Source organism: Helianthus annuus, chromosome 16 (assembly GCF_002127325.2).
Source record: "Helianthus annuus cultivar XRQ/B chromosome 16, HanXRQr2.0-SUNRISE, whole genome shotgun sequence".
Taxonomy (NCBI): Eukaryota; Viridiplantae; Streptophyta; class Magnoliopsida; order Asterales; family Asteraceae; genus Helianthus; species Helianthus annuus.
Genome location: NC_035448.2, coordinates 32,235,269 through 32,307,357, shown reverse-complemented (window position 1 = coordinate 32,307,357; position 72,089 = coordinate 32,235,269). Strand labels below are relative to the sequence as shown.

Sequence of the window (72,089 nt, the reverse complement as noted above, 5' to 3'; positions counted from 1 at the left end):
TTTCTAGGATGCATGCGTCACGTAGGATCTGGACAAGGCCTTAGTGACATAATAACTATGATAGACGATATAAAACTTGTTTGTTCTATGTGTTAAGACAATGTAATGTTTAATTTTATCAATAAAACAAAACTATTTTGTATCCATGGTTGTGAAACAATAGCTTCTGTTGCAACACTCCCCGACGTTTCCGCCACAGTTTGTTGTCCTACGTGGTCGGGGTGTGACATTTTACATCCCCTCTAATGCCTCTAACATTGAATGAGAGAAACTTCATTGGGCTAATTCTGAACACCTTCCTCTCGAATTGCAGTTTTGATATCAACACCAAAACTTTCGAGATTAATTCCTACTGCTTCACCAGTTTCCACCGTGTTCCCAGCCTCCGAATGTATGTCCGCCAGCTCTTCCATGTCTTGCATCGTACCTCTAAAATTGTCTATCGGATTTGTGGGGACAAATGACACATGATTAACCCCAACTGGCACGACATCCGACCTTTCGGCCCCCGCTACAGTAATTTCAAGTTCAACATTCAGGCTATTTATGCCAGTGAAAGAGAACACACTATCATTCCTAGTCGGATCTTTCCCAATCGATATCCGAATTGTAGCTTGATTCTTTTTGTCTCCATTACGGTTTACCAGTGGTCTGCCGTGATTGGTATTACCCACAAATAAGGCGTGGAAATAGATGGACTGAAAAGGTCGCGGTGGAGAGCAGTTGAGGTCCAGCATAGCTTCCTCAAATGAATTTCTATCAAATTTGGCCCGTTTCCTAGCCCTGTGGCCCATCATGCTATTTTCATCTATATGGTCAAGGCCCGGTTGAAATCCTGGCACAATATTATGGTCAGTCCCATTGTTGCAAAAATCTGTCTCCGTCGTGTATTCTCTCACCTTAGGAATTGGTATAGAAGCATCACGCGTTGTCCCCATGCTATGCACATTAATGTTTGCCCTTTCATCTTCCAACTGGTCTCTGACTATTCGTTTCCCAGCCAGAGCCCCTACTGAGTTATTGTCGGACTCACTGCCGGAATAGTTGCCCGCAATCTCCCTTTCCTCAAGTTCCGTTCCATCGGATTGTTCTCGTGAGACTTTTGTGCCTTGAAAAAGTCCGGACACTAGTTTTCATCACATTCGGTCACCCAAGCCTAGAAATATTCATTCCTCCACTAGAGTCGGACCCTTTCTTCAATCCTTGTCCCATACTGCACTACGACTCCCATAGTTTCATACTCCATATTAGCATCATTTGGTGTCGCGACTAACCCATGAACTACTGTGCCAAAATTACAAGCTATAACATCAAAAACTTCACGATCCCACAATTTGATAGGTAACCTAGTAATTCTTAACCAATCCACTTGTTCATACGACATTGTTTGTCCCGTCCAAAGCTCTAATTTTGAGAACCATCCATTCCACACATCAACATTATTCGCCAAGAAATATTTTGCAGCTATTGCCACAGGGAATGTAAGGAACACTTTCATTCCGGTAACATGTTTTACCCTCACGTCATACTCATTCAAAGAGTTCGAAAAATCATCCATCCGACATAATCTAGTAATGCCTTTGACAATTCCGATTAAGGAGCATCCTTCCCAAGCCATCGATACAGGGTATCGCTTGACAGGGAGAACAACAACTCCCTGGTTTGGATATCTATTGATATTATTTAGAGTCGCATCAGCATACGTTCTAATATTATCTTTCAGTCTCCATACCTGTTTGTTCTGGATTGTGTCTGGCCCCTTCTGTCTGGTTTCCCGTCCGTTATGAACCGGCCTTCCATTCTCCTGTTGATGTTATGTTGCCCCGGTCGTCTAAAAATTACGATTATTACACTTCTCCTTTGCAAACTTTGCTACATTTGCATACATCTTCCCCTCATCGAATAGAACATTTTTCAGTGCCTTCACCATCACCTCCTTATCAGCTACGTTATCAAATCTGAGGAAAGCAAAAAACTTTCCGAACTTATCTCTCCGGTGAGGGAGATACGCATCCACCATGATACCACACTGTCGAAACTCCTTCCATAGCATGCCCAATGAGCAGTGGCTCGGAAGATTAGCAATGTAGAAAGTTGTTAAGTTTTTCCAGTTTTTGATTGCCTTTTCATTTTCCGGCTAGTGGACTCCCCCTCTTTCTCCCATTCTCTCCTAGATTTAGAACTTGCAATCTAATCTGAAGAAAGTCCCTTCTCTCTCTCTCTCTTCTCTCTCTCCAACACAACTGAAGAGGTGACAACGACGATGAAGGGTGGCTGTGGTGGTGATGGGTGAAGGGTGGTGGTGGTAGTGGGTTACAGGCGGTTGTGGGCGACTTGGTTGCGGTGGCGTTGGACCATTATTTTTTACAATTTTATGTATTATACCATAAAAATAAAATCGTTTAAAAAACCAAGGTTATTTATTACTTATCCTGACTTTTCTTCGAAAAGAGAATTTTATTAACACAAAAACTAGCAATTGTGCCCTACAAAAAACTGGGCGACTACACAACAAAACAACTATATCAACTAAAATAATATTTACACCATTTCGACCAATTAATTGACTGATATTTGGATTGGTGTTTAAACCCAAAAAAACCTAAACACTTCACATCTCCAACAATATCAACTATCTTGAAGTCCTTGCCCGAAAAATCCTTCTTATTTCTACCCTTCCATATCATTCAACAATAAATCATTATAATCCCATAAAGCACCTCAGTTTCACGCTTTACCAATTCGAATGTAAATAAACCTTCAACAAATCTATAACTAAAAATGTAATAATCAGAGAGTAGGAAGCCTATCCAACACCGCCCTTCACATGAAGATATTACATTTTAACGGGATCCATTTGCACTAATTCATAACATAAAAGTGAGTTATCTTGATTGATTCGATAGAATTGGAAACACGTGCTCTAAGGATATAACTCATATCTTAACGTTAACTTTTTTTGAACTTTACATTTTTTACACACATAAATAGCACATTATCTTCACTTATATGGATTTAAGACGACGCCACTTTTACACTGGTAAATACCATACCACTAAACTACTAAGGTTTTTTTTGAACCTCAAAGTAACATATTCTTAAATACTCATATACGTACACTTTCCAGGATTTGAACATTTCACCCCTTAGATAAATGAAAGACACCTTACATGTTAGGCTGGTGGGTTTGATTTAAAGCCCCTAGGGGCTTTATTATGCCAAGTCCGCGCCATCTAGGCGCCACCTCATATTGGGGGGGGGGGGGGGGGGGGGCTTTTAAAGCTCTTTCCTTTAACGTACTTTCAATGGTTTAAAACCTATATCATGATTACCTAATTATTTGTTTTATTTTTAGTTTGTATATTTTTTAATTTATATACCATTTTTATTTAAAACAAAATTTAAAAAAACACAATTTCAATAAAATAAAATAAAAGACTACAAACTACTTAAATATAAAAAAACTACAAAGTTACTTAAAAAAACAACCAACTTAAATATTAAAAAAAACTACTAAAAATTTTCGCCTTACGAGCCTCAAAATGACCCGCTCCTCCTCCGGTAGGTTGGAAAAGTCTTTCTTGAGAAACTTCATATCTTTCTCGATTTGTTTCTCTATTTTAAGTTCATGCTCCTTTTCCTTTATTAAGAGAAGCCGAGTGAGTCTATCGTCGAACTTGTCCAACCTTGATAGGTCATCCGATGGCGTTGAAGAGGAGGTGTCTTGCGGTCGTGTTGTTGCCTTGCTTCTATCCCTACCCTTTGCTCGTGCCATCTTTTGAGGTTCCTTGAAATGCAATTTATCTAAGTCGTCGTTTAAGTTAATAATAGTACGAGCATCGAACACGGATGGTTCGCTAGTCATTGTTGATTTGGACCGTTTTGACCTATGGGCCATTGGGTCAAACGGTGGTACAAGATGCCCATGAAAGTATCATCGTAAACGAATGTCCATGATATATTCTATATTCGTTGTGGGTGGCTGTCATGATGTCCATGTCGCTTGAACTGATTCTTTGTCACACCCCAACCAATGGCGGAAACATCGGGATGAGACGAAGTGTGAAGATTGCTCGAGACATCATAACGCTAATAATTGTGACAAGTATTTAAATAAGCATTTCATTTCATTTCTAAAGAATCAAGTACAAGGTTTTGAAACAAAGTACTACAAGATGAATAATAAAATGATACAATACGAATACAATTCTTTCTAAGTGGGTATCTAAGCATCCTACTATATTCCATGCATCGTCAACATCCACCTGTAACATGTTAAAATAAAGTTCAATGCAAAAGCAAAGGCGAGTATACAAGTTTGATACGTACATAGCAAAAGATAGGTTTTGAACAATTCCTCATAGCAAGCATGTGATTCAAGATAAGCCTTTAAATATGGTATGTGTCTAACATATCAAACCAAGAAAACGCAATATGCTCATGACATAACCGAGATAAAGGGGCGGGTCGTTAATCCTATAGCGCTACATATGTCACGGTTTGGCTCGTATGAAGTTAATGATAAATTCGACACATAAGATAAATCCAAGTTTAAAGCATCAAGCCATCACGTATACAAGCATGTTATAGGAATGTTCATGTGTTTAAGCAAAATGTTCATGTGTTTATTTGTTGATAGATAAACATGTTACACCCCAAAAGTGGTAAAAGTAAAAAGGGGGAATACGAGTATACTCACAAAGTTTGCATATGCTTTCCAATTATCCAATTATTGACGAGTTGATGAGGTTGGAAGATTGAATGTGTAGGGTTAAAGTTCAAGTATGCTTAGAGTCGAGATTCGGTATTCAAAACAACATAAAAAGTAAGATATGTGAATAGCATATGAAAATAATCATCTTCAACACTTAACACTTGTATGACACTTGGTAACCACAAGGGTTATGATAATGTTTTCATGAGTTGAACACCCATAAGAATCACAACAAGGTTTAGGTCTTAGGTGATGTTCTACTACTTTAACATATAAACATGAGTTCAACATCAAAGGTTCGAATGAGTGTATATATATATCTAGGTTAAGTACTACATATTATTTAGTCCAATAATTCAAGTAGGAGGTAGAAGATTAGAATCTTCATTTAGGCACCTCGTGTTATCATAGATGTCATGTATGGGGTAGGAAGGACATGCTTTCATTTAGGAACCCCTTGAATGTTCACCACTTCACTTGGTGTAACAACAACCAAGGAGGGTCACGAACTAGGATTTGCACAATAACATAAACAACCTAACTATAGAGAAATCATCAAATCGCGTGAGGATTGTATGTAGGACAACCCAAGTTGTTCCCTAATCACTCATGTATCAAAGGCTATGTTTGACATGATTTGTGGGTTGAAACCCTAGACAAAACACCAAGTTTATGAGGTTTAATCCTCTGATTTTAAATGTCTCAACCTTGTTTTTAAGCTTAACCAACCATGGGATAAGTTGTAAGCATTAGGACATAGGTATGAGATGTGTTGAACACAAGTTACATAGGTATAAACAAGTTTTTTGATGAACATAAAAACAAACAGAAAGTTTATGGATGATTTCGGGGCATTTCCAGGTCTGATTTCTCCAAGGAGAAGTCTAGGAATCGAACCCCATGATTATCCAAGTAAGTAGGAAAAAGAATCAAGTGATTTCGTTAAGAAATGAGTGAGTTATGCTCATTTTCGTGAAGGGGTGTCAATCTGCTCGAACCTTTGCTTTCAGCTACGGTTTGGAGGATGTTTTGAGAGTTTTTAGTGTTGCAAAAGTGGTAGAGAGGCTGGTTATAAGTGGTATTTATAGGGGGAAGGATTAGGGTTTCAATGGGTTGGGCTTTGGAAGTGTTTAGAAGGGGTTACACCTTGAAACTAGCCCACAAAACCCAACTATGTGGGGCTGAATTTTGCTGAATTGGGGCTGCCATATCTCTTTATTTTTTTATTTTTTTAAAACATTATAATGAGTAATTTTGTTAGTTAAGTTGTGTAATAATATGCAACAATGTTTCCCCTAACTTGTAACAAGGTGAAATATGAAATAAAACATGATTTAACTAGGTAAAAAGTGTAATGTACAAGTATGTAACATGTTTGTAAGTGACAAGTATATGTCACATATTAGATGATTAACCGTTGTATAAATAAGCATATTATTAGGGGGTTTTAGGTATCAACAATTTAAGGACAAGCATGGACATGCATCGTGAATAAGTATCGTATAAGTATGAATTACAAATAAGGATTCGATGTACAATGAATTCGAACGTATGAACATGTATGAATATGTAGATGGTGAATTTAAAGAAATACGAATTTTATTTATGATCCAAGTCTCGGATTTTACAACGAGAAGACGACTATAATAATACAAGATTTCCAAAAATAACGTTACAAGGCGAGCTTTCTAATTATGAAAATTACGTAGAAGCAGGGCGTTACAGTCTCCCCTCCTTTAGGAAATTTCGTCCCGAAATTTATTCAAGAGGAAGACTTGAAAGAGTTTTGGCAAAAGGTGACTATTAAGAATTGAGACTTGAAAAATTTGAAACGTAAAAAGTATGAAATTTTGAAGGATGACAAGATAGGTTTGCAAAGGAGTTCGTTTGTCTAAAATGATTTGAGGTACCAAACATAATTGGAAAAGTATAGTTGCGTATATGGAATTGAACGATTGACTCTTAATAAACGAATGCAAGTATAAGAATGGCATATGTATTGGATAGACAAAGTAGCGTGCTAAGAATGAAGTCTCGTCATGGATAATCGGATATAGCACGTTTGTGAGTTGTTTAAAGTTTGAATTAGGTCTAAAAGGTCTGCAAAACACTGATTTTCTCATGGCACGTCTTACGAAAGTTTGGTAACATGATGAAAACACTTATGTATAGGAAGTACCAGCGGCGTATCCACCATGTTTTGACCACATTACGTCGTTTCGTGTTCGGTGTCATGTTACGTTCCGTGTCTTACCATACACAGTAGTACACTCTATGGTTTTTCATGAGCCAATCACTATAATCCCGTGTGCACCCGTGATTATCTTGATCGTCGCATGATCCGCATAGCTTGTACTAGTTGTGTATGAATCAGGGTATACATAAAAACTTTAGAATGTGTACGTACAAGAATATGGTATATAAGCAAGTCCATGTTTAAGTATGTGTGGGACCCACGCAAGCGAATCCCTCAGGTTACGCTCGCGTATAGGTACGAATGTATGAATCATGAGTATAAGCAAAAATATGAGCATAAGTATAAGTTTAAGTATGAATATACACGTAAGTATGGGTATCAAACGTACGCGTAGTATGAGTATACGTGTAAGCATGAAACGTATAAATATAATTAAAATCATAAAACGCATGAGTACAAGTATGAATACGATTACAAGTATAAGCATAAAATGTGTTGTTATGATATGAGTGAGAGGGTGAGTACAAATACTATTGATTACGTATATAGTATTAATTGAAACATAACAAACTTACGTATGTAAGAGTGCTCAAAAGGTTGAGTATGTAGATACGAACGATATAAGTGAAATTGTTGCGATGAAGCGACAAAACGTGTATGATGACATGCATGTATAGTTGTTTAAACGAAACGTTGAGTTTATTGAATCAAATTTAGATTGGGCTTGGTTTAAAAAGGTAGAATATAGTTGCATGTGTAAAAAGGATATAAGGTACTCATTGGTTAAGCATAATGCATTTTGTAAAGAATGGAAATGCTACTTTTGTTTTAAAAGAGTTTACGTAATCCAAGGATGGTCGGTCTCCAAGAAGTCTTCTTGCCCACGAGTTTTGTAAATTGGTGTAGGAAAAAGGTTTTCAATCAAAAGTAAGTTCATTTCATCAAACAAGAAATTATGAATTTAAGAGGTTCTTGTGAAAACGAGGATCCTTCGAAAAGAATTTTTTTAGCAAAGAACTTAGTGATTGTTAATAGTTCTAACAAATGATGTGTCGATGTTTGAAAAAGAGTATTTGGTAAAACGATCATATAACATCTAAAAGATCTTATAAGTAATTGAGAAAGGTTGGTTCGATTTCGATTAAGAATGGAAGTCTCTAGTATGATGATATAACGTGAGTGCGTTTTAGTGATTAAGTCGAATATGAAGTTCATGGGTAAGAGATTCATTGGACCGGTTAAATTGATAGGTAGCATTTCGTAAGCCTTGGAAATTCGTGCAGTAAAACGTTTAAGACATGATTAAGAGTCTCGTGTATATGAGTTAAGTGAAAATAGGTTGTAGGATAAGGAGTACGTTTGATGAAACAATGTATTTTGAAATTATATAAGTAGGTATGTTGATAAATGATAAATGATCTAGGTATAAAATATGATCGAGTTTGCATAATAAGATATCTTGAAGAGACGTTTTGGTAACGATCACCTAGGCAAGGGAAACCACCCCTAACTCGTTGGTGAGGTCGTTTTTAAGAAAAAGAGGAGTGGAGTTAATCGTCGAGGTAAGGAAATCACTCCTATCTCGATGATATGTCCCCACTCGTTGTTACAAGGAATGCAAATTTAAATTATAGGAAATTATGCATATGTGTAAATGTGTGAAAAGGATTAAATAGGTTGTATGTGTGTGGAGAAAATACCGAGAGTAAATTCGTATTGGAAAGATTGCATCGTATAAATAAATAATATAACATATGCTTGATCAAAGTTGGGATGGTTCCAAAACGGAACGTTGACTAACCAAAGCGGTCGAAAAGTCTTTCGAATTTGAGGAGCATGCTTTGGCCTAATAGGTGAAATACTCTCGTCGACAAGTCGGTTAACGGTATTTACCCTTCCGGTTACTACATGTCCCAAATCAATCGAAATTTCGAGACTTGGCGGGATAAAAAAAAATCAAGGAGTGGAACTAGTCGACAAGGTGCGGGTTTCACCCCTAACTTGATGATTTCGTATCCTAAGTGTGGTTGGTACTCGTCGGGTCAAAATTTAATTTCAACACTTGACGAGGGTCCACTAGAATTTGAAATTTGAACTTCTCCATCAAGGTGAGGATTTCACTCCTAACTTGATGGTGAATTTCGTGTAAAAAGAAAAGGAAAGTGGAGGGATTGAGAGTTGTTCACCAAATTATGGGTTTCACGCCTATTTTGGTGAACTCGTCTCGTTTGTGTAATATGTGTGTTGTCGGATTTAGAATAATCGAGTAAAACGCGTGAGGAAAAGTGTATATTAAAGATTAAACAAACAAGTATAACATGTCAAGAATATCACAATAAAAGTGAAATGATGAAACGAATATTAACGCATAAAAAGTATGTCAAGATCACACATAAAGGATAAAATGATGAAACAAGTATTAACACATAATAAAAAAAAACAAGTATAGCATGTTAAGTGTTAACACATAAGTGACACATATGCTTACAAGATCAAAAGAGAATAAATAAAAGCAAATAAGATAGCATGCTAGTAATTTCAAGTAAAACATACGAATAAAGCTCTAGAACTATAGACTAGGTTAAAGTATTCCTACTTTTCCTAATTCCCTATAGTTATGGCTCTGATACCAATCTGTCACACCCCAACCAATGGCGGAAACATCGGGATGAGACGAAGTGTGAAGATTGCTCGAGACATCATAACGCTAATAATTGTGACAAGTATTTAAATAAGCATTTCATTTCATTTCTAAAGAATCAAGTACAAGGTTTTGAAACAAAGTACAACAACATGGATAATAAAATGATACAATACGAATACAATTCTTTCTAAGTGGGTATCTAAGCATCCTACTAGATTCCATGCATCGTCAACATCCACCTGTAACATGTTAAAATAAAGTTCAATGCAAAAGCAAAGGCGAGTATACAAGTTTGATACGTACATAGCAAAAGATAAGTTTTGAACAATTCCTCATAGCAAGCATGTGATTCAAGATAAGCCTTTAAATATGGTATGTGTCTAACATATCAAACCAAGAAAACGCAATATGCTCATGACATAACCGAGATAAAGGGGCGGGTCGTTAATCCTATAGCGCTACATATGTCATGGTTTGGCTCGTACGAAGTTAATGATAAATTCGACACATAAGATAAATCCAAGTTTAAAGCATCAAGCCATCACGTATACAAGCATGTTATAGGAATGTTCATGTGTTTAAGCAAAATGTTCATGTGTTTATTTGTTGATAGATAAACATGTTACACCCCAAAAGTGGTAAAAGTAAAAAGGGGGAATACGAGTATACTCACAAAGTTTGCATATGCTTTCCAATTATCCAATTATTGACGAGTTGATGAGGTTGGAAGATTGAATGTGTAGGGTTAAAGTTCAAGTATGCTTAGAGTCGAGATTCGGTATTCAAAACAACATAAAAAGTAAGATATGTGAATAGCATATGAAAATAATCATCTTCAACACTTAACACTTGTATGACACTTGGTAACCACAAGGGTTATGATAATGTTTTCATGAGTTGAACACCCATAAGAATCACAACAAGGTTTAGGTCTTAGGTGATGTTCTACTACTTTAACATATAAACATGAGTTCAACATCAAAGGTTCGAATGAGTGTATATATATATCTAGGTTAAGTACTACATATTATTTAGTCCAATAATTCAAGTAGGAGGTAGAAGATTAGAATCTTCATTTAGGCACCTCGTGTTATCATAGATGTCATGTATGGGGTAGGAAGGACATGCTTCCATTTAGGAACCCCTTGAATGTTCACCACTTCACTTGGTGTAACAACAACCAAGGAGGGTCACGAACTAGGATTTGCACAATAACATAAACAACCTAACTATAGAGAAATCATCAAATCACGTGAGGATTGTATGTAGGACAACCCAAGTTGTTCCCTAATCACTCATGTATCAAAGGCTATGTTTGACATGATTTGTGGGTTGAAACCCTAGACAAAACACCAAGTTTATGAGGTTTAATCCTCTGATTTTAAATGTCTCAACCTTGTTTTTAAGCTTAACCAACCATGGGATAAGTTGTAAGCATTAGGACATAGGTATGAGATGTGTTGAACACAAGTTACATAGGTATAAACAAGTTTTTTGATGAACATAAAAACAAACAGAAAGTTCATGGATGATTTCGGGGCATTTCCAGGTCTGATTTCTCCAAGGAGAAGTCTAGGAATCGAACCCCATGATTATCCAAGTAAGTAGGAAAAAGAATCAAGTGATTTCGTTAAGAAATGAGTGAGTTATGCTCATTTTCGTGAAGGGGTGTCAATCTGCTCGAACCTTTGCTTTCAGCTACGGTTTGGAGGATGTTTTGAGAGTTTTTAGTGTTGCAAAAGTGGTAGAGAGGCTGGTTATAAGTGGTATTTATAGGGGGAAGGATTAGGGTTTCAATGGGTTGGGCTTTGGAAGTGTTTAGAAGGGGTTACACCTTGAAACTAGCCCACAAAGCCCAACTATGTGGGGCTGAATTTTGCTGAATTGGGGCTGCCATATCTCTTTATTTTTTTATTTTTTTAAAACATTATAATGAGTAATTTTGTTAGTTAAGTTGTGTAATAATATGCAACAATGTTTCCCCTAACTTGTAACAAGGTGAAATATGAAATAAAACATGATTTAACTAGGTAAAAAGTGTAATGTACAAGTATGTAACATGTTTGTAAGTGACAAGTATATGTCACATATTAGATGATTAACCGTTGTATAAATAAGCATATTATTAGGGGTTTTTAGGTATCAACAATTTAAGGACAAGCATGGACATGCATCGTGAATAAGTAACGTATAAGTATGAATTACAAATAAGGATTCGATGTACAATGAATTCGAACGTATGAACATGTATGAATATGTAGATGGTGAATTTAAAGAAATACGAATTTTATTTATGATCCAAGTCTCGGATTTTACAACGAGAAGACGACTATAATAATACAAGATTTCCAAAAATAACATTACAAGGCGAGCTTTCTAATTATGGAAAGTACGTAGAAGCAGAGCGTTACATTCTTCTTGTGTGATTGTTGACGAGGCTATTGTGTATGTTGTTAAAGTTGTTAATCTTGGTACGCATTGCGGTCCACTTGCCCGAAATTGAATCGGGCGTACGATATTCACCACGACCCATTGCGGCGAAAAACTTCTCACGTATACGCCTCTAAAAGTGTGACACCTCAAAATTTTATGGCAAATAATATGGCAACATGAGTCCGATAACTCTCAAATATTTCCGGTAAGTTGGACGAGAGGGACCGAATTCATAAAAATGTGGGAGTTTGGAAGTTGAGGGGTCAAAGATGGAAAAATGCCAAACTTTTGGCCTCCGACGGTCCCTACAGACCACAAGGCATATGCCTTACGGTCCGTAAGACATTCAAAAACAATGGGCTCCAGAAACCTTTACGGACCGCAAGGCCTTACCTCTTGCGGTCCACAAGAGCAGTGCTAGGAGGACAGTTTGAGCTGGCAACTGCAGCCTGCAACTCTTGCCACTTATCTTCGATTCTTGCCACCTTTCTCTTTGATTCTTGCCACCTTTCTCTTTTTTATTACACCTGTTGAGACACCAATCAACACCTCATAGCTCCAGGAGACACTTGTCTTGATTTGGGGGCTTGAATCTTAGTATAAATAGGTGATCAAGCTCACCACTTGAACTTGCACCTTTCATTTCTTTCTCTCTTATCCCTTGGAGCAGCTTCAGGGTATAAACCATGCTATATAAACTATGACTTGAACTTGTACTTTGTAATATTTAATTTTAAAATCCCATCTTCCGTTGTTCTATATGATTACTGATATCAATCGTCACGCATAAACCTCAAGTTCGGACCCACCGGGAAATCATGGTGTGACAAAAAGACGATTATATCTTGGTCGGTTGCTATAATTTGAAAAAAAATAGTAGCAACAAAATAGAAAAATATATTTATAAAAAGTTAATGGAGAAACAAATTACAAACAATCGGATCCTCCGACACATCGAGCCATGCTTGTGACAATGCAAGTTCTTCGGTAGGCATCAACCACTCGATCGTTTTAGGAACACGTTCGACATTCTCATCCTTCTTACGGTGTCTTCTCGATCGTCCACCTTTTGAGGAAGTGGGTTGGGTTTCAGGTATGTTTTAGGTTTGGGGTATGTTTTAGATTTGCGGAAAAAATGATGGTGCAGAATAGTATCAAAAAAAACCGGGAAGCGGTGGTGGCGTTGTCGGATGAGGGAATGTTGGGGTTGTAGGTGGCATCGGATAATACCCAACACCCGTTCGCGGGTCTCTTCGGTATCGTTCTTCTTGCTAGTTGTTTGCTAAATTATCCCAAAACGGATTGTTGGGGTCCCACGCGTTTTGATTGTTGTGAAACATTGTGTGAGTATGATAGAATGTATAAAATTTATGGAGAATAGATGGTAGAAATTGTATGATTTGAGTAAAAAGGTAGGATATATATAGTGTGAAAATTTAAATATAAAAACTTTTTTTTAAATAAAATTACCGTTGCCAAACAGTATTGTGTATGGGGACCACCAAAATAGAGCCGTGGGCGCTCGTTACTAGGCTAGCGATTAATCAATAGCGTCCCCCTTTGTGGACGGGAAATAGGGGAGGGACACTATAGGACGCCATCAAGGTTGGCGTGGCCAGGGTCGGTTTACCACACTCCCTGATCTTACCACCACAGCACGCCTCGGGTATATCTCAACGTTCAACTACAAGGGACTTGTCGGCCTACATTTTTTAAGTGAGGGACTTCCATTGATAAGTAGACCGCAATACAAGGGCTCTATCGAAACATTAAGTTACCCTGGAGTTGCGTTACACGTTAGCATGCCCCCGTTTAATAAAAAATATTCGGTGGGCATCTTTAACATTTACTTTACTCCATTACTCGCCGTCACCATCAGACGGCGACGGCGGCAGAAGTCTCAGGCCGAATTTACCATATTACCCCTATATTTCTCCCTTTTTTTCACAAAACCGTTGAATTGAACCTCACTTGGTCTCTTACTTGTTGTTTACGCGATCATCACATAACTCTTCATCTCCAAGTTATTCCAACTATCCCCTTTCTTCTGCAAATTCGATTTCACAATTTCATCAATCATCATCACCGGCATATGGCTGCCTTCATTGATTCATGATCGATGAAGTTCCACAGTATTAATAAGTATCTTCAGGTTTGAATTTATTTGATTTTTAGCAAATTTTTTTGGTGTTTGTGCATCGAATTAGGGCGTAATCGTGATTAATTTTGGTTGATTGTGATTATGCAGGGGTTACATGATGAGATGCGACAGTAATCGACACTTTTATCCGTTAACAAGCTTCCAGATAGGGTACGAACCTTTTGCTTTATCAGACGCACTTGATTTATCATTGTTATGAGTTTTAAATTTTAAATTGTATTAGAAAAGTAGAATTGTATTTATTTAATTGCTCAGCTTTAAAGCTTTAAAGCTGTGATGTCTGATTTGTCTCTATTGTGAATAAATTAGGTTTTTCTGTAAGTTGCAGTTTTCCACTTGAATTTATGTCATTGTGTTGGATCATTGCATTTTTAGTGATTTGCAGTTAAATAAATTAGGTTTTGCTGTAAATTCGCGATAATTGTTAATTCGTTATGAATCTTCATCTGTGTAAATGGCAGTTTTCCACTTGAAATAATGTTATTCTGTTGGATCTTTGCATTTTTTTAGGGATTTGCAGTCAAATAAACTTGGTTTTGCTGTAAATTCGCCATAATTGTTAGTTTATAATGAATCTTCATCTGTGTAAATTGCAGTTTTCCACTTGAATTAATATCATTGCATTTTTCAGGGATTTGCAGTCTTATCTTTCGGATCTTAGCCTTTTCTTGGCCCCCGATAGCAAAGAGTTCTACGTATTAGTGGATAACAGGCCATGGTTGGAAGCTCTGCCCTCACGGCCCGCACACTTATGGCAGTTAATGGTTACCAAGGTCTCTTAGAAAGCTAAATCATTTAAACAATTATCTTGTCTTGTTTGTAATTCAAGTTGCATTTTAATCAGCAACATGCATACACATTGCCCGGTTTCTAGCCACAGTATTGAGACTGACCTACTTATATTATTGAGTTGAACCACAGATAAAGTTTTTTAATATGTAAATTTGGATTTTTTGTGCTTATATTATTGCTAATTTACCAAATCTAACACGGAGGGCTGGCATATCGTGTCAGACACGACATGTTAAGACACGGACACAATAAGACACGAATACGAAATAGATAAACATGAACACGACACGAAATCTTATCGTGTGAGTTTTTCAAACACAAACACAAACTTGATTACAAACAGGTTACATGAACACGACATGTTAAGACACGAAAAAACTTACCAGCGTATCATACGACCTGTTTAAGACACTAAACCTGTTAAGGGTCAAACATGAACCTGTTAAGGTCATGTCTTGTTTTCGTATCGGTGTCTGAAATTGCCAGCCCCAGCCTTCCCCTCAATAAACACAAGTAGGTCACTGTCAATACTGTGGCCAGAATCCGGATAATGTGTATATAATTCAAGTTGCATATATTGAAATCTCATTGATGATTAATTTTTTGTATTCTTGAATATGTCTTCAGTCAAGGATGTCCCCTTTTGCAAACACACGGGGGCAAGGGCGAAAAGGGAAGAAAGATACCACAGTGTTTATTGAACAGGAAGCCGGATCTAAATCATCAAACCACTCGAAAAACTTGAAAAAATGGTTCTCAGTGATTAATGCCGCAACACTATCAAAAAAGAGGGCTTTGTTACCTGTTAAAAAGCTCAGGAGTTCCTTGCTTGCCAATAGTAAGTTGCATAGAACTTTGTTTGGGTTTATCGTGTTTCAAGTGGCGTGGAAAGATGTTCGTGGTATCAATTACGTAAATGAGCTTCAGGTATAGCTTGCATTCTTTGTTTATTACTTTATATACTTCGTAACGGCTTAATATTAATGTTAATATTTGTTTTTTTTTTTTTTTGTTATTTAATGAGCAGACCGACACATCTCTTGCTATAGAGGCTAAATACATGAAAAGATGGGAATTTGATAGCATAAATCAAGCGGTTAAATGCATAAATACATGGTTTCCGGGGACACCGCATGAACAAGATCTATTGGAAGAGCATCTCAACTCCATGCTAGGTATGCACATAAGAGAGAGAGATTGGGAGGGGGGGGGGGTGGGTAATATGATATAGAGTAAAATGCCATTTCGTACCTGAGGTTTGGCCAGTTTTGCGACTTTCGTCCAAATGTTTGTTTTTCTGCATCTAGATCCAAAAGGTTTGAAATCTTGCCAATTTCATCCGGCTTGATAACTCCATCCATTTTTCTCCATTAAGCTAGGAGTATTTCCGTCTTTTTTGTTAACTTAAACGGCAATTCGGTCTTTTTCACTCTACATACAAGCATTTAGCATAATGTACAAGTATTCAAAAGACCGAATTGCCCTAAGTTAACAGAAAAGACGAAAATACCCCTGACTTAATGGAGAAAGATGTATGGAGTTAACGAGCTGGATGAAAATGGCAAGATTTTAAACCTTTTGGATCCAGATGCGAAAAAACAAACCTTTGGATGAAAGTCGCAAAACTGGCCATACCTTAGGGACGAAAATGGCATTTTACTCTATGATATATTAGATGTTTTACGTGACTTTTGCTTGATACAACAGACCTACGGAGTATTTGGAAGGAGTTAATATGATAAATTTAGATGTTTTGAAAGGGTAAATATGATATTATTTTGATACTTGGAAGGAGAAATATGAAGTTTTGAACATTTATAAGGGCATACATATAAAACCAATCCCCATTTGTTACATATAAACAGTTAAAACAATTCCAAAATAGCTTCTAATATTTATTGTTACTTCTTCAGGAGACGAATTCCATGATGCATCCAGTGAATTTCCAGACAGCCACAGTACAAACGATAATGAAAAAATCTCGAATGCTAGTGCGAGTGGGCCCGACGGATCTCCCCGCACACCGCGGTGCAATCTTAGTGAAAAAATAGAAATAGAAACTTCATTCAATCAAACAAGTATACCACATACGCCCCCTCCCGATGGACCCTATAAAAGACGGAAACTAATGTCTCCTATAGGAATTAACATGAATTCAAGTTTTTATACCGAAATTACCAATGGCGAAAGCGTTTGCACACCAATGGCCTCATCTTACTCAAATGATTGCGAAGAAACAACTGAACCTATGGAGTACAAGGATGCGTTACTTATGTTTCGGTTCAACGATCATGACCTCCCGTTTGAATTACAAAAAATCATATTATCTGATATACGATTACTCACTCTATTAGAAGCGGGACTTCCATCCTGGGTAATTTTCTGTCAATCGTATCCCGTATTTTGTCATATTTACCGCCCATGGATGTGCCCTTTAGCTCGGGCTCTATACGTAGCAATTTCCATTGTTACGGTCGTTATCGGTTTCTACGATTTGTACAAAAACGTTCCCGTGCTAAAAGCTACCGCCTCCCGGTTATGTGGGCCCCTTTTCGATTGGATAGAAACATGGGAGATGGTGTCGAGAATTAAATATTTGGGTACTATGTTGTTTCTGCATAACTCTGAGAAGGCAGTTATGTGGTTCTTGATGATGACACGTACCGTTCGGTCTTTTGTTTCGATTGTCACACAACCGTTAAAGGGCCCGTTTTCGGATTTTATTGAGGTTATATTTCCGGTTTGGACGTTGTTAATCCAAACGGGCCAATATTTATTCTCGTTTGTTTGGGTTTTGATGGAAAGTTCTTGGGACGTATTGGAGGATCTAATTGAAGTCGTATTAATGCCTGTGTGGTTCATCTCTTCGGTTATTTGGATTATTGGTAAGTTAGTTATATCAAATATTCGACAAAATATCTTGATTTCAGCAACCAGCTTTGAATATAGAGTAAAATGCCATTTTCGTCCCTGAGGTTTGGCCAGTTTTGCGACTTTTGTATAAAGGTTTGTTTTTCCGCATCTGGATCCAATAGGTTTGAAATCTTGCCATTTTCATCCGGCCCGTTAACTCCATCCATTTCTCTCTGTTAAGTCAAGGGGTATTTCAGTCTTTTTTGTTGACTTAAAAGGCAATTCGGTCTTTTGAATGCTTGTACATTATGCTAAATGCTTGTACACAGTGAAAAAGACCGAATTTCCCTTTAAGTCAGTAAAAAAAGACGAATATACCCCGACTTAATGTAGAAAAATGGATGGAGTTAACGAGCCGGATGAAAATGGCACAATTTCAAACCTTTTGGATCCGGATACGGAAAAACAAACCTTTGGACGAAAGTCGCAAAACTGGCCAAACCTCAGGGACGAAAATGACATATTACTCTTGAATATATTATTAATTCTAGGCTTCTTGCAACCAAGATAATTATGTTTATTTTTCTAATATTGTAGTATCGACTGTTATGTACCCAATATTTTGGTGCATTTGGGGAATGCTCTATGCTCCAGTTAGTCTCATTCTTGGTCTATCCAATTTCGTGGGATATGTTTATAACGAAACATATGATTTAGCTCGAGACATATGGCTTGTTGCAAGTGGGTTCTTCAAGTTGGCTTCAAACGCTGAGTCAGCAGTCAACACGTATGAGGTTTCTATTTGGCGGTCTCTCTGGAATGATCTATTTTCTCAGGTATTTGGAACCTTGAACTTTGTCGTTTCTTAACAATGTTTGCATAACTGGACGGAACAAACGAAGTATGTAGGGCTGCAAACGAACCGAACAAACACGAACAAGACCGAATGAGATTTTCTGTTTGTGTTTGTTAATTTTAGCTAACGCAAATGAACGTTCATGAACACAAATGAAAACAAATGAACACAAACAAGTGTTCGTGGACATAATATGTAATACACTGATACTTATTAAGTATTTTATTTGTCGGGGTTTTGAAGTATTTAAATAAAATATAAAAATTTAAAACACTATTGAGCTATCGGACATAAATGAACACGTTACCGAACGCTCATGAACATTAATGAACGAACGCGGCCTCTGTGGTTCATTTATTAAATGAACGAATTCAAACGAATTTCCCACCCAACGATTCACGAACTGTACGCTGAACGTTCAATTCGTTTGCAATACTAAGAGTATGGATTTAGGAGTAGTTACAAACCCACTAACTGAACTTTTAGGAAGAAAATAATAAAAAGTGAAACTCCATTTAACCACGTGTCTGACCCATAACCGGCCGGTTCAAATGGAGGTGGTTCAAGTGAAACTCAACTGGACTAGTTATGTAACCGGTCCCGCTCCGGTGGGGTCGGTTCTTAGAACGATGATCTTTAATGTTTTTTAGCTGTTTTTAGGCTGTATATGTGGTTTATGCTTACATGTCATAATTATTATTATGTCAATAGGTTTTTCGTGCTGTTCGGAGTATTTTAAACGGATTTGTGGCATTTTTTACAGCTTGCAACAGACATCGATTAAGGTTAGACTGGATATAATCTGATTCTGTGCCATAAAGTATTTTATTCAGTACTCATAAATCAGAGTCTAGACTAAACTTTTTTCATATTTCTTTAATCTGCAGCATATATAATCATTCACAGGAACTCATTAGAACGATTAATCATCCAGCCCAGAGGCCAGTGCCCTCGAATTCTAGCCACCGATCACATGGATCTGGAAATCAAACGCGGGTAAGTTGCTAAAATCTAATAGAAGCTCGTTATCATTGCATACAGTGAAAAAAAGTGACAAGTGTTTTGAATTTTTTTAATGTTTTACAGGGAGAGGCTGAAGAAAGAAAGGTGACGCCACCTAGGAGAAACTTAAAACAGAGTTGATATTCACTAATTAGTTATAACTGCTGGCCCATAATTGTATAGAACTACCATTATCTATGTTATGTTAATAGCGTTAGGTAATTTTGTATAGATGTATATTTGAACGTATTTAGTAGGTTGAGGTGTTCCTAAACCGTTGAAACAGACTGAGCCGGTCCAACTGAAACAACTCAGTTGGTAGACTGCTCAGTTGGTTGGTTTAGCCGGTTTGAGATTTATATGGCTTGGTTCACATCTTGGTTTTGGCGGTTTGTAACTTGAAAGTGGGAAAGTGGCCGCGCAAAACCGGGCTGCCAGTTTTGTTAATATGCAACTATACCATATTTATCATTTTAAATTTTTGTATGCAAAAAAATGGTTTTGAAAAATGAAATTCTTTTAATCGTCAAATCTGAACCGTCGGTCCGTCGGCCTGTTTGGGTAACCTATCTGGTTTAACTTTTAGTTTGGCGCAGCTAGTGGTTTAGTCTAGATTTTTGTAATACACCGGATGGAATCATTCATACTGATGGTTTCATCTGTTGTTCTTCCCACCGAGGGAATGCTGTTTCGTATCATTTTATTTTTGATATGTAAATATTGAACAATTTATTTTAAATATGATTATAGTAATAGTCACTTTTTTAGTTACAATAACAACTCTTTTACATAATATATGACCCTTCATTCTTTGATGGTTGTACATCTCACCAGCTTTTTCTCCTTTTCATTGGTAGTATCTATCTGCTCATTAGTTGATCTAGTCTTGGAAGGTGTTATGATGTATTCCTGCATCAGCATCTTGTGTTCAAACGTCACGGTTACATATATAAAGTTAAAACTATAAATCATATTTATGTACCACGTTTTCAGTGGTAAAAAACAAATACCTAACTTATTATTGAAAGACACGGTTTGTACATTTTGCAAAACATATAAGAAAGTGTAAATTAATAAATGTAAAAGATAACATCACTATTGAGGCCTTAGATGTGCCTGGTTGATTTTGATGATGGATTTGAGTTAGCCTTTGCTATTCCAGGCTTGGAACGCGCTCGAAGGTAGGCCTTTAGCGACCCGATGTCAAAGACAATCATCCGTGGTCAATTAAGTGAACGATAATGCAGTTCGATTTTTTTAAGTAAACGATAAAAAAACATGTAGTGTATTTGTGTGTATAAGAATAACATTGGAAATGCACTAGAAAGATAAGGAGGGAAGTGTTTTTTTTACATTAAACTCAGATACCCCTAAACCTACTTATAAATGTACATTATTTGCCAACAATGAGACTTAAACCCTTAGCACTGAAAAAGAGCATCATTACACATTGGTACTATTTGGCTACACCACCTAGAAAAGTGAACCCTTACTTCATCTTGATTAGGTTAGGTCCAATGGTTAAGTATGTTTTTTAGCAGATAATTACCTTACGCTAAATTACACCATTTATCACCTATTCAAGGCTCGAACCTTGGTTTCTCCACAAGAGGATATTCCTCTTGACCACTATACCAAAGCCTAAGTGGCAATGCTCAAGTATTTGTGAGCCTAATGTGAGCTCGAATCGAATAGCTATTGTTAATAAGTCCTTCAATCCAGTATGATTCATGTGAGCCTTGATGTGAGCTCGAATCTAATAGGTATGCTTGTTAACAAGTCCTTCAATCAAGTATGATTCAGTTTGGACTAAGTTATACTATTAAACAGCTTCTTGTTTCTCTTAAGTTGTTGTTTTATTGAATGTGTATCCGCCTATAGTCTCTCACGCATGTTAATACTTTTGTGTCGTACCTCGGTTGGTTAAAGTGGTACTTTCCTTCTTGGTCCAGGCGAGATCTTGTACATGCCTTGCTGTTTCGGATCATAAGTTCTAGACAGTAACGGATCTAAAAGAAAAAATTCAGGGGTATCCCAAAAATTTATCCTGGACCTAGGGGTATCATAATATTTGCTCAAGGGTAACCGATACATAAAACGGAGAAAGAAAAAATAAATTATTACGCTAATTTTGCAATTTACCAACAAAGTTGAGGGGTTTGAGACACTGGTTGTTGATGTGGTCCAGATTGCCATCCAGTTAAATCATAAGTTCTTAAATCCCTTGCATACAACAAGCTATGATATAATAATTAGTTGGAAATATTTGTCTTTTTGTGATACAATTTCTTCTCTTTAAAAATATTAGAGTCAAATCATGTGAAGTGTCGTGTGCGTGTCTAGTGACAATGAGCGAATTAGGCGGTGTAGATAGTCTTTAAACAAGTTGCTAGATGTACCTAGATTGTTGTGGAACATGTTAAAATGTAGAGCTCGAAGTCGGATGTTTTTGGGACTCGCACCATGCTAGAGTTGGATGTTTGGTGAAAGCATCCAATTGTCATAGTTTGATGTAAGGTGTTTGTGGGATGTACCCTAATGCCATGGAGCATGCCTAGATGTCGCAAGATATGTGCCTAAACATCACACAATGTGTATGAACTTCGTAGCCCTGCCCATAAATTAAGGAGCATGTTTTGTTGTGTGTAGGATTCAACTTTTCTTTGAAACTACATGTGAAATGATTGATAATGATAATAATTACTCATAAATATATCATTGTTAAACATACATACAATTATCATTGAGTTACGAGGGGGATGTTGAACATCAACCACAATTTGTCATTTTTGTAATTATGCTCTTTTAAGGTGTAGGCCAAAGCATTTAGTATAATAAAAGAGAAAGTAGCCCGTCCCCCTTATATGTTCAACTTCACATGTCTACAAGTTTAATGACAACGTATCGAAGTGATTATTGGGTCTATTGTTGGTGATCATTATTGGTACTTGCAAGAATAAAGAGATGAAGCCCATTCTCGATAATCCTAGTCAAAGGAAGTTTTTTTTTTTTTTTTTTTTTGTCTAAGCGGACTAACGTATTGTTCCAAGTGTTAAGGCCTTAGATATGCACTTGCAACTTGAGGCTTGGATTTGCTAAAAATATTAGAGAGAGACTATTAAACTAGGATACGATGACCAACTTTCTATGAGTAAATCATGAAATCTATACCTAATAAACAAGTAATTGTTACGTCATGTATTAACTTTTGTGAGCTCCAAAATTCTCTCGTGCTTCTCTTATTTTTCTTAATTTAATAACTTTAATTAAAATAACAATAGCAATACAACATAATATGTATATACATTATAAGGGTGTAAGGGGCACTCCTCTAAGGGGGGAGTGACCTCTCTTACCCACACCCAATCAGCACGCGCCACGTCAACTCCCCCTTAACTTCCCCCACACCCTCAATTTGATGGCGACACTCCTCTCTTAATTACATCTCATCATCTTCTCTCTCTCTCTCTCTCTCTCTCAGCATCTTCTCTCTCTCTCCTCTCTTTTTGTGCGGTGAACACCCACCGAGCCACCCTTCCCGCAAACACTCCTCGAGGGGTCGGCGGCGGTGTTCCCGCTCGGGGACTCGCCTCACCGAACCCCTCCCCGCAAAGCGCCCCGTTCACCCTAACTATCTATTTTCATATTATGTATTTTTACTATATTACTTAAAGTATATACTTATACATAATATTCCTATACTAATAAATACAAATCATTTTTTAACACGTGTCAATCTCTGGTACTTCTTTATCTTATTTTTCAATTTCTTTTTCCTAATAAAAAATAATAATATTAAACAATAATTTATATAAATATAATTTAGATAAGGATAATAATTTTTTTAATCAAACTTTGAATTAGTAATAATATATAATTTGTATTTTCTCCTTCTCCGTAGGAGACAGAAAAAGGCTTTTTTTTTTTCTTTGTTGAATGAGGCAAATATATAAAATTTTATATTCATTTAAATTAAATTTAGTTAATTTTTTAATTTATCATTATTTAATATTTAATAGGATTATAAAATAAGAAAATAATATTAAATCACAAACTTCACGGATCTCTCTTATTTATCTATTATTTCTTATATTTTTTCCTGCTTATTAATAATCATCTTATATTTCATTGATACTACCATGTGTAATACACACGTTTCTAACATAATAATAAATAAAAAATAATAAATTAAAATTTTAATAAGTAAATAGCCCATCAAATTCATCATTTAAATACATATGTTGACTGACGGACTGTGTATGTTAATCATTTATATTATATTTATTTAACTCGTGCAATACATGAGGTATTTTAAAGATATATAACTATATTACTTATTATATAAAATTAAATTTATGCAACTCATGTAAAACACATGATTCTAAGCTAGTTATAATCAATAAAGTATATACTTATAATTGTATGTTATTTCAAAATATCGTTTTACAGTAATATTCATTTTAATAATTTCTATTTCCGTATAATGCGAGTTTTAAACCTAGTTGTATAATATATGAGTAGGTATATCAGAAATGTAACATACAGACACAAGTCTCAAATCCAAATTAAACATGAAAGATCACCCCATACCAATCTTGGATTTTACTAATCATCACATATCTTCCTCACAGTCGAAATGCAAACCATGTGAACATCTTCCTTCCATAAATCTTTTCCTTAATTTAACCATGACATTCACTACATGATCCAACCGAAACCACAAGATTCATTATTAATAATAATAAACCCATCATAACCTCCCTTTAAATAACCCGACCCGAAAACACAAAACCCAACATCTTTAACCCCTCTAAAACCACCACCCCCTTTCACTCCATTCCCCCAGCAACAAAATGGCCTCACATTCACCCCTCTTCCTCTCCATCACCCTTCTCACCATCTTCACACTTGCAGGTTTTTTAACATTTGCAGAATGTGGTTCGATCGGTGTGAACTACGGCCGGGTCGCAAGCAACCTCCCATCACCAACAAAAGTAATCCACCTCCTAAAATCCCAAAACATCAACCGGGTCAAAGTCTACGACACCGACCCGACAATCCTAACCGCCCTATCCGGATCCGACATCAAAGTCACAGTAGACCTCCCTAACGAACTCCTCAAAACCGCCGCTAAAAAACCATCATTCGCCACTAATTGGGTCCAAAACAACATTCTACCATACCACCCCAAAACTCAAATCGAATCAATAGCCGTAGGTAACGAAGTATTCGTCGACCCGAAAAACACAACCGGGTATTTAGTACCCGCTATGAAAAATATCCATCAAGCCTTGGTTAAATTTAACCTACATTCCGTTATTAAAATATCATCTCCCGTTGCGTTAAGTGCGTTACAGAATTCTTACCCGTCCTCAGCCGGTTCGTTTAGACCGGAGCTGATTGAACCGGTTTTTAAACCGATGTTTAATTTTTTGCGTCAAACCGGGTCTTACCTGATGGTGAATGCGTACCCGTTTTTTGCTTATGAGTCAAATGCTGACGTCATATCTCTTGATTATGCGCTTTTTCGTGAGAACCCTGGGGTGGTTGATGGTGGTAACGGGTTACGTTATTTTAGTCTGTTTGATGCTCAGATTGATGCGGTTTTTGCTGCGATGTCGGCGATGAAGTTTGATGATATTCCGGTGGTCGTGACGGAGACTGGATGGCCGTCCAAAGGTAATAAGTTATTGCGGTTGCAATGAGGGGTGAAAACATCTCAAAATTTATTTTTAGAGTTAATTACTGTTTTCGTCTCTGTGGTTTGTCAAAAATCACTATTTCAGTCCATTAGTTTAAAAATTGCGATTTCAGTCCCTGTCGTTTTACTTTCGTAACCATTTCAGTCCATCTCGTAACCATTTCAATCCCTATACTTAACAGAATAATATATCGAAATGGTTACGAAAGTGAAATCACAAGGACTGAAATGGTTATGAAAGTGAAACCACATGGACTGAAATCGCAATTTTTAAACTAATGGACTGAAATAGTAATTTTTGAAAAACCACAGGAATAAAAACAGTAATTAACTATTATTTTTAAGACGTAAAATGTATGCTTCTCCAGTTCTCTACTTTTTAGTATTCCCAATGAACCTGGAATACAACATAGTAACATAGACGTTTGTAAAACGCGCAATCACATCTATACTATATTTTAAAGTAAGAAAAGTTATAGCAAAAATGGAATAAAATGTTTAATTTTATGGTATAAATTTAGAAAAAAAACTATTAACATATAAAAAAGTCATTAAATTATAAAGATAGCAGGGGAAATTGTTTTAAAAATTAACCATATGTTTTAAAAGATTCCACCATGTGATTTAAAATTGTTTTTAAAGTAAAACTCTTAATTTTGATGAATTTACTTTTTTATACTTTAAATAAGCATTAGAATATAGGGCTCGGTTCAAATGAGAGCCACCACGAATTAGAGAACCATGATAACTTTTTCTTTCTGTGTGAGTTGGGTCAAATTTTTTTTGCACAAAAGTAGATGAAAATATTATAAACACATATGTAAAAAAAGTAAAAAAAGTTGTCGAGTCAATAGTTTTGACTGATACATGTTTTTTTACGTGCTTGTGTTAATTTTGTACGACGATAAATATTGTCTTTTACGCCTCATGTAAATGTGGGTATCTGACATTTTTTTTTTAATTTTTCTTTTTGTGAAACAAGTGATTTTTTATGACTTTTAAGAAAAAAAAATTCGAAAAAACCTTTTAGACGACCTAGTTCTTAGAATTTAAGGTGGTTCTCATTTTTGCGCATCACTTAGAATATAATATAGATGATGATCTCTAACTCACTTTAATTACATTATGTCTAATAAAAGGTGAAGGTAACGAGATCGGAGCTAGCGTTGAAAACGCGGCAGCATACAACGGAAATCTGGTCAAACGGATACTCACGGGCGCCGGAACACCGCTCCGGCCAAACGCAAAACTAACCGTTTTTCTGTTTGCGTTGTTTAACGAAAACGAGAAAAACGGGCCAGAGTCGGAGCGGAACTACGGATTATTTTACCCGAACGGGGAGAAGGTGTATACGGTGCCGTTTACGGTGAACGATTTGAAGGAATACAGAGATAAACAGTCGCCGGTGGTCGGATCGGGTCGGGTTAAGGCTTTGGATCCGGTGAAAGGGGGCGGGTTCGGGTCGGGTACGTGGTGTGTGGCGAGTGACGTGGGGAGGGAGAGGCTGCAAATGGCGTTGGATTATGCGTGTGGGGAAGGCGGGGCTGATTGCCGTCCGATTCAACCGGGTGCCACGTGTTTTGATCCTGATACGATTGAGGCTCATGCGTCTTTTGCGTTTAATAGTTTTTATCAGAAGACTGGACGTGCTGCTGGCTCATGTTATTTTGGTGGGGCTGCTCGTATTGTAACGCAACCACCTAGTACGTACTCAATCACTCTACTTCCTTTACTACCTTTACCTATAAATATTGAATACAATAGTATTTTATTGTAATGGGCTCTGAATATTCTATGAGTACTTGCTATAAGATAGACTATCAAGGCATGAGTATTTTATAAGATAGACTGTCAAGGCATGAGTACTGGTCGCCTAGGCCGATTACTCTTCGAGTAATCTTTGCCTAGGCGAGTGCTTCCCGAGTACTCTAAAATCTGACTAGTGAGCGTCTAGCGACTTTACAACCATGATTTTTACAATAAAATTATAAAAAGTGGTCGGTTTATACATTTCATAATACTTATACTAATACGTGAATAGGGGAAGGTTTAAATGAAAACCACTAGTTATTGTGAAAACTAACTAAAACCTACTAAAAAGGAGGGGGGAAGACTTTTAATGAAGGAGGGGTAAAATTGAAACAAAAAATATATAACTTTTCAAACATTTCCCATTTCTCCATACGTTATTATTTTAAAACAAAAATGGCATCATAAGATCACAAATTTTCTTATCTTTCATTCAAGTATATTCGAGCATATTTTTTATGACATAAAAAAAGATTTATGGTGTCGTCTTGTTTTCAATACTATTATTATTAGGTTTTTTTTTTTTTTTTTTTTTTGGGGGGGGGGGGGTAAGCTTTTGGTTGGAGGGTGAATTTAGGTTTTTTGGGGGTGGGGGGTTTAGGTTTTTGGGGGGTGTCGGTGGGTTAAGTGGTTTAGACTTTCCGTATTAGTGCACATGTACAGTACAACCAAATTTTTTTTTTTTTGAAATTTTTTTTCATATATAAAAAGTAGCAATTTTTCTAAAAAAAAATTGTAAAAAAAAAAAAAAAATTTGTATGTTTTTTTAGGCTTTTTTAGTTAGTTTTCGAGTTTTCACAATAAAAGTGGTTTTCATTTGAACCATCCCCTACGTGAATATATACCATAAACATTAAAATAATTTTACTTGTATAGTCTGTATGGGTGTGAATTTCTGACACGACGTGAAAACACGACACGAACCTAACACTATTAATCTGTCTTCATATGTAAGTCATTTGTGAATTTCTAAATGTAATAAGTCTTTTCAAATAGTGGTAATTTCAAGGACATAGAAGACCGGGATGTTTTTGGAATTACTAGATTTTTAAGGCGTTGGCTAACGTGCGCCCCTGTTTGTGCTTGATGGGGTGGGCCAACTCTGACATGGTGGTGGGGTGGACCAAAATATTATTCAAGATGCTTTTAGTTTTAGATTATGGACCTTTTGTAGAGGTTAAAGTTGAAGTAAAAAACTTTATTCCAGTAAAATGTAAGTGTAATTAACAAGAATGCATAATATAAATTATTAATAATAACATTATATTGCATCATTATCATTTTTTTTCAAAAGTAACAAGTAATTTATACTCTTATTATTTTTAAAAACAAAAAAAAAATATATTTGTATAATTATTTAACAAGTTACATTAGTTGTATGAAAGGCAATCACATTTTGCATCATTCTTCATAAGTAAAAGTGTAGAAATATATTAGCTATTTTAGTGAACTCTAAGTCTGTGTAATGGGGCAGTATATCACCTGGGATTGAGTCATAGCGCCCCATAGCGCCGCCCAACACCATTACAGGGGGCGCTATGGGGGTTGAAGTCCTTCCTCCCGTTATCATCTTCACGGCGTGAACATCTGGACAATCTTTCCCCCCACTCACACACATACATATACATACTATATGTATAATTGAAGGGGTTATATAACCCCCTTACCACTACACCCTCTTGTGATATAAAGCCCCTCTCTTACGCATTTTGTCACTTGTCGCATAACGCCTCCAAAGGGGCTTTATGACCACATATGGCCTAAAGAATAGTAGCAAGCTTCAAATGTTGTGGTCTAATTTTACTCCTAAATGTTAACAAATTGAAGTAAAAAGTGGTCAAGATATTGTGTAGAAAAGATCTTTGAAATTGAAGATTATAACCATAAAGAAGTCATTAACATTTGCTTTTCCTGTTGCTTTTTTTCTTTATTGAATGTTGAAGGCCTAATAAAGTGTTTTCAATTATTTTTGCAGAATATGGGAAATGTGAGTTCCCCACTGGATACTAAAAAGGTTCAAGAGATGCTAGTATTAATAGTAGATTTGTATCTTTACTTATTTTATAATTTTTTAGTTAAGAGTGGTAGTAATAGTAGATTTGTATCTTTAATTATTTTATAATTTTTTAGTTAAGAGTGGTAGTAGATAATCTAATAAATTCATTTTGCAAATTGTTATTTCATTATCAATAGTAGTAAATTCTAGCGTTTCAGACCAAAATTTTCATTTCAACCAAGTACAATTTAAGTTTAGTCAGTTGTAATTATGATTAAAAAAATGCCGGATAAATGTAAAACAAAAACATAAAAATTTATAAGTCTACATAGTATGGAATAAGGCCTTAAGTAGCTTTATTCAGCCACATCAACGTCACTGAACACTACATCAGCAAGGGGTTTTATTCCCTTTTTGTCAATAACATCTATATGATATGGAATAACATCTCTCTAAGTATAGTGATGTTATTGGTAAGGTCTAGAAAGGATAGATAGTGAAGCTAAAAGACGGGCTTTTTTTTGGGAGGTAGTGAAGATAGGAATAAACTAAATTGGGTGTCTTGGAAAAAAGTGACTACTCCGTTTGATGTTGGTGGTGATTGTTTCTATTCACTCGTCCAATCGCTCGTGGCCAATTCTTCCATATTCCAAGAGTCTTAATGGCACTCAACTTAACCTTGGCTCTTTGATAAAAGGAGAAGTTGGAAAAGGTGATAAAGTTCGCTTTTGGCTTGACCCATGGATTGCCGCTGATCCTTTAAGGGTGTTATTCCCAAGCAGTGTTGTAGAGATCGCTAGGCGTTAGTCGGGCGGTGGAGTACTGACTAGGGATTAATCGGGATTAATCAGGATTAATCGAGATTAATCGGATCGGAATTTTTATATATAATTTTTAAATTTATATATATACACGTACATTAATATCAATATAATACTTAAAAATAGTTCAAAATTCAAACAACTAAGTTTAAAACATAGCAAATCAAGTATTTAAACATTCAATACACACATTAATATCAATATAATACTTAAAAATAGTTCAAAATTCAAACAACAACGTTTAAAACATAGCAATTTAAGTATTTAAACATTCAAACATTAACATATCAGTCAAGACCTCATGGAATATGTTTTAATGAGTTATAAACATGTTTTTTTGGGGGCCAGATTGGAACTAAACAACTTGGGCCATGCATTTAATGGTTAAAAACATTTGCTTGGGCCAAATTTAAACTAAAAAAGAGTGGGCCGACTAGAAACGATTTGGCCGACTTGGGCCAATTTGGGCCGCCTTGCACCGACTAGGACCGACTACCGACTAATGGTCCGACTAGCTCAAAATTGATCAGCTAACGCCCGACTAGCGCCTAGGCGCCGATTAATACAGATTTTTACAACACCGTTCCCAAGCCTCTTTCAATTAGAAAAGGCCGTCACAGCGAAATGTTGGCAAATTCGGGCGATGGTATAGTTTGGAAATGGGATTGGAAGCCTTTAACTTGGAGCGCGAACGAAGGGGCTGATCTATTTAATCTGGTTCAGTTGCTCGACACCTTTTCTCTTTCTATTCAGCCCGACAAATGGACCTGGCTAGCCTCCTCTTCAGGCCTCTTCTCGGTTTCTTCCATGAAAAATGCTCTCTTCGAAGCGTCTCATGCGGTCGATGACGTGGGTTTCGTATTGGAATGGAATAAAAGAATTCCTAAGAAGGTCAACATCTTTGCTTTGAAGGCTAGCCTAAACATAATTCCTACTTTAACTGAGCTTGCGAGAAGAAACGTGCCGGTTGATTCTGTTTACTGTAAGTTTTGCTCTGAAGTAGATGAGACGAGAGCCCACCTTCTTATTTCATGCAGCTGGGCTTTGCAGATTTGTAACACATATCCACATGGTGTAAAATTGTTCCGATATACGCTTTCAGTTTGAGGGATCTTTTATCGGTGGACGATTGTTACAGATTAGGACGGCGAAAAAAGGAGATTTTATACGAGATTATTCTCACAACTTGTTGGTGCACCTGGAAGGCGATAAATGAGATAACATTTTCGACCTCAAACAAATCCATCATATTGCTTCTTGCTTCTGGAAGATATAAAAGCCTTGAGCTTTTGGTGGATTAACAATAGGTCGCATGTTAAAGACTTAATCTGGAGAAATTGGATTATATGCCCATTGTAATTGTCGTTTCCTTTTTGGTTGTTGCTTTTCTCTAGCTTCTTGCTAGTGTGTTTAATGAAATTCGTCGTTCCCACCAAAAAAAAAAGAGTAAGCCTTACCCGTATCTCTAAGTATAGAAAGATTGCTTCCGGAGAGACTAATGTCTCCACAACAAAGACACCATATATATATATATAGGGTCAGGATTTAGATAAAACGGGGGAAAGTGTGAGAACAGTGAGAACGATTATGGAACGTCAGATCAAAACAATCTATGGACTAGATTGGCGAGGTGGCGTTATCGTAAATAACACCAATTCTATTAAGTGGACACACTTCTTTAAGGGTAAAAGGGTCTTTTACCGCTCAAATTCAAAACGCCAACAAAAATGATAACACGCCATTCAAAACAAATAAAACGTCATTAAATACAAAACGCCAAAAATTAGTGATAAAGCACGTTGGAAATTACAGGAAGAGGAAACAATACAGTAACTGAAATTCAATTATTAACATTTATTAGAAGAAATTCCCTCCTAAATTACGCGCCAAAAGCATCATTATATAAACGACGTTAAACATTGCTTCCATAATGACTTCAATATATCATTCTGCAAAAACAACTTTTACCAAAAACGCCAATTTTAACCAAAACACCAAAAATGGCAACCATCGTTTGGTGGAGATACACTCTGGCAATTAGACGATTTGTCCTACGTTTTGACAACAAAAGGAGGGTTTATGTTAGGACAATCAAAGCAATTTTGAAGATGGAAGAAGAGGTACAGAGGGGTATCCTATCGCTTGGCATCGCTCTGGATATGAATGTCATGAAACACATAATCTTATGAAAACATTAACAAGGAAATTTGGACCAATCAAAGCAGATGGAAAATCGGACCCAGTCATGACATCATGGCGTTTTGATGAGGAAACAAACATGTTGACCGTTATATATGACAGCGGAGAGCAGGAAAACTACCTGCTTGAAAACATCATGACAAAGCAAGGGATTAGGTTCATGTAAGAATTGCACAACGCCACTTGTTTGAACACATACATGGACTTAAAAATGGCGTTGATGCAGGACATGTTCAAATGGAGGCTTCAGAATCTTCAACAACAAGAAGCCGATGAAAGTGAAAGTGATGACATAGATGAAAGTCTAGATGAAGACTCCGAGGAAGAAGAAGACGGAAGTGATGGATACTTCTCGGATAAAGTACCTTCTGACGAGGAGTTTTAAAATTTTTTTTGGTTGGTTTTCTTATGTGTAATCTTTTTTTTCTTAAGATAATTAAATGCTATATTTCTCCATTTAGTTTCAAAACACCAAAAAAAAAAAATACTACAAAAAGTTATTGCTTACAAAACGCCAGAAACAATAAAAAAATATTTTTCCTATTTAATATTTTCTCTGTTATTGTATTTTGTCATCTTGGTCTACATAACGCCATTAAAAAAAAGCCAAACTTGGAAGATGGGACGTCTATCACCCTAAAACTGATAAAGTTGAACAAAACAGTAAATACACACAGTAACTGAAAAGACGGTTACTTTATTACTATCATTTATTATAATAAAAATCATGCCTAAACTACGCGCCAAAAAAACTCCTATAAGAGAGAGGTCTCTACACAATGAATTGATCACACCCAAAAACAAACGCCATGTTTCCTAAAAACCACTCACTTTAAACGCCAAAAAAATAGCTAAAAAAAACACAGATGGCAAAGCTTTCACTGAATGGATTCTTCTCTGAGATGTGTATCTGTATAAGCTTTTGCTGAATAAGATGGACAAATATTCAAGAAAAAGAGACCGATGACAGTGATATGTCATCATGTGAGCTTTGTTCTTGATGACTATATGCATGTCATGAAGGGATCAATACCAGTGTAAAATGCTATTTTGGACTTCATTATTACAAATAGCATTCAAAGCAGGAGTGATCTTCAATGACATGTCACCAAAGAATATCACACCAAAAAACAGGATGCCACTAACAAAGCTTCGTGTAAGACCCTAATGCGTATTTGACTAAAAGTCGCAGCGGAAGTTCAAGCCATAAACTTTCTTTCCTTATAATTACCTTGACTTACTTAAAACTTCATTTTAATACAACCTTTTCACATGAAGTCATCAATTGACTCATTTACAATTAAATGCATGACATGGTTTTTCTAAATTTCAACACCAACGTTTCCGTACAATCTGTCTTGTGACTCGATCCTCGATCTCTAATCCTTGAAGATCCTCGTGACTCGTACAACCTGCACTCACCACATTCATTCATACATTAGCACACATTATATAAACAAGATTCATTCACAAACACTTCACTGTTCGTCATTTTTCAAACTTTAAGCATTACATCTGCGTATCCATTCCCTGGTGAGGCTTCAGTAATGTACCTGCATTACCTTTCATTCTCAAGGTACACCATTAAAACGTTAACACTCAACGTGTCTAAATCATGCTTATATACATACTTACATACAAACATACATTCACATCTACATACATACATATCTTTCCTCCAACTTTACATACATGCATACACTCATACATGTCTTTACACATACATACATACACAATTACATACATACATACATACCTTTCCTACATCTCTACATTCATGCATACACTCATACATATCTTTATACATACGTACGTTCACATCTACATACGTACATACCTTTCTTACATCTTTACATACATGCATACACTCATACATACCTTTATACATACATACATACACATCTATATACGTAAAGGAAATTCTTAACTTAGAATCCCACAATTAGGTACCATATTACTACATATTCTTTAGGATCCCACCTTTGGGTACCATATTACTACATATTCTTTAGGATCCCACCTTTGGGTACCATATTACTACTTATTCTTTAGGATCCCACCTTTGGGTACCATATTACTACATATTCTTTAGGATCCCACCTTTGGGTACCATATTACTACTTATTCTTTAGGATCCCACCTTTGGGTACCATATTACTACATATTCTTTAGGATCCCACCTTTGGGTACCATATTACTACATATTCTTTAGGATCCCACCTTTGGGTACCATATTACTACATATTCTTTAGGATCCCACCTTTGGGTACCATATTACTACATATTCTTTAGGATCCCACCTTTGGGTACCATATTACTACTTATTCTTTAGGATCCCACCTTTGGGTACCATATTACTACATATTCTTTAGGATCCCACCTTTGGGTACCATATTACTACTTATTCTTTAGGATCCCACCTTTGGGTACCATATTACTACATATTCTTTAGGATCCCACCTTCGGGTACCATATTACTACATATTCTTTAGGATCCCACCTTTGGGTACCCCTACCCGTCGGCGACGCCCTCTAGTTTTTTGCAGTTTTCTGCAGGTTCGTTTCGTCGTCCGTACGCACTAAAACGCACGTAACTTTTGAACCGTTTACCCGTTTGACCTCCCGTTTCTTCCTACATGCTTGTAAATTCACATTCTATCATATGAACATAAAATCTTACCTCCGGATTACGGAAATCCTTAACTTACATACATTCGACTTAACTATTTTCTAACTATTTGACCCGTTAAGGGTATTCGCGCATTAATTGGTCTATGACTGACCAAACCATCATCCCCACTTCCATACCTGCCCAAAACATTACTCTAATCGAATAACTTGCTTCTAAACCACTTTTAAGTTCGTTTACCCCAAAATACCCATCATGGGCATTTTGGTCAACCTTAAACCCATCATTTACGACGAAAGACCTTAACACATATTTGACCTCAAACATCATATTTAATTCATTACAACACTTTATTACTTACTTGTACTACGAAGTGATTACGGAAATCACTTACCTTTAGTGTTCGTATTCGCATCCGTTTCCTCGCCTCTTTTTGACCCGTTAACCTTCCATGCTTCCATCCATCTTGACATGATCCCTATACTTTCATGTCATCGCATTCACATTCTTGTTAGCATACATGATTGTACATATTAACAATCATATCAAATTCATGTTTCACATTTGACTTTCATTAGTCAATTCTAACAAGCATAAGGCATATTTCCACAAGTTAATCTTTCAAACTCATACAATTCATCGTGTCATCACATATAACACGTATGGATATAACACGCATCATATGACTTTCTATAATATCACAATTGTGACAAAAGTCCAACATTGCTACTTATGCACAGTTGACTTTCAAAAAGTCAACAATTTATCATATGAACTTTCGACTTAACCTCATACATCCATGTCATTATAGTAGACTATACTAATGACACTATATACATTTCATACTCACGATGCAATAAGCATACAACCACATGATCATCTAGTTATATGCACATACCAAACATATTTAATTCCGTTCATTCTAGTAACATAATTCTACAACTAACACCATGACCTATGCTTAACAACCCAACATCATTCTAACTTCATCCTATTCTAATGATCTCATATGCTTCACATTTAGTGTACTTTTACTTATCAATTTTGATTAAGCAATTATTCAAACATGTAGTAAACATCATACCACTCCAACATAGAGTACAATATTCTAATGCATACTTTTACTAAATAACATGGCCAACCAAATCCTACATGAATTCCATATAAAAATAGATTTCTCATGTTTATTTATCATCAAATACATCATATCCCCATATTATACGATTTCATCCATTACTTGCATACCATTTCATCTATTAATCCCACCTAGGCATTTCATCAAACACTTGGTGTGCATGCCACAATTTATGCATAATGTACAAGTGTTTCATGCTTTACTTCCTACTTCATGCTTTCATTCATCAATTAACACAAAAACATCAACAAATTCATATCACATTCAATCTACCTAACAAGAACGCATTACATACACCATAACACAACAAGATGTGAACAAGGATTGGACTTGGGTGATCATTCAAGTCATCATCCTTACCAAAACAAATGGGTTTCACCTCTAAACATCAAATTAACCTAAATCATTCATAACCCATGTTCAATATGATGATTCTAACACACACCCATTCACAATTTCATACAAATTCGCAATTTACATCATAACCCACTTCGTGAAAGATCACCAATCTAACTTTTAAGACATACCTTACAATCCCCTTGTGAAGGTGATCATTAATCCGTGTTCATTCATGAATTTAGACCTTGATTTGCCCTTCGATTTGATGATTCTTCACGTTTAGGGTTTCTTGAGCTCTCATGAGAGCTCCTGCTCCTTTCTAGAACACACGAATGTGTGTGTTTGTGTGTGTTGATTTTCATAAATAAAACCCATCTTTCCATCCTAACCGTTTTGGTCCCTCAAGTTTTCTCACTAATTAGAATTGACACAACTTTCATTCCTTATTTGTTTCTACCATACTTTTAACTAGGACGAATAACCTAGTTATTTATTTCTTGATGTACCCGATCATAACATTTAACGAATATAAACATTCGGGTTTTGGGGTGTTACACTTCGTCTAAAAAGACGGGCGTTATGTAGGAAAGTTGGCATCTAGCTAAGATATTCAAAGGTTCAAAACACCAAAACAAAATTCAAGGAGAAGAGGCTGATGACAGTGAAGATTTGGATGAGAAAGTAGATTACCATTTTTATTTTTATTTTTTCATTTTCTATTGTTTTATTATCTAATTATCTGTTGTTTGTTATCTAATTCTCTACTAATAAAATACATTATTATATAAAACGCCAAAAACTACAAATACCAAAACACTAATAGTATGAAAACTGTGAGAACGGATGCTCGCAAATCACCTTGTTAATGTATTAAACGCCAAAAAATTGACTAAACGCCATAAAAAACATTTGGTCTTATTATAATCTTATGAAAATATTAATGAATCGTAATGAATTATTAACAACGCCACGAACGCCAAAAAATTGACCAGGGAAACACTATAACACCAAAAAAATTATCTATGTGACACAAAAACAATTAATTCAATGTGACAGATCTAAGAAACAATTAAACGCCAAGTAGTTAATGAATATAATTAACACCAAAATAATCTTAGACGCCAAAAATGAAGCAGCATGTTACGCAAAATTGGAAAATAAAAGAAGATTGAAAAGACAAAAAAAACCCTCACGCCCTGATCATATCCCGCGTCACGTGTTGGGCCAGGATGCGTTCTCACCGTTCTCACACTTTAGGGTGTTTTCTCCTGATCCCGTTTCTATATATATATATATATATAGAGAGAGAGAGAGAGAGAGTAAAATATTTTTTGAGTCATGTGTTTTAGTGGTTTTAATCACTTGAGTCCAAAATAAAAAAGTTTAACGCATTGAATCCCTAACCATTATTTTATGACGTTTTGAGTCCCTAAGTTTTAGTGGTTTTAACCACTTGAGTCCAAAATCAATATACAAGTGTTAAAAAGTTGGACTCAAAATATTATAAAATGAGTGGTTAGGGACTCATGGCGTTAAACTTTCTGATTTTGAACTTAAGTGGTTAAAACTAGTAAAACACAGAGACTCAAAAAGTAATTTACTCATATATAAATAAACATCTACCAAATAGTAAAAATAGTGAAAACATTACACAGAAGAATAGAGACAAATATGACATCAAGGAACAACATTATGAACACACAAACAAATTCCCCCTAAAGTGTAAAAAAATAAATAAAAAAATAAAATACCATTTAAACAACTAAAAAAAAATACAAACCAAATTTAAAAAAAATTTATAACCCAAATAATTAAAAAATTACTCTTCATCGTCGTTCTTGTAATTTATCATGTGATCTAAACATGGATGTTTAACCAAATCCGATCGAAGATCCAAGTGTGTTTTTCTTCTTCGTATTTTCAGGCGGATATCTTCTTTCTCGGCATAGGTTAGAACTGGTTTTGACGGCTGAACAATATCTTTATAGTCGAGACAAATGGCTCAGCCCCTGTCCTCCAAAATCATATTATGTAATATAATGCAAATATACATTATTTTCTCATTTTTTTATTTTCCAATGTAGGCGATGGTTGGGCAATGATCGTCAATCGTTTCTTTAATACCCCAAATGCCCGTTCGATATCTTTTCTCGCTGGCTCGTGTTTTTTCTTGTTGTACAATCATTTTTCATCATAGGGGCAAGAGAGACCTTTCATCAAGACGATCCGCTCCGAATATATACCATCAACAAGATAATACATATACATGTAAATTGTAATGCACATTATTTGCATAAAATGATGAATCTGGTGCAACCCCGTTTCTCATTTTTTTCTTCAATATAGGCAATGGTTGGACAATGATAGTCTATCGTTTCTTTAACATCCCAAATTGTCGTTCGATATCTTTTCTCGCCAACTCGTGTTTTTCTTGTAGTACAATCGTTTTTCATCATCAGGGTAAGAGAGGCTTTTCATCAAGACGACCCACTCTGGATATATACCATCAATAAGATAATACTCGTACTTGTATTGTACACCATTGGCATAAAATGATGAATCCAGTAGAACCCCGTTTCTCAGTTTTTTCTCTTCCAATATAGGCGATGGTTGGGCAATCATGGTTGGGCAATGATAGTCTATCGTTTCTTTAACACCCCAAATGCCAGTTCGATATCTTTTCTCGCCGACTTGTGTTTTTTCTTGTAGTACAATTGTTTTTCATCATTAGGGCAAGGGAGACTTTTTCATCAAGACGGCCCACTCCGAATATATATCATTAACAAGATAATACCCGTACTTGTAATGCACATCGTTTGCATAAAATGATGAATCCGATGCAACCCCGTCTATGCCATCATTGAATAGATTTGATGATTGTAAAACAACAAGATCATGGTTTACACCGACTATGCCAAATTACGCATGTCAAATCCATAAATCTTGAGACGCGACTGCTTGTAGGATTAGGGTTGGACCATCGTAATCACCTCGAGTGTGTTGGTCTTTCCAAGCAGTTGGACATGTCGCCCAATCCCATTACTAATAACAACAACAATAATAATAATACAAAAAAAATATACCTTCACAAAAATTGTCAAGACCATCCCTGCACCTGCGTGCGGACATTCTTAAATACTTGTCCCATGCTTTGCTCGTCGTGCCAGATGCTAGTTTTCGAATGGAGGCCATAGATTTTTGCAATGACGAGAATCCGTCTGTACCCCGTGCATTCGCTCTTTGTTTAAAAAATGTATATCCGCGCTCTAAATCGCCACTAATTCGCAAAAAGAAGATGGCAGCTAATCCGAAAGCGGTGTCGAAATTACTCATCATTGTACAACGGATTACCAACAAAATGATCACTCACCATAAGGGTTGTGAGCACCAATCTGATCTCGTTCAAGATGTGGTTGTCTAGTACGTGTGTGACAAACGACACAAATCCGGTGACTTCCGTACTATTAGATAATTTTTTCTTGTCTGCAATTATGTGTTTTAAATGTCAGCATCTTATGTTTGCATGTTATATATTTCAAATAGTACGGAAGTTAAAACACATCCGACAAATTATACAAGTTCAGAAATGTTGTTAAACATCAAAAACAACTTAAAAAGCATTGGGGATATCCTTAAAACACAAAAACATATAATACCTTATAAATTACATAACGTAACTTTTTAGAGAACCGACAACGAAACGAGCATCGAACAATTATTCAAACACTACCAAAACACCAAATATGGACTAGTAACATTATTTTAATGTTGTAACACTAATAATGACCATATGTTACTTAGGTATACATAAAAACACTTAAAATCCCTAAACTCCTAATTAACATATATTCTCACACGTTGGAGAGTACTCCTTATCTTTACAAGGGACTTAGCTATGTAAACCGTTACACTGAAACCTCAAATTGCTACTAAAGTTTGGATGTGCCAAGATTCTTTCGGTGCGCATCTAATGATTCTAAATGAATCTCATTGGTGAATCTTATACAGTTTTGATGTTTAAATGTAAAAATATATTAATAAGATGACATTTGTAAGTTCATATACTATAGCTTTTGGCATGTTCAAGACGGTGTAAAATGTTAAGCTAATCTGAGTTGATTTACATTTGGAAAAGGGGCTGCTAATTCGCATTGTACACAACAAATAGATAAAGACCAATCTTGATTTTTTGCTGACCTATAATGTCATTTCTGTTGGCTGAGTATTTTTGTATGTTTTTAATGTTATGCCGTGTTTACGAGTGTCTAATGTACTGATTGATGGTATATCTGATTAGTTATGAATATGTGGTCATGTGTACTCTTTTGCAGTTGCCTTCTTATCTCCGGGTTGCTACTATTATTGCTAATCAGGTGTTTTTTTTTGTTTTGTTAAATTATGTTTCAGCTCTGTGGTTGTTGTATGTGTTTTTTAGGTTTACGTGTTTGGATAGTTGTGTATGTTTTCGTTCTTGTAGTTTGTGCTTTTGCTTTCAAAGATGGGAATGGGGAATGATAGGGACGTCAAACACCTTTTCTACAATTGCCAAGTAGGAAAAAGACCGCAACTGCAGGCCGTAGTTCAGCAAACCACATCGTCAAGGAAAATATCTTTTGCGCAACTTATGTAACTAATATGCTTGGTGTTAAAAACCTAAGCTGCGACCATAATACATATACAATCTAGGCATAATCTCTTGGTTGCAACTCATGTATCTAACTTGATAGAAATATAAATCTAGCCTCCGCCGTATCGCGACGGGTTACTTTTCTAGTTATCCCCAAATAACAGCTTGACTCCTCTCCAAATAGTGCACATTGGGCTCTTCCGTGAATTATGGGAATCTAAGACATTTCTCACTTAAGTAAAAATCCTCTAGGGTTCACACTGTATCCTTTGGCGTCAACCAAATCTTCGGGAAATTGTGTTTCCCGGATGATGGAATATGAAGTCACCGTCCCCTAGTTGATTGTAATGACAAACGCCTCATGTGTCAGTATTCTAAAATGCGTCCTTATTGTGGTTGACATCACAATCTTTAATTGGTTATGTTCATTCCATTATTATTATATGAGATTAACTAGTTGAGATGAACTAGTTGGTATAGCAAGGTAGCTTTTTGATTCTTTAAACAAACAAACGAAAAGACTGTGACGAGTTTTAAACACTAAAAAGATGTACTTAGTTACCATATAATTACTATGTCAAACTAAAAAGTAAAAACATGTGTTGTTGCACTACAAAACAAATATTGTCTACATCTTCCCTTTTTAATCTATATTTGTTGTTTTTGATGGATATACACATACTATTCACCATAAACAGAAATCTCAGTCACAGCAAAGATTCCCCGTGCCTCCCACTTCCCTCCAAATTTTCATTATTGCTCACTCCTGTGACACCATATACATATATATTATATAATTTTATTTTATTACCACACTATATTTTATTAATTATAATTAACCTCCATGTGCACCGGACATAACATTCCCTCCTCTTCAAATAAAAGCAGGATATCGGCGGACAGCATTAGCAGACGATTCCCATGAAGCATCACGTTTTCCACCATTCGTTCGTTTAATTAATAAGTATATCTTTTTGGGTGTAATGGAGTCAACTCGAGCTATGCTATACTTATATAGCTCAATGCTTTTTAAATATTATAATGTTTGGTTGGATTTGTATATTATTTATCTATAGTTTCTTTTTATATAGTTATGTATAATTAATTTTGTTGTAAATACATGTATGATTATATTTACATAAATTATAGGCTCGTATATACTTTCAAGCTTTGTGTATGACATTAGGGTAACAAGTATTTTTTTTATTAAATAAATGAACTTTATGTTAGACTCAACTAACATGATTTAAGTTTATAGCGATTCAGAGTTGACGACCCACTTGAATTGTTTACATTACCGTATATTGCTCGCCTTGATAAAATTTCCATATTGGAAGTTTTGATCCATGAAATTGGCTTATACAGTTATACATAACTTCAACAATTTGACCAAGCATCACATGGATAAGAATCTAAGGCCACATGAGATAGATTCTCATCAACATGGATTTTTGGCTCGATACTGATGCCACTGAACGACCATCACGATCAACCCCATCCGAGTCGAATATTTATATATTTTAATTTGAATATATAACTTTTCCATTAAAATTGTATTGTTTTTTCCGTTATAACTATAACATTTTATCATTATACGAAAATTATGTTAGTTTACCATTTATAATTTTGTGTTGTTTTTTCCATTTTTTATGATGATATCACAACGTATTAGTTATCATACTTGTTGTGATATATTAAAATTTGAGCTAAATGTCATTTTAGTTCATGTGGTTTGGACCATTTTGTCAGTTTAATCCAAAGGTTTCATTTTTTATCTAGGGGTCCAAAAACGTTTCACCATTGTCATTTTAGTCCAAAAACATTTTATATAGCCGAATTGACCTTTTAGTTAACATAATTACATATAAAATGACTGAATTGCTCTTCTCGTTAATAGAAAAAATGGATGAAGTTAACCCAATGAACTAAAATGGCAACGGTGAAACCTTTTTGGACCCACGGGCGAAAAAGAAACCTTTGGACTAAACTGGTAAAATGACCCAAACCACAGCGACTAAAATGACATTTGACACTTAAAATTTGTAGAATACAATTTCAATAATGGATCATTTTTCAAACGTATAAATTTTTTAGCTTTCAAAAAGAAAATCTTTTTTAGTTTGCCATGGATGTGAAGGTTGTCATGGCATCAACTAACAAATAAAAATTCGTAGGTTGGTTTTGATTTACACATATTATATAACAAAACAAGGATAGGTGTAGTTGTTAGTTGTTATAATTCGAAATATGGGCTTTTACTATAAAACAGATTTTGTAGGATTATTTGTTTCAAGATTTGGGCTTAAGATTGATAATACCAAGTAGGCCTGACTGTCAACATTTATACTGTATTGGGCTAAGGCTAACTACCTCGGCGTCTGTTGGGCCGATTCTTCTTTAACCAAACTTTAAATTAGGCAAAAATAAAACAAGAATAGCATCTTCACTTTGCCAGTTGATATTAACAAGGTTTAGTTCGGGAGTAAAACAAGTTATAGAATAAAAATAATTAAATAAATTATACACCTTTATCAATTTTTGTTATACTCAATTAAATATAGAATCTTTATAACCTATATCAACCAAACATATATTTAATAAAACAATTTAAATTAAGAAAGACATATATCAAAAAAACTTTTTTTTTTTTTCATTTGCTCTAGGTTTACATACATCTACGTTGATCTTAGTAAAAGGTATGTTAGATGCACGTTGTTTCAAATTAATGCCATATAAATGGGATTTTGTTTATAGTTTTCTGCGCGATGTCCAAGGATAAGGATATTTCGGCTTGGGACGCATTTTATTTCGTAATACCATTAGATGGGTTATTTTTTATTGGCATTGAATACACGTAAGGTAATGTTTCACATTTCAACGAAAACAACTTTTCTTTTACTATTCATAAGGTTTTGTAGTTTAGTTAACTATTTAATTAATATTTAAATAACTACTAAATATAGTTCTTGGAAAGTGGTCGGTTGATGGTTCATAAAGTTGTAGAATTTAATACGTCTCCAAGATAAACCTATATTCATTTACGTATGATGTGTAAGTTATTCTTTTGAATTTGTTTTTATTTTGCATTAATAAAGTTCAAGCAATAAGTGGACACAAATCGACCACCATGTGAAAAGCACATGCGCTTATTCTAGCAACAAGAAAAGACAATATCCAAAAGGGGGAACAAAGTAACAAGGAATTTCAAGAAATGGAACAAGAGAATCTTGTAATGGTCAAGTGATTCTATGACTCCATCTTTAGCCTTTACATTTGAAAGAAAAAGGGTAGGATAACAAGAGATCCACCCCTATCTCCTTACTTTGAAGGTGCATTTATGACAACAATACAACAAAAAGTTGTTTCGTAACCTTGAAGGGACAACATTGTTTTAAGCGTTTGCCCCCCTCTTTAGCTGAAGTCTCATGTTCAAATTGAACTTCCATTAGCTTTCTGTCTTGACCCCTTGAATGCCACATGATGTGGCAGATCCATGAATTATCATCACGTGAGGCAAAAGAGACTGAAAAGTGGTTTCAAGATTCATAGGTAGATTTGAAGAAAAAATAGGTCAAAAACGACAGTAGACTACATGAATCTTAAGCACCTTAGTAATCAAATGATTTGCTAATCCTAATGATCCTAAGAGTGGTTTTAAGATTCATACGTAGATTCGATCTATATTTTAGACATCATATTCTCCTCCACTTAACCTCACAATTTTCCTTAAGCCCGGAGGGTGTGGAGGCGCCACCCATGCCACCTCACATTCTATAGCGCCACCACCCCACACCTTCTGATTTACGGTGAGGCGCCATTGATGAGGCTCCAGCATGGTAACGAGCGTTTTTTGTCTTGATTGAGGTAAGTTTGTCAAGATAAGGGGGCGCTATAGGCATTGAGGGGGCTTTATCCCACACCCTGCAAGTTAAGGGAGGGCGTGATAAAGCCCCCTGGCTGACGTGGATCCTACGTGGCGCTGAAGTGCTCTGACAAAGCCCCCATAGCCTTATTGTGTCTCTTCTTTGCATCATTTGACCTTTTTTTATTCACCTTTCGCCCTTGTGACTACCCTCAATTTCGATTAGGTCCCTCAATAATCACACAATAATAATTGGGTGATTACTTTTGAAGTCATTACATCTAACAAGTAGTATGTTGCAATCATATTGAATGGAAAAGAAATGCTACATGCTAAGAATGTGGATAGAAAATTCAAAATTGTCAAACAATTAAGCCTGGACCAAAAGAGCACAAACAAATTCCAGTTCGATGGCTGGCGCTCTATTCGTTATCAGCAACTTGCAGAGAAAAAACGACTTCGACTAACTACCAAAATGATTATGTAAACTTCAAATAATACCCACTTGGTCCAACTCATTAGCAAGTCATCCCCGTAGACTGTAGAGGTTATTCGGGGCGATCATAAGTTCATAACCAAAAAACAAGCTTTTAACCAAAAAACAAGCCTTTAACAACAATTTCAACTTTTTAAATCGGGTACATTAACAATTTACTAAAGTCCTAACAGCGAGAAAAACCAGCTTAAGTAATCCTCAAGGAATGGAAAATATCATTCCTGAACTGCTAAACATATTCCGCGAAATCAACGTCTATTCCAGTTTATTCCAATCTGTGGAAACGAAAAAGACGAAAACGCCCTTTAGTGACACGTTTTTTTATCTCCTAGAACAAGAACATGGACATGGTGGTATATCTTTAAATCCGGATGCATCAAAAAGCTCCATAAACCTTTGATCTGAAAGTCTAGCTTTTGCAGCTGCAAATCGCTGGTACTCGTCAAAAATCGACGTTAAACACCATCTTTGTATCTTTCTCAAACATCCCACTAGACAACCCGTTCGGTGCTGGAACAAGAAAGAACAGTAACTGTTAATAACATAATGGATATATAGATACAGAAGACTATATTACAGCATGTCGTATATGATCATACCTTGCCTCTTTTGCAATGAATTAGCAAGGGGTGATTTCTTACATCTGGTAAACAAGTAAAACAAAAAAGGATAATGAGAAAAAAGCCCAAATGGAATACCTTTTACATTCAATGTGGACCGATAGATGTTAAGGGCATAGATTGCATACCAAGAACCACTTTCAATGCTTCACGAATCGTGTCTTCGGGGATATTAACGAAAGGTTCCTGCATTGATATTGCCATTAAAACTATCAGACATGCTCTAGGGACTCAATATGTCTTCTAAAATGAGAGAGACAATCGATGCTTTGAAAGTTAAACCATATGATCAAGCAAAAGCAATGTTTTCAGAACCAAACCGGACAACGACAGTCTTACCGGTTCACTGGTCAAGACATTATAAATAATATAAAAGTTGAAACCATAGGTGAAAATACTCTATTATACATTTATGTGATATTATAACTTCAATAAAATACGAAGACTTAAATAAATAAAATATAGAGTGTTCAGTTCCGGTCTGGTTCTAAAGACACCGAGCAATAGTATAAACTCTCTGAAACTCAATAACCAAACAAAATGTACACCCATGGGCGTAGCACAGTGGGCGGGGGGCGTCCGACCCCCGAACCTTTCTCTCAGTAGTGTCCGGTATGTAGTTTTCGTATAGAATTTTTAGGTATATACGTTTTCGACCCCCTGGTTTTATATATTTTTAGATATAATTTTAGATCCGGTGACTTCCGACCCCCAGTCGGAAATCTCAAGCTTCGCCACTGTGTACACCCATTGTAATGTACTTTGGGAATCTAACTTCTATCACCAAACTGCATAATTTGCACAAATATATAGCAAATGCTGCATCAACTTATTCTAATATAAACACGCACACACACACACACACACACACAAAGCTATAACAATTCCCAAATCTGGACAAGTAATTAAGTTATATATATACTACAATCACAACACTAATCTATAATATTTATACCTTAGTTCCTTCAATTCCAAACTGAAACAAACGAATACCATTAGCCTTCAAAAACTCCATATTATGCTCCGGATACGGTTCAGGGCACAAATACCTATAAAACCACCACAAAACACCAAAAAAAAAGTTAAAAAAAATAAAAATAAAAAAAAACTGTCAGATTCCGTACAAAAACAATCACGCAAGTTGATCGGCAGTTGCGTAACCCCTAATCAATTAATCATCACAATATCAACCAATTTCAAACCCTAATTTGAACAAAATCAACAAAATCTAGCACCAGTACTCACAATTCTGAACAATAGATACACAATCATACACAAATAGTGACATACACAATAGAACGGAGGCCTAGGGTTTTGAGAAACGGGAAATTAGCGGCATCAGGGAATCCAGAACGGAATATTCCGTTATCCACCATGGAGAAGTTTAACGGCGGCGTGAAAAGCTCCTCGCCGTTAGAATCGAGCTTATCGGCGGCTATGGTGGATTGCTTGATCAGCGGTTGAACGACTTCGATGGTGCGACACGTGTCAAGCTCTGGTTGGTTGAATTCAGTGTCCAGTTTCATTGTGAAAAAGAAGTTGTTGAGAGATGAAGAGGAGAGTGTTGTGGCGGTTATGAATAATAGTTGCAGGATTTGGGGTTTTATAGGGGAGAATGGAGGGTGTGTGCCACGTGTCGTGTTGTAAGAGGCTGGTCAAACGTTGTGTTATTGAGGTGGTGGCTTTTTTTTTTTTTTTTTCACCTTTCTTCGTTTCTTCTAATTAGAAAACAAATCTTGACCCATGGTTTTTTTTTTTTTTTGGAAAATATATATTGACCCATGAACTTTTTTGTTGTTCTAGAAAGATATGGTCAATTATATTGTAACGCATGGGGTTTTCAAGATAAGTGTGAAGTGGACATGAGGTGTGAATGTTTGAGGTGGAGTAAGTTTTTATAATGGGGTTCTTGGTGATATAGTGTTTATTGACTTGATTTTGTAACTTTTTTGAGTAGAGTCTGGTCATGTTAGACTCAAACAAACTCTAATTCCGAATCATTTTTCAGTCCTTGTTCTAAAATAAACGGATTGAATAATGATAATTTATTCGATTAAATATGTTAAAGACTTGAAGCTAATCGTAATCTAAAACTATAAACATCATATATACAAAACATATAATTATATGCATTTACTATTTAAATTGACATTTTGATACCGGAGATCAAGGGTGATTTGTTTAACGAATTATACAAAACATATAATTATATGCGTTTAGAATAAATCCACCACCCCTTCTCGGGTTGCCATTAATCAATCATGGTTGAGTGATTTGTTTAACGAATTTCGTCAACAAACGGGTGAAACGGATCGCAATGTACATACACTTCATTCGAAATGGAGACTATTGAACTGACGTGTTACGGTATTTGAGCAACTCTACATACATGCGGGGGAGGCTATGGACGAGGCCCTTCACGTGTACCAAACGACACAAGGTCATAACTTTAACCACATTCCGTCGTGGCAAATGCGACAAGTTAATCCACGTTGACAAATGCTACGAGTTGTTCCACGTCATTGAGGATTAGTTTTTCTTATGTCATTTAATCATGTCTTTTTTTATGCATTTGTTTTTTTATTATTTACTTTTTTTATTTAATTAATGAATTAATATTTCTTATTTTATAGTTTTAATAAAATCAATGTAAATAAAATGAAAAAAGAAAAAATTAGAAGGGGGAAGGGGAACCACAACTCTACTTGAAGGAAAGATGCTAAGTTGGAATATGAGGATGATGTCGTGCTGAGGTGGACAAGGGGGGAAGAAAACGGAAGAGAGAACAACACCCACACCCTAACCACTTCTATTCTATACGTCCACTAATTTTTTTTAACGACAAATTTGAATCACTAACGGATCACTGGAGTATAATCGTGTCACCAGTGGAACAATCTGATCATATCCATCTCCACCAGACAATAATGCATATACACAAATTTAGAAGAAAACCCAATAAATATGGAAACCCCCATCCCCTGTGAGAATCGAACCCAGAACCTCATGATCCTTAAGCCTTATCTTACCCCAAAATATCACTAGACTATAATGACATGGGCATACATCCGCTAATTAACATCGCTATTACCGAATGAGAGGGTTTTACGCTTGTAAAATAAAATTGGAATGAGAGGGTTTTACGTTTGTAAAATAAAATTGGCTAGACTTTTTATTCATCAAATATAATTTTGGACATCTTTGCGGCTGCGTACAAGGATGAAGACGAGGAAAGGAGATTTTAGGGAAAATGGACTTTGCTAAATTTTTGGTAACTTCTTCCTTAGGGTGTAACCCCTCTCTTACGCATCACCAATCAGCTAGTGCCACGTCAATTTCCCTCTTAAACTCCCCTAACACCCCATTTTGATGGCGGCACTCCCCTCTTAGGGGACTGGGGTTTTTTTTTTTTTTTTTTTTTTTTTTTTTTTGTAAAATTATGCATGTTTATAAATTAAAAAAGGAAAATTGGTATTTAATAAACCAACCTTTAACCAGTTGGTAAATAATAATCCAACCTACAGAATTGGTATATAATAATCCTACCTATCAATATGTTGGTACTCAATGAACTTCCGTTAATTTTTTTTTAACTGAAGTTAGTTTTTAAGTTTTATTTATTACACAAACAGTCCCTGTAGTTGTAATTTACCAGTTTTAACTATTTTATGAAACAAAAAAACCACTCGAAAATCCTCCTTTTCCTCGATTTGAGGTTTATAAAATAGTTAAAACTAGTAAATTACAACTACAGGGACTGTTTGTGTAATAAATAAAACTTAAAAACTAACTTCAGTTAAAAAAATTAACGGAAGTTCATTGAGTACCAACATGTTGATAGGTAGGATTATTATATACCAATTCTATAGGTTGAATTATTATTTACCAACTGGTTAAAAGTTTGTTTATTAAATACCAATTTTCCATTAAAAAAATATTAATAAAAATAAAAATTAAATAAAAGACATTTCATTAAATTAAAAAAAAAACAACCTAGAAAAATAAAAATTACATTCAAACTAGAAAAATAAAAATTACATTCAAACTAGAAAAATATAAAAACAAACTACTCGTCGTTGGAACTCACTTCAAGGTGAGGTAGATCTAAACTTCCGAGATGCTCAACGAGATCGTGTTTTAGTCTACAATGCGTGTCTTCGTCAATGAGCTCGCTATAAGCTGTATCATCGTAGACGGGTTCGACTGGAGGATCTTGAATATGTACCGGTGCTATCGCCCTTCCGTCGTCTTTTATAATCATGTTGTGTAAAATAAGGCACGTATACACGATGGACCTTATCTTTTTCACCGTTTTCGAACGCATTGGACGATTTAGTATTCCCCACTTCGCCTTTAACACACCAAACGCCCGTTCCACATCTTTTCCTGCGGCCTCGTGTTGCCTCTTGAACTTTTTTTCATTCGGGTCGTGAGGATATGGAAAAGAGTTCACAAACACGGACCAGGTAGGGTAGATCCCATCAGTAAGATAATACCCGCGTTTGTATAAGTGGTTGTTCACTTGAAGTGGACAATTTGGCGCCGTTCCGTTTCGTTGAGCAAGAAATAATGGAGATTGTTGCAGCACGTTGATGTCGTTTTGTGAACCCGCCGGGCCACAAAAAGCATGCCAAATCCACAAATCTTGAGACGCCACCGCTTCTAACATAACCGTCGGGTATTGATGATCGCCTCTCATGTATTGTCCACGCAATTCTGTAGGGCACATTCTCCAGACGAAGTGTGTACAATCCAGACTACCCAACATACCAGGTAGGTGATGCCTCTCCTCATGAGCCTGATACAATAGCGCAACGTCGTGGCTCGTTGGTCTACGTAAGAATTCACCGGCATACCTTTTACAGACCGTCTCGCAGAAATATTCAAGGCACTCACGAGAGGTCCTTTTAGACATATTTAAATACTCGTCGTTTTCGTCTGGTGGGTTACCGGTTGCAAGTTGTTTAATCGCCGAAGTAACCTTTTGCAACGGCGTAAAACTTTTCTTCATTCTCCCGTCTAAGCCCTCTTTAAACCACTCGTCATACGCTTCCACGTCACTAACAATTTTTAGGAACAAAGACTTGGACATACGAAATCTGTGACGAAAAGTATCGGCATTAAATTTTGGATTTTCAACAAAATAATCGGCCATGAGTCTCTCATGGCCTCCCTCACGATCTCGACGGACTACTTTTTTTTTACTAGACGATGCCGTGTCTAGTAGCTCCGCTTGTTGGATGAGATTTTGGAAGAAAATTAAGCTACCATCGCTTGACGATGCATCTCCATCGTCGGGAAAGTCGGGTAGGGGAGAAAGAAACGGAAACTTGGAATCCATTTTGTGTTGTATTTGAAAGATTTATGAGTTTGAGAGTGGTGGGTGTGGTAAAAAATTTGATTAGGTTGGTTTATATTTATATTGTTAAAAAAAATTGAATTTTTTTTAAATTTGACCGTTGCCAACGGTCCTTTTTTGAAAATCGAGCCATTCAACGCGGTGACTCCACACCGCTCACTCTCCCCGATTCGGGTCCCCGCTTGGATGGCGGCGGTGTTCCCGATCGGTGGATAGGGTCACCGCTCCCCTCCCCGCTGTACGCCCCGTTCACCCTTAGGGTGGAGGGTTTGATTCAAACACTTTAGGGTGTTTGAGTCATTCTCTACCCAATTATATCATGCCATGTCAAGTCCCTCCATCACTCCCCATTTTCTACTCAAACACTAGGAGTGATTCAAACACCCACTCAATTAAAAAAAGAAATTTTTTTATTGGTTGAAAGGGGTTGGGACCCACCATTAAACTTTCCCCTCTCTTCCTTCCCTCCTCTTCTCCGCTACGGTGACTATACACCGAAAAACAAACTCCCCCCTCACCGAATTAAGGCTGGCGGTGATTCACCGTTCGGTGAAAGGAACTCACCGATTGAGTCCCCGCATTCACACCGAGTCCCCTTATGTTTAAGATCTTGTATTTATTTGTGGATTGTGGATGACATATAAAATGGACTTACCAAAAATTCGACTACATATCTTTTATAAAGTATATATTTTTTTCTAGTGATATTGAATTTTTAATAGATACGTGACTTATTAACAACCCTGACAAAACAGGAGAGTCGGGTGAGGCTGTGTAACTGACCAAAACGTGTTATAATCAATCTAAATCCGAGTCAAAACGAGGTCTAAGGTCTTAACCAAATTGGTGCGGGTGTGCGGATGGCAGGTGACTTGTAAAATGTTATGACACATAAGACTATCTCCAATGCTAAGGGTGTCCTTAGACGCCCTTAGCTGCCTAGTCAGCTGCCATATCATATCCTTATAAATCCTTAGAATCCTTAAAACCTCTCAATTTCTTCTTCAACCATACAAACATCCTTACACATCCTTATATTTTCCATATCACTTGTTTTTTTCTAAAAATAAATAAATAGAAGTAAGGATTTGAATCAGAAAAAAAAATATAAACATTATATTGAAATTGCTTAATTTTAAGGTAGACCATAACTATATACAAGAAAAAAACGAGGCTGGCAAGTTAAATTAAACAAAACAATTTTGGTTGTTCTATATCAAGTGAAATAATTAAAATTAAAAAATACATATTCAAAAACATTTTTAATGTTTGACCCATTTGTACGTGTGACTATGGGCTTTGTTCTAATCTTTAGAAATATTTTACCATATTTTCTTTTAGTTTAATTACTTAGATTATCCATATGTATTTAAATAATTAGTATAAGTAGTTTAGTAATGCCTAAAATAAAAGTAAAGTACATTATAAAAACTAGAAACTACATTACATAAAAATAAACTAGATTTAAAAAAAAAACATATTAAAAATAAACTGAAAAACTACTTCATTTTTTCTTTTAGTTTTGGATCAATCGAATATAGTGGATTAGTTAAAAAAACAAATAAATGTAGTCCATATATAAAGCTGTGAATGTATTAAAGGGCTAATTTGGATGGGCTTTAAGATGTTGGAATAATTTAATTGAGAATTTGTTGACAAATAGTAAAATAAATATATATGAATTAATGGCACAAGAACCAAGATTTACTAGCCCTTGCAGACAGACTTTGCTTATAATTTGGATGGGCTTTAATGCGTCTGTAAATATGGATGAAATCTACATCATCTCAAACGTTCATGGTTTGAACGCAGTGGAGATAGTCTAATGAGATGGTGGGTGGTCCGCGCCTATATGAACCTGCTTTAAATTGACATTTAATTAAGAGTCTTAAATTGGCCAATTGTATAATTTAGTAGATCCGTTTAACCAGTTATATAATTTAGTAAATCCATTTAACTCTTTGTATAATTTTATTAGAGTCGTTTAAGGTGTTGCAGAATTTTATTAGACTTGTTTAACCAATTGTATAATTTTAATAATTTAAACAGTTATATTACTATTATATATATTAAATCACATTATGAAAAATATAGTGTACTTTTTTTTGTAAGTTTACCACATGTGTTTTGTTAGTTATAGCAATTATCCTAAATTCAATTTTGAGTAAACTGTCATTTTGGCCCCTATGGTTTGGTTACTTTTGGCACTTTAATCCAAAACTCAAACTTTTTGCATCTGGGTCCCCGTGGTTTCAGTTTTATTGCCATTTTGGTCCAAAAATGAAAACAGGTTATATTTATCTTATAAAATCCTGCAATTTTGTCATTTTTCTCAGGGGCAAATCAGGTCATATTTGTCTTATAAAATATGGTATTTATTTATTTATAAAAAAGACATGATCATTCTGTACCTGCGGAAAATGACAAAGTAGCAGGATTTTATAAGACAAATATGATCTGATTTCATTTTTGGACCAAAATGGCAATAAAACTGAAACCACAGGGACCCAGATGCAAAAAGTTTGAGTTTTGAACTAAAGTGGCAAAAGTGATCAAACAGGGACCAAAATGGCAGTTTACTCTTCAATTTTAATGATGACCAAATTAGGGGTTATGATCAAATACAAAGAATAAAATAAATAAGAAGAGTAAGAAGGATTCTATTCCATTGATCTTAGATTTGGAGCAATGTTTTCAAACCCGGACCGGGCCCGCTGGTCGGACCGGTCCGGCCGGGACCCGGAGACTAGAGCGGGCCGGTTCACTTGTTTGAGCCGTTTCAACAATGGGCCGGTGGTCGGGCCGGCGGGTCACAGCCAATGGGTCGGGCCGGTCATGTATATTTTATTTTTTTTGAAATCCATCTTCTGTACGCACAATACAAAGCTCAGCCCTTCTTCTTGTTCACATCTCCTTCATCAGCGACATCAATTCAGAGTTCAGGTGATGTTCTTGCTCTTCTTCTTCACATTATCATCAGCAAATCGATTAACCTCTTCTTCTTCAACCCGGTTGGTCAGATCTGAGAGGAACAATGAGGTTTGATCGGGATTCCGGCCAGAGTTGTAAAGTCGGGTAAAGAATGGGTAGAAGAGAGGATCTGATATTTGGTTTGAAGATATGCCGAAACTACAGGATGCGACTGGTGTTTTGCTTGTTTTGTTATTTAGGGTTCGATGAGGAAGACAAGAGACATAAAATAGTTGTACGCCCTATTTGTTGTTTTAACTACTGGGCTTTTTAATTGGTGGCCCAATTGTATATATGATAAGCAGTTATAATTATAAAGTACTATTAATTAATTTTTATTGAAAATAATGTTGGATTCCCGGGTCTTAAATCCTGTCGAACCGGTTGGACCGGTCCGACCTTTGACCCCGTAAGGTAACCGGGTCGACCTCTGGTCCGGTTCTGAAAACATTGATTTGGAGGGTTAAGATTAGTTGTAGGGAAAAGAAGATAATAGAAGGGCATAAAGGGAATCCTATATTTATGGATTTTCTCTCCACATGCAAGGCACATCCCAATTCCCCCATCGATTTAAAACGTCCATAACTTTTTCATACGACATTTGTTTAAAAAAAAAACACCATAATAACAAGCGTTTTTTATCTTTAATATGAGTACCATATTATCATATAAAAATAAAATAAAAAATTTCATTTTTACTGGGTTTTTTTTTGCATTGTGTTAAAGGTTCAGGTCATTGTGTCTTTTAACTGGGTTTTGGTCAGTAGAGTTTCTATACATTGTGTTATTATCAAAACCTATAACACAATGTTAATTTGGGTTCTATGCATTGCGTTTTTATAAGAACCTATAACACAATATATGACACAATGAAGATGGTGTTATATCTGGGTTTTTTATAAATTGTGTTATTAGTTCAGGTCATTGTGTTTAATATGTTATTCATTGTGTTTTATTATGTTGTCCATTGTGTTTTTATAATTTGTTCAATTTTTTTATTATCTTTGTTCATTGTGTTTTAGTTTGTTGTGTATTGTGTTTTTAGTTTGTTTTCCATTGTGTCTTCATCTGCTTTTAATTGTGTCTTTTATCTGCTGTCATTAATTGTGTCTTTTATCTGTTGTCATCAATTGTGTTTTTATTTAGTCTGATACTTATTGTGTTATATGTTATCGCCATTGTGTTATACATTATGGTCATTGTGTTTTAGTATGTTGTCCATTGTGTCTTTATCTGTTGTCATTGATTGTGTTTTTGATCTACTTTACATTATGTTTTACATCATGTTCATTGTGTAATATGCAGCTGGGTTTTTGAATTTTTTTTTGAAAAATATAACAATATGGTACTCATATTAAAGATAAAAAAACGCTCGATTTTATGGTATATTTTTTTTTAGAAACAATTGATGTATAAAAGAGTTACGGACGTTTAAAAATTGGGGGGAAAATAACATGTGACTTGCATGCGCATATTCTTTTTCCTCTTGTAGACAAAATTACCCTTTTCATTTAATTTCTCCTAGGACACTTGTCACTCTCTGGTGGCTTCTTACCCTCCTTATTTTTAGATACTTTGTATTATAACTCAACCCCAAATTAGTGAGTGAATTGTAAATTGTATAGTTGGTTAATTTTTAGTAAGTTCCTTTAAAATACTTTTGAGTTTTGAGTTATTATGTAAATTTAATGATTTAAGGAATTATATTACATGTAACAATTTTGGTTGTTTAGTAATATAGTAATAGTAAAAATTTTGTTTTTAGTGTCTAATTTTCATTTACATCTCTTGATTTTCAGTAAGTTTAATATTTGCCTTTTCAACTTTAATAAAGTTATATATCTCTTTTTTATTTTTTGCTTTTCCTTCGAATGGTTTACGCTACAACTAGGGCTCTTCACAAGTCGATCCGAACAGAGCGGGCCTTTGCTCGTGCTTGGCTCCTTTACAACCGAGCGAAATCCGAACTAGCATATTCGAGCGCGTAAAGCGGCGAGCGAGAAGTGAGCGACGAGTAATTTGGACAACCATAGATTTAGCATGTTTCCTTCGATGTCTCCGCTATCGGGTCAACTAAGGTCCAACTGTCCGAGGATGACACTAAGATTGAGGTCGGGTCGTCCGAGAATGAGGCTCTGGTTGAGGCAGGTGAGGCGATGAATATACAATAAAGAACAATTATCACATTGTGGCGTATGGTGAGAGCGAGAGACGATTGACGACTGATGAGAGAAAAATGTCAAATATTGTCGCTTCACGACCTAGAGTTTTAATTTTAAATTTGGTGTTAAATTTTTAATTGGTTTGATCAGGCTAGTATGGATAAATATAATTGTATATTTGAGTATAGTGGTCCAAATTTAATAGAGCAGTATGTATAAAATATGAATATACATGTAATTTGTGTGTGCATATATGATTATATATGTAATAAATTAATAAAAAGGGTAAATTACTTTTTGAGTCCCTGTGTTTTATGAGTTTTAACTAGTTGAGTTCAAAAGGAAAAAGTTTAACGACCTGAGTCCCCGTAAGCATTTTCTTTAACCGTTTGAGTCCAAATTTCTAACCCAGTTAGAATTTTGTTGTTAAGTTTTATTAAATGACCAAATTACCCCTATAAAATACAGGGACTCCAAAAGAAAAAGAATATATAATAATAATAATTATTATTATTATTTAAAAATCATATCATCATCTTCACCAAATGGATCTACAAACCCAGATATCTTTTCAACCATTTTCAACTCAAATTCCAATTTCCATAACAACCGCACTATCATCTTCATAACCAAACAATGGTGTTTCACTTCAGACGTTTTTCGATTTGTCGCTCAATTTCGTAAACATCGTTCGGATTGAACTGGAACGGATTGGAAAGGGCTCCATGGTGGTTGTTGTTCCGAATCTGCTGTGTGTAACAACAGCCGTTCAATCCTTTTGTAACCACAGCCGTTCAATCCTTTCTCCTCTTTTACATTAACCGACCGAGCAATGGTCACTTCCCATCATTAACCAACCCACTACTTTTCAGCTAATCATAACCCAATTTTTATTCTTTTAGGTTCAATCACAACAACATCTGACTATGTTTTTTATCTACCAGTTGTTGCAACAGGGTTCTAATTTTTATTCTTTTCGGTTCAATCACAAAAACAAGGGAGAGCAGGGATGGGTTCTGGTGGTGTTAGATGATCCGCCGTGCCAGGTTTCACTGTTTTCAGATCGCCAATGGACACTCTCCATGTCGATGGCAAAGTAAACCGACTTTCCGACGAAAACTTCAAACGACCCAGGCAGACCACAAAAAGTTTCAGTCCGATGAAAGCGAAAGTGGTGGCGTTTAACTCGTCGGAAAATTTTGTGCATCCTCATGTTCTCTCCTTGCTACGAATGATCATGTTGCTGTTGTATGAATTTTTATGTTTTATAGTAATTTTCTTGTTTTTAAAGAGCATACGAAGGATCATGTTTCTGTTGATATGAATCTTGCATACCTTTCACTTGATTCAATGGTGCTTTCCATGGTATGTGTTTTATAGGGGTAATTTGGTCATTTAACAAAACTTAACAACAAAATTCTATCTGGGTTAGAAATTTGGACTCAAATGGTTAAAGAAAATGCTTATGAGGACTCAGGTCGTTAAACTTTTTTCTTTTGGACTCAACTAGTTAAAACCCATAAAACACAGGGACTCAAAAAGTAATTTACCCTAATAAAAATTAATTCAAGCCGAACCGAGCCGAGCGGACCTTTGCTCATTCTCGGCTCGTTTGCAAACCGAACCAAACCGAGCGAGCATATTCCGAGCGATCGGCGAGCGAGCGATGAACGACGAACGATTTGAACAGCCCTAGCTATAGTCTCTTAACTTTAATAAAGTTATATTTTAAATTATAAATACATTTTATGTTACGTGATTCTTTACGGTTTTGTTTTTTGTTTTTAAATCATTTACGTGGGTTATTTTTATCTACATTTCGATGTGAATTTTCGTAACTTTGTTTTTAAACGGACCGACTGTTTAAGTGTTTTTTTATTGTTCATTTTTTAAAAGTCCGATACTCATCTCTAAAGACACCATTGCGAAGTGTTTTTTATTTACATTTGAACTGACCTATATACATTTTAGTGTAAGTTTGGGTTCATTTTATATATCAACGCCCCATGCATTTTATTTCTATCCATGTTTCGACGTAAATTTTCGTAACATTGTTTTTAAACTGATCGATTATTTTAATCCAAACAAAAAGAAATGTGCTATGGTTGGTAGGATTGGAGAAACATAGAAGAAAATGGTCAAGAAAAAGAAGGTGAAAAAGTTGCCACAAGAGAAGAAGGAGGAAGAGAGATTAAAGAGGCCCGGTCCATTTGGGACCAAATGGTATGAATCGCCGGTGGGTAATTTGGAAGAGTTTGTGGGAGACAGGCACTCCGATCGACCACAATGAGGTGGTATATTTTTGTTGTTATTGTATATTTTTTTATTATTTTTTTATTTTTAGCTTTCTCTTATTTTATACTTTTTCTTTTTTATGTTTGTATTTCTCTTCTTGAATTTTAATTTATTAGATAAATGAATTTTGTGGGTGTGTTCTTTATATAACTATCACGAGACCTCCTCGTCCTCCCAAGCTATCGGGAGGTTTAAAGGGCTTGCGTGCATACGCTAAATGTTGCTATGATTCCTACGAAAGTGAATTAGCATTGTCGTTGTTGTAAATCAATTTTCCACAAAATATCGAAGTTAATAACGAATGGCTTGGTAATTTTTTCATAAAAATGGATTAACTAATGAGTTTTGATTTTTGTGAGAACCTCGCTTCAACACGAATGTTGAGATTTGTAGGTACATCTATGTTCGTTCTAGGACAGTCTTTTCCATTAAAAGATCGAAGTGCACGTGAAGAATGAGCAAAACCAGGTTCATACGTTTCTTTTTCTTAACTTTGATTATTTAGTTAGTGAATAAATGGATTGTATTTTGTAAATTTTTGACCGGGGTGGAATTTTGGGAGAATAGTCCTGTCACATCCTTTGCGCTTTGAAAAGCCCGCATCCAAAATACTAGACATTGAGGACAATGTTGACCTCAAGTGTGTGGATGGGGAGAAAAAAAAGTTTAAGATTTTAACCCTTCATTTAAAACTACACATTGAGGACTATGTTGACCTCAAGTGTGGGGATGGGGGAAAATTTCAAATTTTTTTTAAAAAAATCCTCTTTTAAGCAGTCTAAAAAGCACGATTAACTAAGTCAACAAGGAATTGCACGACCCATTTGGTCTTTTGTCATGGTCAAGTTCCGAAACTTAGCATGGTAGCTATTAAACGAGCGTTTTGATAGAAAATTGTGGGTGGTTATTTGGAAATAGTCCGCCTAAGAAGCTAGTCATGTTATGTACATCACATACCATACCCTCTTTCTATGTGAGATATTGAGCCACTTATACACATTACATTTATATGTTACTTTGTTTGAGTGTGCCATTATGATACATATTGTAGAACTTGCAATTTTTGATACGTTTAAGACCATAGCCCAATTACGAGCAGAAGAATGATAAAGGCATTAGGATAAACCTTTTATTTTTGCACCATTTATATCCTACCTTACCCAAAATTAATCCCTTAGTCGCCAACCTTGAGCCTAAACCTTTCGTTTGACCAACCCACTTAGCCCTTGACCCATTCAACCTTTTTGTTTTTAAACCCGAGTGATGAGAACTCAATTCTAGGTTGTGTTGGTAGTATCGTTTCCGAAAAAAATACATTGAAAAATAGCAGAAAATTGTTATGAGAAAGTCCAAAAAGATGTATTAGCTGTTCATTGAATAAAAGGCGAATTTGTGCCTTGTAGTTTGATGTTTAGTCGTTTAGTAATTCATGTAATAAATATCGAATCTTTCATCACCATAGCCATTTTTAAATATCCCATCATACCCTTCGCCTAACCCTATTACAACCCGTAAGACCTTTTTACTTGTGCTTCGTTTTTGTGTAAATTAGTGGAGAATGATTGAGTTGCAAGCATATACGTTAAGTATTCTACTCGGTTTGAGTGTTCACTATAAAATACTAGTGCATAATTGCTAGTTATACGTAAACCGAGCGGAGATAACATTGTGAGAGATGTTCATGGTGTGCTAGTTTTAAGGGTCGGTTAATCTTAGGCAATCACCTTATGAGTTAAAATTGTGAAATCTATTTTATGTGTGGTTTCATATAATTGCATGTTTTTATTCAATGTTAAATTTTCTATTTCCCTTTTAAACTTAATTTAAAGGAAAAATTACACGTTTTGTCCTTTATCTTAACACCATTTTGTAGGCGGTGTTCTTTTTAACGAATTTTGACAGGCTTTGCCCTTTGCAGCGAATTTTGTTGCACGTTTTGTCCTTTAACTCTAACCCAGTTAGATTTTTTTGTTAAATCACATCACGTGCAAGTCACACGAGGGTAGTTTAGTCTTTTTATCTATAAAGGACAATATTTTTAACTACTCGCATATGTATATATTATACACCATAAAACTTCCCCACCGCCAACAACCCACTGCAACCAACAACCTGCCACCACAACCCACCCAATCTAATAACCCACCTTCGAATCGCAATAACCCATCAATTTTGTGGACTAATTTCCATCAATTCCCTCAACCCCATTTCTATATATTCTTCAATTATGTTCATCCAAATCTTCTAAAATTGTAAATAAATCGACTTAAGTGAGTAGCTTCACTGGATCTCACCGGATTTGTGGAGAACACCAAACAAACTGGATCTCGTTGGATTTTGGGGGTCTCTTGATGGATTGTGATGGGTTTCGATGGAGGTGTCTTGGGGTGGTGATGGTGGTTGTTGTGGGAGGTTGAGAGGATTATTAAATTTGAGCGGCGATGGGGGTTTGGGTGGTGTCTAACAGGTGGTGGTGGTAAGTGTTTCTGGTAGCGGATAGTGGTGGTTAGGGGTTTATTGTTTGGGGTTTCAGTTTTATGAGGTGGTTGTGGTGGTTGTAGATCTAAGGTTTTGGTGGAAATGTTGATGGTGGTGGGTGGTGGGAGGTTGTCACACCCCAACCGCGTAAAACAACAAACCGTGGCGGAAACGTCGGGGAGTGGAGCGACAGAATTATTGTTTCACAACACATGGTACTTAAAGTTTGGTTTTATTAGAATTAAAGTGATTACATTGTCTTGAAAACAAAGAAAATATAACATAAGTTAAACTGTTCTTGCCTTTTTTAAGTCACTAAGGCCCGAGTCCGCCTAAGTGTGTCACGAACATCATCAAACGTTAGCTCCTGAAACACATGTGAAAATAGGTACTTCAGCATAAAAATTCCTGTCAGATACATAGGTTTTGTTAATGAAAGATTCATGACTTGTAGTTAAAAGAATTGTTTAACATAAAGTAGTCATGAACCTTATAAAATGTTCTCTTTTATGAAATCATATGAAAATTGATTATGAAAATCAGATGATATAAAAGAAAGATGTATGGTCAAATCAATAACCAAGTGAAAAATGAATTTGTATAAAATATGTCATTTGTAAAGCAATGTATTGTCACGTCTTTGTATAAAATGTTTCATGTCCTTGTCTTTGTCGAAGTGGTTTAACTAACGCTAAGATATGTAATATCATAAAAGCACTTATATATAGGAAGTACCAGCGCCGTATCCACCATGCTTTTATCATAATACACACGCCTCGTTATTTAAATCACTTACCAAATAACCACCAAAATGTCTTGTTTAAACTAATGTCAAATGTTCATGTATAACAATGTTTAATGTCTCTGTGTCATGTGTAAATCATGTATTGTATTACAAATGTCAAGTAACAACAATGTCTTGTATGGTGAATAAAAAAAGTATTTACTCAAACCACATGTATATGTCAATGTATAATCAAATGTCATGTGAAACCAAATGTCATGTACAAAACAATGTCTTTGAATAAACCATACTTCAGATCAAAAGTTATGTTTTGCAAAATCAATGCTTTATTGTTACGAACATTTATGCAGTAATATTTATCGCATACATTCAAGCCTTGCGACTGTCGGATAAACCCTTAACAAGTTAAAGGTTTATCAATTATGTTTTCGGATTCTGTCATTCCCTACTTCCAAACAAACCTAGGAAGCCGGGAACGGGATTTGTCAAGTCCTATGGTACCACTACATACTACCAAACGGCGTGATCAATGCTAATGAATGTATTTTTGTCCCGTTAAACATACCAAATGTCATACCAAATGTAAGCATGTTATGTAAAAACCATGTACTAAGTATGCTAAGTAAACATACAAAGTAGGAATGTCATGTAAATCAATGTGCCCATATGCTGAGTAAACATATGCAGTAGAAATGTAATGTAAATCAATGTGTCCATATGCTGAGTAAACATATGCAACAAAAGTGTCTATGAAATCAATGTGCTAGCATGCTCAGTCAACATACATAGCAAAGAATAATTGAAATAATGTATTATATGTGTACTAGTTGAACATAGCAAGTATATGTCATGAAAAGCATGAAAAGCATGAAAGTAACAAGTAGGCACATGTGTATCACCCCAAAATATTTGAAAGCGATAAAAGACGGGACTATGTACTCACCTGAGCTTGCTTAATAGTCTTGGAATTAAGACCAAATAAAGCTCGTAGGATCACGGAATCAATCGGCACCTAATATAGGTAACTATGTTAATAAACTGAACCTAAATCGGAAGATCGGATAGAATGAGGTCTCATAAACCATATGAATATTGGAACTCATATGATATGGTTTAACAAAGCCAACATTCTAAATTGAAACCTATCCTAAGTGCTTATGGCCCGTTACGACTCGCTAAGGTAGTTTATGCTACTTTAACGTGTCGTTCGCGCAAAAGCGTGCTCGGACCGCCTAACTAGTCCTATGACAAGTATTATATGCCTTAACATATTTAATAACATTGCATAATCAGTTTAAGTGTCAAAAATTAAGTTACATATGCTTAAATTTAAATTATGCATGAAAAGGGCATTTTGGTCATTTTCCTAAGGCATATAAACTACCTATCATACAACTAATTAAACTAAGTGACCATAAGGTATAACCTCGGAAGGTTATTCTCTATACAACTATTGCCACAAAATATGTTTGGTCGGATCCTAATGATCGACCAAACGGGTAGGGTTCGAAAGTCTAAGCGGTTGTTTAGACCGCTTATCTTACGATCCTAAATAAGCATTAAACTAAAAGTGATGAGTTAAACATGTTAAAACATATTTAACAAAGTTAGAAAACAGATTTGATATCAAAACAAAGTTTTTTGATACCCGAAAATAGTTTTGTTGCAAAATGCACATAAACGTGCATTTTGACCGAAACTTTGACTCGTCACTACACCTAATCAATGTGGTAATCAGTAGGTATAGTCACAAGGAACTATATATAGGCCATTCGAGCGAAATCAGATAAGAATTTCCGGTCAGAGCAACAAAGTGCTGCCGAAGTGTCGTCACGTTGTAAAACGTCATTATATCAATCAAATTGACAGTTTAAAGTAATTTTCTTGCTGAATTGATCTCAATACGTGGTACGTGCGTGACTATACATATTTTTACAATGAAATTACACACGAATTGGTTTTAAATTTATAAAAGTGATTATTACTTTTACATCAAAACACACACGAAAGAGGCAAGTGTACCCCGTCATATATGTAGTAAAGTATCGGTAAGAACCAAGTATAAATATGGGCTGTAAAATTTATAAAAATCCGAAAATGGGCCGAAATTTTTATAAAAATTAAAGCAACGAAAATAATCGAATCGGCTAGTACAAAAATGATTTTTAAGAGCCGAAAACTCAAAGAATAAATGAATAAATAAATCCGGATTTGAACAAATAAATAGAATAAAAATTTACAACAAAAGAATCACGAAAATGAATAAATTGAATTAAAAGCAAGAAATATTAACAAATAAATCAACAAATAAATAATCACGAAAAATATACACAAATATTGACAAGTATATACACCGATAACACAATGACTCGGGTCGTTCCTAAAACTCGCCATTCCCCGGCAGCGGCGCCAAAAACTTGGTACGTGCGTGACTATACATATTTTTACAATGAAATTACACACGAATTGGTTTTAAATTTATAAAAGTGATTATTACTTTTACATCAAAACACACACGAAAGAGGCAAGTGTACCCCGTCATATATGTAGTAAAGTATCGGTAAGAACCAAGTATCGATCCACGGAAATGGGCGGAGAAATAATACTAGACCTTTGTCACTAAATTACCGGTAAGAACATAAATTGTCTTGGTTTTAATTAATCTAAACTAAGCATAAATAAATACTTATAAAACATAGTAAAATATATATAAATAGCCTTGCTTAATACACAACCACAGCATGTCAACTAAGTCAGTTTTGGCACTAGAAGCATTTGGTCAATTTTCCATTTTGAGACAATTAGTATCCCTTTCGGGAATCCTAACATGACAATCATTCGGAAAGTTAAAACGATAAACACACTTTAACCACCTAAAATTGTTCTTTAACGTGTGATTGATTAATGTCTACAAAAATCTCCTAAAAATAAGTTAGTCATCCGTTAGGAGTTTTCTAACCTCACTTAATCAAGGAAAGCAACACCGATAAACACAATGCAACCACCGAGACAAGCATAAACTAGATTAAATCACAACCGATTTCATTTTACAAATCTTGCACATAAATTCACCAAGACAGCAATTTTGGCCGAAACTACTAACCAAGCTAACAAATCATGGCAAGAATTCGTAACAACACCATCTAACCCGTTAGAGTCCTTCCGTGAGGGCAAGCTCTCTTGATTAATAATAATTGCATTTTATTAAACCACTAACCCGTTAGAGTATCATGGTGCCTACATTTTAACTAAGTTAAACTAGTTAACCAAATTAAAAGTTTACTAATACATGATTAAATAAGCTTCATTTTGCAACTATCTTACCTAACCAAGCACCAATCATCCAACACAATTACTTATAATCAAGAAATCAATATCAATAACAAGGTTGCAAACTAATCATCAAAGATAATCATAGAAAACACTTCCAACTTTCATTACAAACATAGATCAACATACTAATGGTTATAATCAAGCAAGGGATTGTTGTGTTTTTGCCCAAAGGCTTACATTAATACATAATAATCAGTCTAAATGCTTGAAACATAACAAAATTATGGAAAGATTTGAGAAACCAAACCATAAACAAGCATAAGAATGAGAATCTGGATAGTAAATGAGCAAAACCGGGCAATGTGGCTTGAATCCGAGTGAAAGCAGCAGCCTTCGGAGCCTCAAAATCGCCTGCAGAGCTCCCAAAAATGTCCAGAGTTACTACTAAAATGGTTCTGTTCTGTTTAAATGCTTTTTCGAAGTTGCACGACCGTTCTCCCGATCGCACGACCGTGCACTTTAAGCATTATTGGTGGTGGGCCACCATACTGCATGACGTCACAGATCGTTGACTGGTCTTCGGCCACGCACGGGCGTTCCACATTCGGCACGGGCGTTCCTTACCGAGGTCTGAGTTGCACGCTTGGTTCCTTGGTCGTTCAGTTTCGAGGTTATGTTTGATCTCGGATCCGCACAACCGTTCTTCACTTGGAACGACCGTGCCGTTTCGGGTTTGGCCTTTATCTCGGTGCTGCACCCTCGTTCACCGCTGGTCTTCATGGGTCATCGGATATGCATTGCATATGGCCGCATGACCGTGCAACACGCCCAGGTCAATTTTTTCAACAGAATCTTCGCAGCTTTGTCGTTTTGTCCGGAAAGTCCTCGTTTTCGCTATCATCTTGTCTGGTATGCTGTTTTAGGCCTGTAAACAAAAATGTAGATAAATAAGTATCCGAATGACGGTTTTACGGCCGAAAACGCATAAAATAGGGGTAAAACGGGGGACTAAAATATGTGTAAATTAGCGAATATCAAATCTCCCCACACTTGAACCTTGCTTGTCCTCAAGCAAGCTGAACTAAAAAGCAATAAAAGACGGAAATAAACAAGAACGATAATTTACACACTATTTTATTGAAAACTACCATAAACGGTTAGCCGGTTTGTCGAAAGACGTCATCAAAAGACTCAAACCCAACAAGCATATGCAATTAAAAAGCGACAACCAAAAAGCCGTGACTTCACATTTAATTGACTCACATGCTAATCTTCACACGACTCACAATGTTCACACACTCGGTTTTATTTATGAAACATACATAAAATGTGTATGTGTAAACACTCAACGCCTAGTCAATGAAACATGCAATATCATAAGCTTGTCATAAGATCTCCTCTCCACCAACTAACATGCAAATAAGTGTAAATCGAGAGGTCTTTACGGGTTGTAACGTTAGGCTTGGGCGAAGGGTATGGAAGTAGACATTTAAAGTGGCGAAAATGGTTAAAACTCGGTTTTAGCGTTTAACTAGCAAGAACATAATACAACTATACATACAAACTCCTTAAAAAGGCGACTAAAGCGCAATCGAGCTTATCAACGAAATTTTAACATTTAAGCATTCAAAATTGCTCGATTTCTATCAACTTCACCCTATTTTAGGGTGTTTTATTTTCTGGGTTTTTTTTTATATAACTATACAATAAACCGAAACAAATGCTAGTTAAACGATTATTTTGTCCGAGTTTCAACATTAAAAAGGGTTTAAAACATACAAAGGCTAAATTTGGCTAAGTGGGCGATAATGTGGGTAAACAAAGGTAAACGGGAAGGCTCGACATGGTTAATCCTAAAGGGTAATATAAGGTGAACGGGAAGCACAACACAAAGAACAAGGTTTACAACAAAGGGGTAATCTAAGTGCCTCTATCACTTTTACACAAATTCACAAGTTCATGGTTTTAACAAGCATACTAGTGACAAGTTCTATATTACACATAACATCCGGCTCACTCCTATATCCGAAATGAACAAATATATAACAATAGGCTCAAATATGCTCACGTAACGGATGGAATGGGTAAAAGTGTGAAAACTATCATGTAAGTCTTTCTTTGTTTGTCACGCTTTCCGGTTTCCTTTTTCAAAAATATTTTGCTTGTCGAGTTTTTATCAAGTCCGATGCTTTCTAAAACACAATCAACCGGATTATTTACTAAAATATATACAAAATACAGGTATTTTTGAATGATTTTTCTGATTTTTTTTATATATGAGGACAAACAACCTCCCCACACTTGAACTTCGCATTGTCCCCAATGCGAAACCCGAAATATAGAGAAAAAGGATAATAATACTCCCCTCAAGATGATATCTGATGAATCGAGGCTTCCAAAGCTGCGTCTGTCATATGCTCCGGTCAAAGACTTGATAGCCACAATCTGCAAATATGTCATATGGTACAGCACAATAGAACAGTAACAGAATAAACCCAAATAAACCATAATGTACATAAATACTACTAGTCCAAACAAAGACACAACATAAAGTAAAGTGTTTTAAAAATACAATACAATCCGAGGGTGTTCGACATACTAAGCAAAAAGAACACCCGAAATAACAAGTACTAACAATAACCATAAAAACCACCAACGAACATCACCACCAACTCCTACTCGTCATCGCCGTCATCGTCTCTCGTGAAGGATGGGCCCGCACCACCATAACCAGGTGGGTTCCACGGTGGGAACTGTGGAGGGTGCTGGAAGTAGTCGGGATATGCATGGTGCATCTCCCCGAATAAGTATGAAAATCCGGCACTCACCCCCTGGTATAAGCTCTCCTGGCTCTGCCTCAGCTGATCCTGCGTGGTCCTGAGCTGATCCTGACTAGCCCGGATCTGGTCCTGGCTGGTCCTAATCTGATCGATGTACGTACCATGCTGTTCCTGCGTGACACGCATCTGCTGGAACTGCTGATAAAACTTAGGCCAGTCTTGGTGCTGGTAGAACTCATGGTGCTGCGGCTGGTGTGGCGGTGTCTGGTGTGGCGGTGTGTGTGGCTGGTGCTGCTCATGCATCTCTACATCTTCTTCCTCTTCCTCTGCTGGGAGCGGGGGTAACGGGTCCCAGACCTCGTTATTCACCCCCTCAACCTATCCCCCTGATCAGTCTCTACAATCAAACCCATTGCCTTCAGTGATCTGATGTCAATATGGACCCCCTCGGTGATCAGAGTGAGACTCTGAAGTACCTCCTCAGTCATAAGGTGTTCGTTGTATGCAATTTCGGTCACATACCGACCGCCATGTATTTGACTGCTAGGAGTCCTCCCTGAGCACTTCACAAAGTATTCAGCCATTCGCGCCGCTAAGTTGATGGGCGCCTTCTCCACCAATGCATACAAAAAAATCAAATCAGGTGTTGGACAGTTACCAAGACTGTCCATGCGCCCGCATATAGTGTGGCTAAACACATGGTGCATCACTCGCACCAGAGGGTCTCTAAGTCGTGAGGCTTTTGACATCCTTGGGTTGTATGGGTCCCCAACGGCATTTGCGGCCCAAAACTCATCCCTTGCTGCATCAGACGGGAAAGTGAACTGCTCTGTGAAGACATTGGGATCATCCATGTCTTCCCTAGTGTAAATTCCAAGTCTCCTTCCCAAACGACCAACCGACCACCTGTGCCATCTTCCACACAATCTGAAAGCTATCCGCTCCTTATGGCGGAATTTGGGTCGTCGAGCAGCAACTGGCTTTTCGTAAGCATATGATGCAAAGAACTCTATGGTAAGCTCCAAGTAAACGGGTCGGTTGCAACCGACCAGATTTATAAGTGGACGACTCATCATGTTTTCTAAACGGTCATACTGATTTAGTTCTTGCATTACTTCCCAATCCAGCCATCTAGGGACTCCGAATTGCCCCCTCCGGGCCCATAACTCGTCTCTTTTTGGAATGCATAAAGCTTCACGCTCGTCGTTGGGGTCAAACTGTAGGAAGGGATGATTCATCTGTAATGGGGAACATTGTTAGAAAGACAGAAACAGGAGAAAATGGAATTGAAAACAGCTGAGCAGCAAATTATGAAGCTTCTGTAAAACTGATCTGGGCGAACGGCACGGGCGTGCGGCCATTAGCACGGCCGTGCATCATCGAGATCGAGGAGATGTGGCCGGCTAATACCGTATACCCACGGCGTGCGATCATCGGAACAACCGTGCCATTCCGAACCAACATCAGAAGTAGTGAACACCTGGAAATGCACGACCATTCCATACACGAACGACCGTGCAACACCGATTCTGCAGTATTTTGAACCCCTGATCTAATAACAGCCTGATTTTTCGCAAATTTCAACAAGTATTGGGCCAACAAGGGTCGGAATAACAATCGGGTGTTCACGATACTTCGATTCAACAAGGGTTATGGTTTCGATTTGTTTATGAAGAGAACCCTAATAAATCCCTTGTTGAATCGGAGGAAATCTACTTAGAAAGCAAGAAAACAAGAAATCTAACACTAGAGACGTACCATGCGAAGTTGGGTGCGAGATCGTGCGAAAAATCGTGCGATTTGGTGTAAAAACCGCTCTGGAACGGCTGCAGTTGTTAGGGTTCGCGAATGAGGGATTTTGCTACAGATGAGGGTATATATAATGTGCAAAATGACAAAAATGCCCTCAGCCTGCCGCACGGTCGTTCGCCGTTTGGCACGGTCGTGCGAATCCGACGACTTTCATTTTCCTCGATGATGCACCGGGGGTGCGACCCACCGTGCCGGAACCTCGAAAACGCACGGTCGTGCGGATCCTGGCACGGGCGTGCATCAGCTGCAGATCAGAATTTTATGCAGAAGGCATTTCCAGCAACTGTTTTGGCCGTTTTTCGCCATTTTTTTCAACACGCCTACTGTTCTAACAATATTGCAACATAGAACCTTCGCTCGGCACGAATAGAAACTGTACAGACTAACGGAAACTAGCTAACTAACCTAAATTACGCTAAAACTATAAAAACATAAAAATGGACAATTTTGCCCCTATAGCGCCAAAGACGCTCCTGCTACATTTTTGTCGGCGAGTCAGTAGCGTAGACTCATGCTAAATTTTTGTCGACGAGTCGATAGCAAGACTCCAAGCTAAAACTAGAAATTAAATCCTAAATGACTAAACTACCCCTAAAGCGCAAAATACGCTCTTGCTGCATTTTTGATCCACGAGTCAGCAGCGTAGACTCTCTCCTCCCCACACTTATGATGTGTGCGGGGTTTGGAGCTCAATGACCTCCATCACCGACTCTGTCGGCCCGGCAACGTATAACTTCAAGCGATGCCCATTTACTTTGAAAATAATGCCATCCGCGTTCTCTATTGCAACAGTCCCATATGGAAATATCTCTTTAACCGTGTATGGGCCTGTCCAACGTGAATGAAGCTTCCCGGGAAATAAGCGCAACCGCGAGTTGTAAAGAAGAACAAGATCGCCCGCTTGGAATTCTTTGTGGTCCTTCAAGCGTTTATCGTGCAACCTCTTCGTGCGCTCCTTGTACAACACGGAGTTCTCATAAGCGCGCTGTCGCAACTCTTCCAACTCGTGAATCTGGAGGAACCGGGCTTCACCTCCGGCTTTTAGGTCCAGATTTGCGGTCTTTAGCGCCCACATCGCTTTATGTTCCAGCTCAACCGGTAAATGGTATGCCTTTCCGTAAACAAGCCTAAAGGGAGTAGTCCCAATAGGCGTCTTGTAAGCCGTACGGAAGGCCCACAACGCTTCATCAAGCTTATCTGACCAATCCTTGCGGTTTGCACCTACTGACCGCTCAAGGATTCTTTTCAGCCCCCGGTTCGTGACTTCCACCTGCCCGCTTGTCTGTGGATGATAGGGCGTGGATAGACGGTGATGCACACCGTAACGGGACAAGGCTCTCTCGAGCTGAGTATTGCAAAAATGCGTCCCTCTGTCACTGATAAGCGCTTTCGGAGCGCCGAACCGGGCAAATAAGCTTTTCAAAAATCTCACGACCACCCTGGCATCATTGGTGGGCAAGGCCTGTGCCTCCGCCCACTTCGATACATAGTCAACCGCGACCAGGATGTACTTATTACCTCGGGAGGGGGGAAATGGTCCCATGAAGTCTATCCCCCAGATATCAAAGATTTCACAAACCTGAATCCAGGTCTGAGGCATTTCATCACGTGCCGATATATTTGTCGCTCTCTGGCAAGCATCGCACGCTCTAACCCAACTCTGCGCATCACGAAATATAGTAGGCCAATAAAACCCGGAGTCCAACACTTTCTTGGCGGTAAAGTTGGCTCCATGGTGGCCTCCGGTAGGTCCCTCGTGACAGTGGCGCAGAATATCGGTCGCCTCCTTCCCTGAAACACATCTCCTAATCACCTGATCAGCACCAACCCGAAACAAGTAAGGGTCATCCCAAATGTAGTGCTTGACATCCGAAAAGAATTTCCTCTTTTGCTGGTGAGTCAACCCTTTAATTAGAATCCCGCAAGCAAGGTAGTTCGCAAGGTCAGCGAACCATGGCGACTCATCGCATATCTCAACACTCATCAAAGACTCGTGTGGGAAGTTGTCATTTATGGAATCCCAACGCGCGTCCACGATGTCTCCATGCTCTAACCGAGATAGATGGTCAGCCGCTACATTCAACGCACCCTTTTTATCTTGAATCTCAATATCAAACTCCTGCAGCAACAAGATCCACCTGATCAGACGTGGCTTAGCGTCCTACTTGCTGAAGAGATATCGGATGGCAGCGTGATCAGTATACACAACGGTTTTCGAAAGCACCAAGTACGATCTAAATTTGTCAAATGCGAAAACGACCGCCAAGAGCTCTTTTTCAGTCGTGGTATAATGCTCTTGAGCGTCGTGAAGAGTTTTGCTCGCATAATA

General features: G+C 36.5%; 3 protein-coding genes and 1 long non-coding RNA gene across 4 annotated transcripts; 2 read left to right on the top strand and 2 right to left on the bottom strand.

Moving 5' to 3' along the window:
* Positions 1–13,829: 13,829 nt before the first annotated feature.
* On the top strand, positions 13,830–20,130 carry LOC110918564. The gene is made up of 10 exons (XM_022162864.2): positions 13,830–14,140; positions 14,237–14,299; positions 14,781–14,922; positions 15,569–15,868; positions 15,969–16,116; positions 16,855–17,826; positions 18,392–18,630; positions 19,362–19,435; positions 19,538–19,646; positions 19,737–20,130. The coding sequence occupies exons 2-10, from the start codon at positions 14,244–14,246 to the stop codon at positions 19,791–19,793; spliced, it is 2,097 nt and encodes a 698-aa protein (XP_022018556.1). The 5' UTR covers positions 13,830–14,140; positions 14,237–14,243; the 3' UTR covers positions 19,794–20,130.
* Positions 20,131–24,423: 4,293 nt separating this feature from the next.
* LOC110915394 (glucan endo-1,3-beta-glucosidase 12) lies at positions 24,424–29,345 on the top strand. The gene is made up of 3 exons (XM_022160077.2): positions 24,424–25,331; positions 26,493–27,056; positions 29,138–29,345. The coding sequence occupies exons 1-3, from the start codon at positions 24,506–24,508 to the stop codon at positions 29,170–29,172; spliced, it is 1,425 nt and encodes a 474-aa protein (XP_022015769.1). The 5' UTR covers positions 24,424–24,505; the 3' UTR covers positions 29,173–29,345.
* A 4,035-nt stretch (positions 29,346–33,380) lies between these two features.
* Positions 33,381–35,231, bottom strand: LOC110916775. The gene is made up of 2 exons (XR_002579993.2): positions 35,202–35,231; positions 33,381–33,590 (listed from the first exon to the last, which is right to left on the bottom strand). It is a non-coding gene; the product is annotated as an uncharacterized LOC110916775 (long non-coding RNA).
* A 10,107-nt stretch (positions 35,232–45,338) lies between these two features.
* On the bottom strand, positions 45,339–47,483 carry LOC110915803 (tyrosine-protein phosphatase DSP1). Its single transcript, XM_022160554.2, has 5 exons — positions 47,177–47,483; positions 46,842–46,935; positions 46,015–46,072; positions 45,866–45,909; positions 45,339–45,776 (listed from the first exon to the last, which is right to left on the bottom strand). The coding sequence occupies exons 1-5, from the start codon at positions 47,410–47,412 to the stop codon at positions 45,588–45,590; spliced, it is 621 nt and encodes a 206-aa protein (XP_022016246.1). The 5' UTR covers positions 47,413–47,483; the 3' UTR covers positions 45,339–45,587.
* Positions 47,484–72,089: the final 24,606 nt, after the last annotated feature.

What these genes read in the sequence shown, in the direction of transcription:
- LOC110915394 (XM_022160077.2), top strand. Translation starts at nt 24,506, where the DNA reads ATGGCCTCACATTCACCCCTCTTCCTCTCCATCACCCTTCTCACCATC. An exon ending in GACTGGATGGCCGTCCAAAG is followed by an intron (nt 25,332 to 26,492) that starts GTAATAAGTTAT and finishes GTCTAATAAAAG; the next exon opens with GTGAAGGTAACGAGATCGGA. An exon ending in TATTGTAACGCAACCACCTA is followed by an intron (nt 27,057 to 29,137) that starts GTACGTACTCAA and finishes TTATTTTTGCAG; the next exon opens with AATATGGGAAATGTGAGTTC.
- LOC110918564 (XM_022162864.2), top strand. Translation starts at nt 14,244, where the DNA reads ATGATGAGATGCGACAGTAATCGACACTTTTATCCGTTAACAAGCTTC. An exon ending in TTAACAAGCTTCCAGATAGG is followed by an intron (nt 14,300 to 14,780) that starts GTACGAACCTTT and finishes TGCATTTTTCAG; the next exon opens with GGATTTGCAGTCTTATCTTT. An exon ending in GATCTGGAAATCAAACGCGG is followed by an intron (nt 19,647 to 19,736) that starts GTAAGTTGCTAA and finishes AATGTTTTACAG; the next exon opens with GGAGAGGCTGAAGAAAGAAA.
- LOC110915803 (XM_022160554.2), bottom strand. Translation starts at nt 47,412, where the DNA reads ATGAAACTGGACACTGAATTCAACCAACCAGAGCTTGACACGTGTCGC. An exon ending in TTGGAATTGAAGGAACTAAG is followed by an intron (nt 46,073 to 46,841) that starts GTATAAATATTA and finishes ATATCAATGCAG; the next exon opens with GAACCTTTCGTTAATATCCC. An exon ending in AGCATTGAAAGTGGTTCTTG is followed by an intron (nt 45,910 to 46,014) that starts GTATGCAATCTA and finishes CTTGTTTACCAG; the next exon opens with ATGTAAGAAATCACCCCTTG.